The sequence below is a fragment of the Salvia splendens genome, chromosome 3 (assembly GCF_004379255.2).
Source record: "Salvia splendens isolate huo1 chromosome 3, SspV2, whole genome shotgun sequence".
Lineage (NCBI taxonomy): Eukaryota > Viridiplantae > Streptophyta > Magnoliopsida > Lamiales > Lamiaceae > Salvia > Salvia splendens.
In genome coordinates, this window is record NC_056034.1 from 35,388,463 (window position 1) to 35,460,365 (window position 71,903).

Here is a 71,903-nt window from a genome sequence, read left to right on the forward strand (position 1 = left end):
GAAGTTGCACATGTTCAAGGGGCGGGGACTATTACCATCCCGCCTAAATTGAGTCTTTCAAATTGTTTATACGTCCCTTGCTTATCCCATAAGTTGGTGTCTATTAGTCAAGTGACGCGGGAACTTCACTCTAACTTACTAATGAAACCTGGTTTTTGCGTCTTACAGGATACGAGGACGGGGGAGATAGTTGGGCGTGGCACTGAACACCGAGGACTCTACTACGTGGATAGGATAGCTCAACAGGGTACCGCGATGCTGACTCAAGGACTGACTGACAGAAAGACCTGGCTTTGGCACCGTCGGTTAGGACATCCATCCATAGGATATTTACGTTTACTTTTCCCAAATTTAGCCACTTCACATCCTTTGAATTGTGAGACATGTTTTTTGGCCAAAAGCCATCGACATTCATATAAACTCAATAATACTCGTGCAAAATTTATTTTCTCTTTAATCCACTCTGATGTCTGGGGACCCGCACCTGTTACTAGTGATAATGGCTTTCGATATTTTTTGCTATTCGTAGATGATTGTTCTAGAATGACATGGGTATATTTTTTAAATTCTAAATCTGAAGTTTTTGACAAATTTACCCAATTCTATAACCTCATACAAACCCAATATAATCAAAATATCCAAATTCTTAGATCAGATAATGGGGGAGAGTATGTAAACACCAAAATGAAAAATTTCTTCACTGAAAAAGGCCTTATCCACCAAACCACATGTGCTTATACACCTGAATAAAATGAGGTAGCGGAAAGGAAGAATAGGATACTCATAGAAATGACCCGGGCCCTACTCATCGAATCCCGTATCCCAAACTCCTTTTGGCCCAAAGCCGTAGCCACCGCAGTTTACCTCCTCAATCGACTCCCAACCCATGCCTTACACCTTAAGACCCCCCTAGACTATCTCTCAGCCTATACGAGTATCCCATCATCTCTTACCCTCGAACCAAAGGTGTTCGGATGCTCAGTGTTCGTCCATATTCCGAAACAAAATCGATCTAAATTTTCCCCAAATGATGTTAAGTGTGTGTTTTTTGGGTACGGAAAAAACCAAAAAGGATACCGATGCTATGACCCCAAAACACAACACCTCCATACCTCCTTGAACTGTGACTTTGTCGAGTCCGAATACTTTTACCACCACCTTAGCAGTCAGGGGGAGAATAAGGACACAGACTCGCTAAGTTGGCTCCATACACCATCATCCCTACCTATCCCAAACCAAGCCCCAAGCCAACAAGTACTCAGTCCTACCTCCAGTCCAATGCCAGAATCTGCGCTAGATGTCAGTTCACCAGAGGAGGTTAGCATACCTGCCGAGCCGACCTCATCCGCCCATGTACAGCACGAGAGGTTCAACGCTTCTATCCCTCTGTCAACTCCGTCTTCAAGTCCTGAGGTAAGCCCCAGTACTCATAACAGTTCCCAAGTTAGCATTGACAATGTAAGACAGGAAAATAGTGAGGCTCAACAGGAGGATCCAAGCACAAGTAGATCGAGTGGATACTTACCACCCAGGAGTACGAGGGGTGTACCACCAAAACGGTACTCTCCGGTGGCCCGGGCGGAAACCTAGATACTCAATAGCAAACACTGTTCAGGGACAATACACAGAGATGGCCCGAGCTTTCGAAGCAGCACTTTGCGAAAAAGTCCATATTCCTCAGTCATGGGAAGAGGCGATGGAACACAAACACTGGAGAGAGGCCATGAAGAAAGAAATGGATGTTCTAATGAAAAATGGTACATGGGAACAATGTAGCTTGCCAAAGGGAAAGAAACCTGTAGGTTGCAAATGGGTGTTCACTATCAAACGACGAGCAGATGGATCAATCGAGAGATACAAAGCGAGATTGGTGGCGAAAGAATACACCAGGCCTATGGGATAGACTACGATGAAACTTTCTCTCCGGTGGCCAAGATGAGTACAATTCACACCCTGTTGGCCATAGCAGCCTGTAAAGACTGGCCACTACACCAGTTTGATGTAACTAACGCCTTTCTACATGGAGAGTTGAAGAAGAATAAGGAAGTGTATATGGAGGTTCCCCCAAGATTCTCGGAAGAGTTTGGAAGAGGGCAAATATGCAAGCTAAGGAAGACTCTCTACGGGCTGAAGCAGTCACCTAGAGTGTGGTTTGGGCGATTCTGCCAAGCCATGACAAAATATGGCTATAAACAGAGTAATGCAGATCATACTCTGTTCTTGAAGAAAAGGGAAGGAAAGATAACATGTCTAATCATCTATGTAGACGACATGATCATAACAGGTGATGACATCGAGGAAATTGAAGGGCTGAAAAAGAATCTGTCACAAGAGTTCGAGATGAAAAAACCTTGGGGCAATGAAGTACTTTCTGGGGATCGAAGTCCTGAGATAAAAAAAGGGAATCTTCCTAAGACAGAAAAAATATGTCTTAGACTTACTCGCAGAAACTGGACTACTCGAATGCAAACCAGCTGAGACTCCGATCATGATGAATCACGGTCTGAAGATCACTGAAGGGGCCACTATGACTGATCGAGAAAGGTATCAACGCCTTGTGGGGAAACTGATCTACCTCGCCCATACAAGGCCGGACATTGCATATGCTGTAGGAGTGGTGAGTCAGTTCATGCACAAACCTCAGGAAGAACACATGGAAGCCGCCCTTAGAATTGTGCGGTACCTGAAGGGGACAACATGATATGGCGTACTGCTTGAAAAAAAGGAGAATTTGGAAATAGAGGGGTACACGGACGCTGATTGGGCCAGTAACCCGAACGACAGAAGATCTACAGAGGGATATTTCACCTTCGTTGGTGGAAACTTAGTCACTTAGAGAAGTAAAAAACAGAAAGTGGTGGCATTATCTAGTGCAGAGGCAGAGTTCCGTGGAGTAAAGAGTGGAATCACCGAGATCTTGTGGTTGCGAAGATTACTCACAGAGATTGGTTTCCCTCCAAAAGAGAAAAGTTGACTTTTTGTGACAACAAAGCAGCCATTAGTATATCGAAAAATCCAGTCCAACATGATAGGACCAAGCACGTGGAAGTCGACCGTCACTTCATCAAAGAAAAGTTAGATGGGGGCATCATCAAACTTCCATTCGTTCGGTCCGAAGAACAACTGGCGGATATTCTAACTAAGGCGGTACATGCCAAGGTCTTCAAAGAAGTTCTGACCAAGTTAAGTATCGGAGATGCCGTTACTCAACTTGAGAGGGAGTGTCAAGAAAGGAAAGAAGAGTAAATCATATCAAGAAAGGAAAGTAGAGTAAATCATTCTTTTTTAGGTAGAAGAATCAAATTGATAGGGAATTGATACAATTGGGGCTTATTGATCTTTTCCTTAGTTATCATATGTCTATGCCTATATAAGGTGATGTATTGTACACAAATTATAATAAGAAAAAGAAATACAAACCAATGACTTCTACCATCAATCTCCTCTCTCTCGATTACCATCTTTAAGACTGTAAGCCCACATCTATAAAAAGAATATCTGAAACTAAGAGAAATATATTGATACTTAGTATACCATGCATAAGTAAATTTTTGTTAATTATCCGATGATCATATCCCTAGCAACTATAACATGCATTTCATCATCAAATAGTATATCTTAACACGTATTAGCATCAATTTCATCCTAAAACAAGCTTGGATCTAACATGCAATATCAAAGATTTATATACTTGCAGTTAGCCAAAACTAAATTTATACGCACAATGCGGTAATGTCTATGTATTACATGCAAGTATGCAACAAATTAACGAAAAGACTTGAACTATTAAGATTCAAGACTTTACACTTGATAACCTAAGATACCTACTCTTTTTCTTCCTTTCTTCTTTGATACATTTCTTAAAAATTGAGAGTGGAAATAGATGAAACTGTGGCGTGGAAGAAGGGACAAAAAATTTCTCCTTTTTTTAAAAATCATAGCCATATGTTGGGATAAGTTAGTAATTTGGTTTATTTATTTTGGCTTGTAAGGTTAGTGTGTGAAATTGTTCATCGGGAAAAATATCAGAGCATCTCAGTACACACTCTTGCATGGGCGGACCCAATGGAGGTGACTAGGGGCTAAAGCCCTTAATGAATTTATTTTTTAAACATTTTTTAAACATTTTTTATGAAATTTATTGATATTTAATATAAATTATTGTATAACAGCCCTTATAAATGATGAAAATTGTCCAAAAATATACGTTATAATAAAAATTAGAAATCTCAGCCCCTATCAATGTATATTTCTGCATCCGCCCGTGCACTCTTGTTCATTTTTCACCTCTTATGGTAATATACCAAGTTTGCCTCTCATCCATCAACTCTAATTTAATTGGAATTATTTTTGAAAGAAAAATAAATATACTCAAATTCTTATATTTAGATTTAAAAACAAAAAATTGAAGAAAAACATGGTATACGCACATTTGCATACAAACATGAAACAACCGTCTAGAGCCCGCAGGGGCGTAGCGCAGTTAGCAACGGAGGGGCAGATCTTGCTGCAATGAGCCTGGGTTCGAATCTCACGGCTGTCGTATAGTTGCTTCCATCTCTCAGGCACATCTCTCAGGCACAAGTGTGAGGCCTTGGGGGATGGGCTTCTGGCAGTCAGTGGGTTAAGGTCTCCCCTTAACGGGCTACAGCGTACCCTGATTGAACCCCTCACATGATGTCGGGCCGGAGTGTGGGGGCCGCCAAAACGGGCTACTGCGTACCCTGATTGAACCCCGGCGACGAAATCGCCTTTTGCTGCAATGAAACAACCGTCTAGTTGTATTCTTGCTTTTCTTCTGTAGAACTTCTTTATACCGATGGTACTAAAATTGGAGCTAAATATAAAACTAATATAAATAAGTAATGAAATTAATTACACGCCAAATCTCCGGTAACTGAATATGAAATTTGACTTTTTTTAAAGTGGAAATTTCTGTATACGATACTTGAACCCTAATTCTCATTTAGTACTCCCTATAAAACAGACCTATCGTCTCCATTCCATTCCAAAATCCCCAAATCCAAAGCAAATCGAAAAAAAGAAAGCTCCACATTCCAACAATGGCGGTCACCATCACAGCGAACACCATGCGCGTTAACACACACCAAACCTACAACGTCCAATTCTTCGAGGAGGAGATCTACACCACGGTCACCGCCAATTCCACGGTGGTCACCAACTGGATCGACGACATCAAATACCTGTACCACCTCCCAGACGTGATCGTCGGGCTGGACGTGGAGTGGCGCCCAAGCTACTCCTCTCAGCAGAACCCCGCCGCCACGCTGCAGCTCTGCGTCCGCGATCGGTGCCTGGTGTACCAGATTCTGCACTCCGATTGCATCCCCGATTCGCTGGCGACGTTTCTCTCGGACGAGTACTGCTACATCGAATTCGTTGGCGTAGGAATCAAGCAGGATTTGGAGAAACTGCAGAGAGAGTACGGGATCGGCGGCGGCGCGCGGTATGTGGATCTGCGGGGGCTGGCGGCGGAGGCGTACAGGAGGCAGGGGCTGGAGAGATCGAGCTTGAAGACGTTGGCGAGTGTTGTGATGGGGAAGGAGGTGGAGAAGCCGGATGCGGTGAGGATGAGCCGGTGGGACCAGCCGCGGCTCACGGCGGAGCAGGTCAAGTATGCGTGTGTGGATGCGTATTTGTCGTTTGAGATTGGGAGGCTTCTCGGTCTTGGTCACTTTGGTTACTATTAACTCATCCTTCCTTCCTTCCTTAATTACTACTGCTATTATCTCTGTTCCTTGCTTGCTTTTCTCAATTCTCAACATTGGTAGATCCAACGCTGTTTCTTCGTATTTCTAGGTTTTGATATGCTATTATCATATTTTGTGAAATTATGAGTATGTTTCTAATTGTGAGATGCTTTAGGTAATGGTTTGAATTTATAGATAGACATGATCTTGTTGAATCGGCATAAATTAAATAGGATGATCTCTGCGTAGAAACGAAAGAAAAACCCAGAACTGCTTTGAAAATTGAAATGCAGTTGAGAGGAATATACCAAAATGGAAAATCTGCCAAGTCAAATTATTCTGCACTATTCTCTGCAGACGGCAACTGTAGCACTGGCCACTTAGCACCGTACAACTCAGCCATGCAGAGCCTTCATTTAATTACACTTCTTATTTGAAACACAAACATAGATACCAAAAATATCAATTTATCTATAACGAGAAATTAGATAACAAATGTGCCTTATTTTTATACTCCAGTATATATATTCTCTCTATCCAAATGAAATAATCCAGTTTTTTTTTTAGTTTTATTTCAACATAACACTCGAAACAACAATATGTTTTAAAAAATGTTCTAACCCTAATGGAATAAAGAGAGTATAATATAGGCATGTGAAAAAGGAAATGTACTAGTATGAAACATTTAACAGTGTACGCTAAGAAGTACTCCCTCCGTCCCCTAATAGAAGTCGTTGTTTGACCGGACACGAGTTTTAAGAAATGTAAAGAATAGTCGGTTGAAAAAGATAGTGGAATGTGGGACCCACTTTTTTATGTTGATTTTATAATAAAATGTGAGTGGAGTGGGTTAGTGGAATGTGAGACCTACTACCATTTATGGTAAAAATGAAGAGTGGCTCTTAATGGGGGACGACCCAAAAAGGAAATCAGCGACTCTTATTCGAGGACGGAGGGAGTATTTTCTATAAATATAATACAATATACTATTTCATCAACGACAATAGTCACATTTTTCGATTTTAGACTAAACAAAAATTAGTGACTTTATATACAGTACTAATTTGGTAAGTTTATATCTATCATGAAATGAGCTTCAATTCATTGCCTTTTAATAACAGTTAAATCATTTTATCTCAATTTCTCTTTTTCATTTCACCAATTTAGCATGTGTAAGTATGAAACTAAGTATTAGCAATGTAAGGACTCAATAATCAATAAATTAAAAATCTGAGAAGTTTTATGGCATAAAACAAATACTCCTATATTCTCCATTAGTTAATCTTGCAAAAAGACCTTTCCGATCACACCATTCCAATAAATAATTTATGCCCAGAAATGGTAGGTTCATATTTTCGGCACTAAACGGTCCAATATAAATAAATGAAGGAAGTGAATATGCCAAAATAAAAAATCTCTGTCAACTTTTATGGTCTGTTATGAACTGTGTACTGTCAAACTTATCCTGAGAGTCTCCACCAAGAGTTCGTTACTATATTTATTTTATTAATGTTATGATTTTCCACCTAACATCTATGAAAAATACAAAAATAATATTACCTCCAACCACAATAAAAGTCACAATTTGTCATTTTAAGTGGTTTCCAATCCCCTCACATTTTACTTTTACCATAAATAATAAGTAGACTCCACATTTACCAACTTATTTCACTCACATTTTAATAACTTCAATAACATTTTTTTAACGTAGTATATAAATTAAAACGAATAATTTAACATGCGTCAAACGAGAGTGATGCTCACATGAGATATGTAGCATATCATTTCTCTTTTCATATGGGTATAATATATCATTGGCTTTACTTAGTATTGCAATCAAAATTTATGGTATATTTATTGAAAATAGTACTCTCCGTTCCATAAAAATAAACACATTTTGAATTATACTAATTTTAATATATACTCTCGCCGTTCTAGCAAAAATGACACACTTTTCTTTTGAATTTTTTTCTAATAAAATGACACATTTATATCTTTTGTAACTTTCTCTTTCTAATTGATACACACAACCATTTTTTCTCACTCTAAATCAAATATTCAATTCTCATTCTCTTTTCATTCAATACTTACATCCACTTTTTCTCTCTTCAATTAAACACATTAACCAATAATTCCTAAAATATTATACCGACTAAGAAAATGTTATATCTGACTTTAACGGGCAAGTGACACACCGGCCTGTTATCCTTCCAATGGCGACCTTCATTGCACTTAGGAGGGGCGCTAACCTAAGGTCGGCCCAAGTGGTCGAGCCTACGTCATAATTTGTGTTAGAGGGGGCTTGCGTTCGCGCAGCCCCTGCTCAATTCAAGACTATTTTCTTTCCGTCAAGCTGTTAGGCTATGATTTTAGTGAATCGTTCATCTTTTGTCTTATTCTATTTAAAAATGCTTAGGTTATAAATTAATGATTGATTTTTTATTGTAATTAAATTAGTATGAAAGTGAAACTTTCCATTTTTAGAAATGGACTATTTTTTGTGGACAAAGAGTATTACACATAAACGACCTAAATTTTGCTGTGAGATAATTGCGAAGTGTTAATTTTCGTGGTTTTTTGACTAATTTTTAAAGTTATGAAATAGACTAAAATTTGACTGTTTCATATTTTTTTGACAATTTGCCTTGCACTATAAAATACGAAGGAGGTAATCACACCAGTCTCTAGTTAAGATCAAGATTAGATACTTCACTTCTCATGTAAAGTTGCAAATTGAGTGAGCATAACGGTATTGATTTCTTGCACAGTTAGGTGTGGGACAGAGAGATAATTCTTTACAGCCGCCGCAGATTATTATGGAAAGGACATCAACCTCCTTCAACAACACATTCAAGGAAACTTTACTCATGTAAGCTACCTAACATCCTTTGCCTAAAACAAACCAAACCTTAAACCCATCATTCATACATGATCAAAACATCAAAATTTACTTGCAAAAATCCATTGTTGCTAACATGGAATCTGGTCCACTGATCTTGCCACCTGGAAGGAATGTAGTCACCTATCTTCTTGTGTCAACAAGTAAGCATATCAAATGCAAGAAACTATGAATGTAGTAGTAATGTTGGTGTTCATATACATAATGTGTAAATATTTGCAGGTATGCTGCTGAGAGTTTGGACATGGCTTGCAAATGGGATATAAAGGTGTTGAGTCAGGGGAGACTCTTTTGGGTAAGGGGGACCCGTTTTCCGATCAAAACGAACCCTCAATGGGTCTTAAGCCCCTACCAAAAAAAATCTTCTTATAATATTATTGAGTACTTATTTGATATTTTTGTGTATATGATAAAAAAAACCCATATCAATAGTACAAATTATAGAAAAATTCTTCTTTCAACATTTTGAATACGAAATATAGATTATACCGTCTTTATTGAAAACTAATTTTGTGTCCGCCCCTATTGTTGACAGAGGATTACTTCAACTCAAGATTGCCCATAGTTATGAAGTGGATAGCTCAGGGCGGAGTCCGGCTAGCTATGATATTGAACCGGGTTTTCGCCGGTGATAGCCTAGAGATGGAGGAGACTCTTGTTGCTACTTGATTACCTAACTTTTAACAAATTAACTTCCTTCACTTTGCATTATTTTTATGTATATCGTCTAACATACTTAATTTATTTTTCTATTTCAATGATTTGTATATTCAGCTGTTATTCCGAAATATATGAATAGATAATTACGTCGGAGAGAAAATTGATTATAGAGAGAGAAAAAAAATTAGTTGTTTAATTAGGCCAACACATCTGATATTAACGGGCAAGCAACGCACCGGCCTATTATCCTTCCACTGCCGAGAGCGGGAAGTGGTCGTTGCTCTGTGAAACCAGCCTAACGCAATGTCCTCCACTCTAAGCTAAAGGTCAGGAAACCCATGGCTTCTCACAAGGCCCATGGCCCAACTCCCAGCTAGGAACAGGCAAGCAAGAATAAGCACTACCAAAAGCCCAGTCAACGTTACAAGGCTCGGCGGAATAACTTAACATTTGACTCATTTATATAATGCAACAATATATTTTATGATCCGATGTGGGAAAAATATTATTAATAACAAAATTAATGTAAAGTTGCCAAATTATGTAGTTGTCTGTCTTGGAAGTGAACATTGCTGCACTGCTAAGAAAGTGAACCTCATATTATGTTGCCAATTAATCTGTTGTGTAAAAGAAACTTAGAAGACACATGAAAGATGAGTAGTCTTTGGCTTCAATAATTTTTATATATGGCTCACCATATCGATTCTGGAATTCCAAAAATGTTGTTTTTAAGAGGAATTTCTGCTTATTTCGATGTTGAATTAGGTAGATGTAAAATTGATTATAGTGATATAGGAAAAAAAATTGGTTGTTTAATTGGACCAACACATCTGACTTTAACGGGCAAGCAACACACCGGCCTGTTATCCTTCCACTGCTGAAGGCGGGAAGTGGTCGTTGCTCTGTGAAACCAGCCTAACGCAGTGCCCTCCACTCTATGGGCCAAGAAGCCCATGCCTTCGCACAAGCCCCGTAGCCCAACTCCCAGCTTGGAACGGGCAGGCCAGAATAAGCACCGCAAAGCCCAGCCAGTTGGTTCGGGCCAATATCCAACCAATTTAGTGCCCCCACTTGGGTTACAAGCCAACGTTACAAGGCCCGGCGATATACACATTCATTTAACTCATTTATATACTACAGCAACTTACGTTATGGTGTCGATGTGGGATAATACACAAGAAACTTTGAAGTTACTAATTTTGGTGAATAAACACCTAGAATTAAGAGCTCGATGTTTTTGTCCTTAAAAAGAGTCTATTGTTACATGATGTTGTTTAGTCTGACAAAATTCATACACCAAAATGGTCTATATTCCTTTATGTGCTTGTTTGTTTGGTTCTCTCTTTCTCACAAACTTCAAATTCATACATACCCATGAAACATAGGATTTACTTGTGCCAGTGTGTCTTGCTTGGTCGGGCCTAACGTAGAGCGACTGGTACAAGTAGCACTGGACAAACCCTCTCCACTTCATCGACACGCCAGACCAAGCCTGCAACTTCAAGTATCAAAGTAAGTAAACAAATTAAATCATCCTAACAACACCACATGCACATTCAAGGAAATTTTACTCATGTAAGCTAACCTTATATCCTTTGCCTAAAACTAAACCTTAATCCCATCATTCATATATATGACCAAAAATCAAAATTTACTTGCAAAATCCAGGGAATCTGGACCAGTGATCTTGCCACCTGGAAGGAATGTAGTCACCTAGCTTCTTTTGTCAACAAGTATATCAAATGCAAGAAACTATGAATGTAGTAGTAATGTTGGTGTTCATAATCTTAATATATATATATATAGAGGTGTGATCAAATACAAACTCTCTAAAATACAAACTATACAAACTATGTCACCGGAGTGTACAAATTCTGTCACCGGAGTGTACAAATTATGTCAACGGACTGTACAAATTCTGTCACCGGGGGTCGATGTCAACGGAATGTACAAATTATGTCACCGAGGGATGTACGGAGTGTACAAATTCTGTCGACGGGGGTGTCCAAATTCTGATTTTTCGATGTAAAAAAGTTGACATTAGAAAAATCTCTTATATTAACCGTTGATTAATTGTATTAAGTGAGTAAGATTAAAGTTTGTATAGTTTGTATTTTAGAGAGTTTGTATTTTATCACACCCCTATATAGATATAGAGTCTCATTATTCACAAATCCACTCTTAAAGACCGAACCACCGAACCATACCAAATTAGGGTTTTTTGATCTAGTTTTTTATGGATGAGAGGCACAAATTTATAATTTATTTTCACCTTCATCACGAGCCTATTTTAATTCATCCGAAGGTAAATAAGTCATACAAACATGTTACAAAGATTTAAATTCATTCCAGTAGGTTTTTACTTCATTCCAGTAGGATTATTACTTCATTTCAGTACGTAAATGCGGTTTCGCCGTCGCGTGTCGTTCTTTCTCTCTACAATATCTATCAAACTTATCCTGAGAGTCTCCACCAAGAGTTCGTTACTATATTTATTTTATTAATGTTATGATTTTCCACCTAATATCTGTATGAAAAATACAAAAATAATATTACCTTCAACCCACAATAAGAGTCACAATTTGTCATTTTAAGTGGTTTCCAATCCCCTCACATTTTACTTTTACCATAAATGATAAGTAGACTCCACATTCTACCAACTTATTTCACTCACATTTTAGTAACTTCAATAACATTTTTTTAACGTAGTATATAAATTAAAACGAATAATTTAACATGCGTCAAACGAGAGTGATGCTCACATGAGATATGTAGCATATCATTTCTCTTTTCATATGGGTATAATATATCATTGGCTTTACTTAGTATTGCAATCAAAATTTATGGTATATTTATTGAAAATAGTACTCTCCGTTCCATAAAAATAAACACATTTTGAATTATACTAATTTTAATATATACTCTCGCCGTTCTAGCAAAAATGACACACTTTTCTTTTGAATTTTTTTCTAATAAAATGACACATTTATATCTTTTGTAACTTTCTCTTTCTAATTGATACACACAACCATTTTTTCTCACTCTAATTCAAATATTCAATTCTCATTCTCTTTTCATTCAATACTTACATCCACTTTTTCCCTCTTCAATTAAACACATTAACCAATAATTCCTAAAATATTATACCGACTAAGAAAATGTTATATCTGCACAAAAATGGAAATAATTTCTATTTTTATAGAATGAATTAGGTATCAAATGAAAGTTAAGATAAATTTATATTTTCATATTATTTTGTATAATTTCGTGACTAATACCCCGTATGTATTCCATGTTAATTGGAGAAACACACAAATTTTGATCACACAAACATATTTGCAAATCATAATTTCTATTATTAATTCTGGAGTAAATTTATCACTAACGAAGCGCCGAAATTGTTCCTACCATAAATCAATTCAGATGGCCATCCACTGCCACTGCGAGCAGCCCTCCGCCTCTTATAATGTCGCCTTCTCCGGCGACGTCGTTTATACCACCGTCACGCGCGACCCCGCCGCCGTCTCCCAGTGGATCCGCGACGTGACCTCCCTATACGGCCATCGTCTCACCGTAGGCCTCGACATCGAGTGGCGCCCAAACCACAATCGCGGCGAACAGAACCCCGCCGCCACACTTCAGCTTTGCGTCGGCCGCTGCTGCCTGATCTACCAGCTCATCCACTCGCCCTACTTTCCCGTCCACCTCATTCAATTTCTCTCCTACTCCGACCACAATTTCGCCGGAATTGGAGTGAAATCCGATGTCAGAAAACTCGAGCGGGATCACAGAATTGGATACGGTGCGAAGACGGTTGATTTGGGGAAATTGGCGGCGGAGGTATATAAAATGAAGGAGCTGAAGAACGCCGGATTGAAGAATATGGCGCGATTTGTGCTTGGGAAAGAGATGGAGAAGCCGAAATCAGTGACGAGAAGCCGATGGGATGACCGGCGGCTCACGGCGGATCAAGTCCACTATGCTTGCATTGATGCTTATGTAAGTTTCGAAATTGGTAGGGTTTTGACTGCTGCTCTTGTTAGGTGATGATTTCAATTCAAGCCTTGTGATTTGAATTTTATAATAATGCAAAATCTAAAAATAATTTTGGAGCCAAATTTAAAATGTGATTGAGATATGGTTAATGGAAATGAGACAATTATTCAAGGATGGGCAAATTGAGACGATTAATGACGGAAAACTGAAGTTATTTACAAAGCAGCATAGCTAGACAGCAACGGCACAGCTTTCCCACTTGCCGTAGGTCGAACTGAAGCTACCTCCTCCGGCATGGTCCGCGAGCTCGTGAAATACTTCCCGAGCACATACGTGCCAGGCTTCAGCCACGTCTTTAACCGACATGGGCTGAGGGAGATTTCTGAGGGATAAAATCAGATTCGACTTTGCCTTCGTCCACATATATCTGCCTTCTTCACCATCACTGCAAACCAAAATCAACAGGCATCAATTTATCGATCTTATCTTATCTCCTATCTTCCAACTTTTCATAGATTAGATTAGTATCTCACCAGGAGCCAGAAGGATCCTTCTCCAGTACAGAAGGAGACGAATTCGGATAATCGGCAGAAACAAGCAAATCAAGAAGCAGGGTAGGAAACTGTCAAATGGAATAAGAAAATCAGCACCCAGTAGTTTGGGTCAAGAGTTTGAGAAATTTTAAAGCATTACCATAAATTTTGAGGTATTCGGGATCTTCATGTTCCCCGAGAATCCAACCGGTATATACGAGCATCTGATGAGTGTACCTTCATCTGATCCTAGCCTAGGAAAACCCTCCGGAATCATCACATCCACCACCACCTCAATAAGCTTCTTGTTAATCTCTTTGATCTCTTCCAGTAACTGATAGTTAGTCGTCTGTCACAATCATCGAAAATATTGATGTGAAAGGGCACTTTGTTATGTTATACATACAGCAGTATAGGTTATTAGTTACCTCGGTTTTCAGTCTCTTTATACTACCCGTTGCATAGAGCTCCGTGTCCGTTCTAAAATCATGCGAAGCCAGGGCGTCCAGTTCACGCTTCATCCCTGACTTCATGTCACCTTTGTCACAACAGCTGACTATGTCATCAGCCAAGTCGTAGAAAATTGTTTTTTTAGCTTTACCTCGGGCAAAGTTTCCTGCCACCCTATCAGTTAAAGTGGTGACGGCATTGATATCCCTTATAGTAGCATTCAGCGCTTTGGATGACACTGACTTCACCTTCAATGTATAAGCGACGCAAGTTTTAGTAATGTGATTTGATAGTGATCAAACATACTTATACTATATTATACGAATTTAAGACATATTGAACTCACCACTTCAATCAAGCTCTTCAGCGGATCTCCTTTAGCCTTTAATGGCTGCTTGGCACCAGAAGAAAGAGATTCCCTATCCAAGCAAGACTTCGTTGATCTTTGTGTGTCCGTCACAAGTTGGTTACGGTTTGTGTCTTGCAAAGGGGGCTGAGATGCTGTGACAGGATTCTTGGCTAATTTGCTACTTTCTTCTAGCAATGGACTCATCACACAATCTGCCGGCACAGAAGACGGAGTCAAGGGGGTCATCGGAGTCAAGGGAGATGGAAGAGCAGATGGAGAGGCAGAAGATAATGACGGTGTTGCTGATTTGGAAAACTTTGAAGATAATTCCTTAATCTCAAACTGTGGGGAAGATTGTTGTGAATTTTGGGGAGACATTGCATACGGAGAGGAACTTGGTGGCAGTACAGAAGACCATTTTTGGTTGAATCCTACAAAACGTCTCAATTTTGTATCCTCGATTCTTTTTTGTAGCATCTGTGGCTTATTTTTCTCATTTATCAACTGCTGCAGAGGCTGCTTCATTTTCTGCCTCTTCATAGCTTGATCTTGTTGGTTATTCTGCAGAGGAGGCATCGTGAGAGGCACCTGAGCCATAGGACTCACGGAGTAGTCCAATGAGTTAAACATATTCCTTGTTGAGGTGACAGGCTGATGCTGTGAAGCACCCAAATTATTGTATTGAGAAACTCCACTCGATGGATGGAGCAGCATTCTAAGAGCCCTCGCATCGAATGCTGCTTGAGAGGCTCCTTTCCTTGCAGTTGGAGCCACGCTTCCCTGTGGGGCCCATGGCTGCATAGGTCTAATGAGATTATACTGATAGGAGTTCACGTTCGATGAAGCATCTACCTTGTGTACTCCTGCTGATGAGCCTACGTTTAATGAACTCAACGAGCTTTGTGGCAAGCATGGAGTCCCTCCTGGCCTTATCAGAGACTGGTGTAAACTATTGAAATGAAGTGGGTTTTCTCTTTGCTGAATCTGAGGTGCTTCCATATGATTACCAGATGCCTCGACATGATGAGTCTGCTTCGAGTACAAAGGATTCCTCGGTTGAAGCTGAGAAACGTATCTCATTACCTCATTCAGCATCTGAGTTATTCTTTCCCTTTTCATGTGTAAAAGATCTGATTTAGAAATGTTGAGAAGTCTGATTTTCCTTTCAATAAGACATCTGTTCTTTTCCCATTTGTTTACCATCTCAGCATCGGTTGCCTAACAAAGAAGTCATTTGAGGCAAAATCAGTAAACATTCTCGAATGAAAAAAATGTAAAGTTAGCATTGACATTTTACCACAAGCTGGCGGTTTATAAAGTGGATACCTGACGTTTCAGTTCTTGCATTTTGTGGTGTAACATGAGAAATTGAGATAGATACATGTCCTTAAGCTGCATAATCTGTGGAAGATTTCAAAGCAGTTACTGATGACACAGAATTCAACAAAGTCGAAGTAAGTTTATATGTGTGATGAAATTACCTTCTGATATGCAGAATTAAACCATTCCATGTCGACTTGAGAAGTTGATTCTGATGCTGAATAAGGAGACACCTTAATCTCATTAGATAGAAACATTCAAATGATGCAGAAATGCACCTTGTACCTTAAATCAATGAAACAAACCATGCTAGAGCCTTTTTATATTACGGAGTTTTTTTTTGGAAGAATGCTAGAGAAGTATATCGAACTGAAAGAAAACACCCGAAAAACAGGAAAGTTAATGAAATTGCAATAGCAGTTAGAAAAAAAGGTAAAGACCAAGAAAGCATCCCCATTAGTATAACATAAGTCATTGTTTCTAGAAAAGATAGTTTCACATTAAATTTATTCACTGTTAGTAAAGTAGTATTACTTATCTTTTGGTTCATCTCCATTGTCGCGTTCTGTCATGAATCACAACCTATATTATATACACAATCAACCATGTCCTTACGACAAGATTCAGACATACCATGCAAAGCACCAAGAGGTGTCTGATTTTGCGGCTTAAGTTGATCTGCCATTGGCATTGTTAGATTTTGAGACAAGTAAAGAGAAGGCATCTGCAATCTGGAATGTGCACGTTCAAGAACCATGCCACTTTTTGGTTCCAAGAACTTGTGCAATGGCTCCTGCTCACTTTTTTCCATCAGGTGAGTTGAATTGAATCCAGCTGATGTATGCTGAAGTAGAACAGCTGTAAATACATAGTAAAATACCTTTGAACAAAATAGAGAGCTACGTTGTACAAAAAAAGAGACCTGCATTAGCTGATGTTGTTGATTCAGATTTCTCGGATAAGCTTGAGAATCCACAGATAATTGAGAAGTACTTGGTCTCTCAGCTTTGACTGATGCAGCAGAAATCTGTTAGTGGTTTCGAATTGAAGCTTGGAAAGAGAAGTGAACTAAAAATCAAACTGGATTGGAGACTTGGTGTTAGCTATCAATTAATAACCAATCTCTTCAAGCAAGAAAGGTGATATGACAAACAACAATGCAATAAATGATTATGAAATTTTCATGTATTTTCGATGTTACCTGATGTGTGCTCCTGTTGCTGCCACATGCTGCTGGTAATGGCAAAACGAAAACAAAATTAAAACACAGTCAACCTTTATAAAATATGTCTAACTGAATCATCAAACGCAATCTCTCTCGTCCTCTCCCAGATAGAACCATTAATGGTTTCGTGTCTTCACCGACATAAATTCTGAACCCGGATTCCTTCATTACACATTACATGAGGAGTTCACTAAATTAGTCATCAAGATTAGTCCAACTTTATTAAAAGCTATTACTAAAAGAATGATAGCTTCATTTGGAAAAACAACCAACTCAGAACCATAGCAGACCTTAAAAAAATATTACTGTACAACTTCTGCCAAATTAATCGGAGGCTTTAAGGGGAACTCTTGTGAAATTCAAACAACTTTTAATTCAACATGCAAACGATAACTCAAAATTCATACTTAATCACAGACTACCGCGTCTTGTAATCACTAGTTACGACTCGATCGACAGAGAGAAAAACATGAGACATTTGGTGTGATTAACAATCGTGAAACGAGGCAAATAAATAGAATTGCATATAGATTTAAGATTAAAAAACCCTAAAAAGGAAAAAGGAAAAAAATAAAGAATCATCAACGGAGACGTAATTGCAACTCAGACGAGCGCGATTTAATTGTAAAATCATGATCGTTGACACAATTTCTTGATTAGATAAGAAATCAACATGTATTAATTCTAAAGAAATATACAGAAAAAAGAGGTAATTATGCATGCAAAAGGAAACCCTCTTTTTTCAATCAAACAGAGCTCACCCAATTTCAGGTGCGGCATCGGGCAAGAGCTCTTTCACCCATTCATCAAATCCATCTGATTTTGGTATAATTTCATCCATCGTTTCAAACTAATTCCAATCCAAACAAACAAAAATTTGCGTCCAAGGCTAAAAAATAATGATTATTCGAGGTTTTTTGTACAGAAAATCGAAGATCATAATGTAAGCGGCAAGAACAAGATAAATGCGAAATCAAAAGATGAAATAACGGATGCGTTACATCAATCAGGACGCGTTTTAAATCCTACTATAATCCAATTTATTACGGAATTGACGTTAAATAAGGTGAAATTAAGGCAATGTTATTTATACTGGGCTTTGTAGTTAACTAAATATGGTGAAATTAAGGCAATGTTATTCATACTGGGTTTAGTTAGTAGTTAACTAATATACTAATTTGTAAGGTAATTTGTAAGGTAATTAAGAGTATTGAAATTATCACCTAATTTTAAATTTGCAATCACAAGGAGAATTAACTTGTTGAACTCATTTTTACTTTTTTCTGTTGAACAAATTGAAGTAGTACTAGACTACTAGCATTGAAAGTCTTTGAAAATCATTGAAAATTTTAAATTATACCTTAGAGGTAAAAATCTCCATACAAGCACATTTAACATATATTTTCTCGAACAACTACTGATTATTAAAATTTAGAACTACAAGAATACATTATTTGTTATAAAAAGAAATTATGTGAATATGTAGTATTTGTTTTGGAATACCATGATTAAATAAAATGTATTTATGTTAAAAAATATATCTACGCACAATTATATTACATATGCGTTAAATATGTAGTAAATTAAGCTCGATATACTAAAGTCGAATTATGAATTAGTTAAACATTAAATTTGACAATATTAGATCTTCAGTATTGAATTACATCCCATATACTACATATATGTACTCACCGGCCCCTCTTATATTCTTTTAACATTATAATCCAAAACTAAGTCTAAATCCAATATCCTTTAGATTTTAAAATGAATGAATAAGATTAAATCTCACGAATTTCAATAAGTAGTAGATAAAATATCAATAAAGGGGCAAGATCGTAATTCTGTTACCATAACATAATTTTTATGGTTTAATATCAACTAGTGTATTACAAATATGAACACAATGACATGAAAATATCAACACAGTTTTATTGATATTTTGCATGTATTATATTGAAATTTTTTTATGCATTTGTTGATATACGAAAACTGAAATGAAAATGATCAAATTTCATCATCCGAACGTCGTCAGAACATATGCAATTGAGAACTCGTTAGAATCCTTAAAGAATTACCTTCAATTTGATATGTTTTGAAAAAAATAATTTAAATCAAGAAAGTTTTGTTAATTTAAAGTTTTGAGACGATTTTGATGAAAGAGAAAATAGTTAATTTTAACTAGCATTATATGAATTGATATTAATACCCTTTAAATTATTTTACTAATTATTTAAATTTAAACTTTTTAATCATTAGATCTCTTAATCTAATAACTAAGAATCAATCTCAATTTAAAATTACTAATTAATTAGCAATTGATTATAATCCCACTTACACCACTCCCATTCATAACCCTCAATCAGCATTAAGCGTGTAACGGTGACTATTAGATGGGGTTTTATAATAAATGTAAATAAATTTGTCATATTAAATCAACCCTCACTGCATGAGGTTGTGAATCTAACCATAAAGAAAGTGAGGGGTTTTTGCTGATTTGACTTTTTTTTATTATCAATTTGATGATGATTTTTTTTATCTTTTTGTTTTTATTATTTTACTTTATTCTTTTAAAATATACTGTATTACTTTATCTTGAATTGATGAATTTTTTTTTCTATAAATGTCCTTGCTAATGTCTTATTATTTCACATCCAGGTTATTAATTTTTTTCTCCCATAAATTTCTTTTGCATCGTTATTTTTACACTTTGCATTGTAAAAATTTATGGAACCAAATCAATCAAATTACAATTTTTTGGGTTCAAAATTATCAAAATCCTCCACGCTCATCCGAAAATCCTAACTCCTAAAATTTTTCAAATTTTCCATCGTATCAGAATCCTCATGCTTTCCAAATTTTGAAGATTCTCAAAATACTGATTTTTTCCCCCAAATTTAAGTCAAATTCATACATCTCAACAAATTCCTATGTCCGAAAAGGTCAACCGCAATTCTTTCGAAAATGCTCAACACTCCTACAAGAATCTGAACAACACAAAATATGTGAGTTGGGGTGTGAAGGAAGATGTGGCACTTATGGCTTCCTAGGTCTATGTAAGCGAAGATAGTGTTCGTGGTAAAATCAAAAGAATGAATCACTATGGCACGTATTCACAAATTGTATCACATGAGTCAAACAAACAATCCAACTGAGATCCACATAAGAAATATGGAATCTTTGAAATGTCGATGAAAACGGCTTAATGAAAAAGTAAATAAATGGGTGATTGCTTGCAGAGAAACAAACATGCGAAAGGGGAGTGAAATGAGCGATCAGGATGTTGAGAAAGAAGTCATAACATCTAGAAAGCAGGCGACAACAAATTTCAAGATTTGATAGTTTTTGATGAATTTATGAGCAAACATCCCAAATGTAGCATTCATGATTATAACATCTCATTCTCTTAATGACGTTTACAATCACAGAAAAAGATTAAATTTTTTACTCCACCCATCAACAAAAACTATGATCGGAGGAAGAGAAATTGACCTAAGCAATTGGAGCTCTTTGTGGAACTTATCGAGGTCACCGGAAGTAGATAGAATTGGCTTCTTAGCCGCCACTCTTTTACCGTCGAGTACGGCTTCAGACACCACGCTCTCTGCACCTACATTGTCACACACGGTAAAACAGGTGGAACCAAAGAAAGGTGAAATCGGAGCAGAATTTACCTCTGGCGATGGGGGAAAGAAGGGAATAGGAAGAAGGGCGGAGATGGAGAGGGATTGATTGGCTGTGGCAACAACCTCTACTACAAGTGATTGGCTCCATCATATCCAAAACCATTTTCTTGCAAGTTCTGTGTTTAGAGCAGTTGCTATTGGTCTGCACTTTGCACAGACTTCGTCGTCTGCAATTATTCATTTCATTTAAAAAATCATTTTTAATATTGATAAAATTAGTATATGTAACTAACTCGAACGAGTCAATATAGAAACTCGGCGTAACTCGGGGTTGACTCGGAAACGAACCCGTTATCTGCTGACGCACTTAACCGCCAAAAATAAGAATATGTTTCTAGAATGTATATTCATTCGAGTATTATCTGTCTTAATCTTTTCATTATTAATATACGAATCCCCTATTTTGTTTGAATATAGTGCCTCTACTACTTCAATACATAGTATTTATTTTTAAAATAGTTCCATACTTAACACAATTACACAAACAAGTGAAACAACAATTATGCAAATTTAAATACATATCCTTATTTGGATCATAGTTCTCTGACAGTTCAAATGGAAATCTCTATCTTCCAATTCAAAAACTATATCTACAAAAGCTTGATCTAGCGACAAATTAGTGTCACAATTTTTTTATTCTTTTGATGAGTTTCAGAACTTTTTAAATTGGAATATAAAATTATGATGTAATAAAATGATTTGACATTTTCGAGTTCACATCCTTAAATCAACTATATACTCTAAATTATACTCCTCCGTTCCATTAAATATGCAACATTTGGAAATCGGCAGAGGTTTTTATATAGTGTTGTTTTGTGAGTTAATGAAGACAAGGTAAAGTAAGAGAGATGAAAAAGCAGAGATAGAGATGTTTCCATTTTAGGAAACGTTTCATTTTTACTGGGACAAACTAAAAAGGAAAACGTTTCATTTGTAATGGGATAGAGGGAGTAGATTTCATTATTGGATTGTTATATACTCTCTCCTTTCCAAGATAAGCACAACATTTCTTTTGGTCACAAAATTTAAAAAATTGATATTTAAAGAATTAAAGTAGAGAGAGTAAAGTATGAGAGAAAAAAAAATAGAGAAGTAAAGAGAGAATAAAGTAGGTGGATAATAAAGTAAGAGAGATAATCTTTTGCTAAAAAGAAAAATGGCTCACTTATAATGAGACATTCCAAAAAGGAATGAGACATTCCAAAAAGGAATGAGATAATCTTTTGCGCACTCTTTTTATAAAAATGATAATAAATAGTTAAAGTGGAGAAATAGTAAAGTAAGAGAAAGAATAACGTTGAGAAGAGTCTTCTTCACATTATTCTCTCTCTTACTTTATCATTTCCCACTTTAACTATTTATTACTCCCTTCGTCCCAAAATAAGCGAAGCACTTCTTTTGAGCACGCGATTTAAGGAATTGCTATTTAAATAGTTAAAGTAGAGAGAGTAAAATATGAGAGAAAGAAAAGTAGAGAAGTAAAGAGAGAATAAAGTAGGTGGAAAATAAAGTAAGAGATAATTTTTTGCTAAAAAGAAATATGACTCGCTTATCTTGGGACGGAGGAAGTATCATTTTTATAAAATGAGCGCGCAAAAGTGACAGGGACTTCTAATGGCAACGGAGGGAGTACTATTAGTTTATAGGCCTGACCCATATGTCTTGGAGGTCTACCCAAAAGATTTCATTAATTATTGGTTTGCTACTTTAAAAAAGTGTTAGTTTATTGTGTCTGGCCCAAATGTCTTGGAGGTCATTGTCTTACCAACGAGGGGTGCTTAACCGGATCTCGGTTAACCAAAAATTGAACTGGAACTGGACGGTGAATTGAGGATCAAGAGGCGGAGAATCCATTTTCGGTCCAGTACTGGTTCAAAAAATTTTTAAAAATTAGTTTCCAATTCTAACCGGAGTGACCGGATCTTAACTGGAAATCAGATTAAATTAAATTTAATTTAATTTAATTTAATTTTATAATTTATAATTTATAATGTATTATTAATATTATTGATTACTGTAACTTAATGTACTAATGCTATTATTCAAAATTTTAACCCTATTCTTCCACTCCCATTTTAGATATTATTGATAATAATTTACTATACTCCTAATTTATGTTTGTTTTGGATCTTTGGATTGGATATTGTTAGTTTGTTTGGTTTGAATACTGTTGGATTTTAAATATTATTGCCTTATTGATTTTATTTTGTTGCGTGTTAATTTTAATTTTTGGGTATTGATTTACTATTTAATATTTTTAGGTGTTTGGATTATTTTTTTTAGGTATTTAATTGTTTGAATTTTTAGTATTGGATTATTGAATTTTTAGGTACTGGACGATGAATATAGCCTTTTCTTGTTGGTTTATATATTTTGAGTGATCATTTGAATTTTTAGGTATTAAATTCATTGATTGTGGAGTATTTTTTTCGGTGAATTTTTAAAATTTTTTATTCGGATAGATTTGAATTAGAAGTAGATGACAATCCGGTTATTCGACTCTAATTCCTAGATTCATAAAAAACTTTAATCGGTTAACGGTCAACCAGTCCGGTTAAAATCGAAACCGGCTGAATAAGCAAGCCTAAACGCCACAACAATAAGCATTACTGATAAAACTCGTTTTTTACCAAAAACTTGTACAACACCCGTACAATGCACGAAATGTATATGAGTTTATACTTTTGCAAGTAGTAAATTACACTCACTCCGCTCAACCATAAATCACTTTACTTTTTTGGGGTGTCTCACGGTGAAACGGGTTACCTGCGGATACCCATACCTAACAAGTTGGTACCTGTACCCGATTTTAGCCAAATTTGTTGTCTCAATACCCGCTCCGCAACATATCGGGATTACCCGATACCCGTGTCGGGTATCCCGTACCCGACCCTAAATCCAAATAGAAAATTTGAAAACCTTAATATTCGACGATGTTCCCTAATTTACTGTATTAATATCTATGATAAACTTTGAATAGATTGAGAATAAAAGTGAGGGGACACTCTATAGCTAGTTCCGGTGAGTTTTTCAATTGTATGTTCGTTGGAATATAAAAATATTTCAAAAGAACTCTTAGAACTCTTAGATTCTATAAAGTATTAAAAGATGGTATATGGCTAATACTAATAATATCGGGTATTATCGGGATTAACGGGTATACCCGCTACCCGCAAACGTCTAAAACACACTACCTGATCCCGCCATGTTTCCCGTTATCATCAGGTAATGGGTACCCAATACCCGGCGGGTAGCGGATCGAAATGGGTATTACCCATTACCTGCTACCCATTTTGCCACCCTTACTTACTAATAGGGCTCGTTACAAGCATGGTTTTGTAGGGTTTATTACACCAACATGGCTGATAATGTGTGAAAAGAATGGTGAATTTGAGTGTGCAAGGGGCTATAAAGTGTAAAGACGGCAAGTGGAGGATCAACTTGATCAACTCGGGAAAGGAGTGAAAAATGGCCAGAAAAGAAGCCAAGTTGATCAGTTGCGTATAAGCAGTGAAGCCTGCCCAGCCGACAAGTTGATCAAGTGGAGTTTACCACATGAAGTGGTGAGTCAGATGAGAGAGAAGAAAAGATGTCATCTCAAGGACATAAATGTCAAGACAGGATGGGCTTACCCTAGGGGTTTGGGCCCAACATCATCCTATAAATATGGAGAGAGTGCACACAAGAAAGGAGTTCGATACCATCATCACCTCCAATCACCTCATTTTCACCTTATAACATGGAGTAAGGAGTTAGCAGTCGGAGTCGCCGTTTCCACCTCTACTTTCATCTCTTCTTCCTCGTCAAGGAAGGAGGGACCTGGATCTGCCTACAAGTCTTCGTAGTTTGAGTTTCTATTGCACCCCGAGGGGTTAAAACAATTTCTATTCTGTTTTTAGTCCATCTTTTCTGTAGCTTAGTTGTTTTTAATGTTTTTCTTCTAGTTGCTACTCTAGTTACCTTTCTGTTGTTGATCGCTTTTTAAATCCTTGTTTGAAATTCTGTTTTAGTTATGGTTACCGAAGATCGTTTATGAAATGGAGTTTTTAGTTCAAGTTGTGTTGGATCTGATGTTCTCTGTTTTGATTGCTTTCGTTTGCTTTAGTTCCGCCTTGTTTATGTTTTCTCGCATGTAGATTTATATTTTAGTTCGTCAAATTGCATGAGAATAGGTTAGATACTTTAGATCTGCTTTTCGTTACGTCGATTTCATATGGATCTATTCTTTTTATCTAATTTTTGTTCTTATGTTTGTTGCTCTGTTTAGATCTGTTTTCGTTGTTTTATTTAGCTGCTTAGCAAAGAAGAAGGTATTGTATTTAGCATTTCACAGCCTTCCAATGAGTGTCAAGAGGAGAGGCCATGTATTGGCTCACTTTGTTGACAGAATAACATATTTCAGGACGAGAAATTGTGACATATTGCACGGCGCCTACTGTGCTTCTGTAGAGCTTCCCGTCGGGAATGGGATTGCCGTCTGACTTGTTGAGATGAGGAGAAGAAATCATGGGAGTGGATATTCCTTTGGCATCTTGCATGCTGAGTTTGGACAAGAGCTCTTTTATATATGTTGACTGATTAAGGTGAATCCCCTAATCAGTTTTGCTCACTTCAATTCCCAAGAACGTCTGCACCTCGCATAGATTCTTCAAAGAAAAATGAGAGCTCATTTTGTCAATGACATCTTGTATGCATGAAGGAGAATTCCGAGTGATTAATATATCATCAACATAGATTAAAAGGTAGATCACTTTGCCATTTGAAGACATGTGAAAGAAGGAGACATCTGCCTTAGATTGTGAGAAGCCAAGAGAGATCAGAACTGAGTGTATTGTGAAAAACCAAGCTCTTGAAGCTTGTTTCAAACCATAGAGTGACTTGTTTAATTTGCAAACAAGGTTGGGAGAGCCCTGTTCGAATCCCGAAGGCTGCTTCATGTAAATTTCTTGCTCAAGATCACCATGAAGAAAAGCATTATTTACATCTAGGTGTGTGACGCTCCAATTGGCAGAAGTGGCCAAGCTTAAGATAATTCTGATGGTGTTTGGCTTGACGACGGGGCTGAATGTCTCAAAGTAGTCAAAACCCGGCTGTTGGGAGAACCCTTGAGCATCCAATCGAGCCTTGTGCCGAGCTACAGTACCATCAGAAAACCTTTTGATTCTAAAAATCCATGTGCATCCAATGAGATTTTTGTCGGGTGGCAGCTCAGTCAAAGTCCATGTATGATTTTTAAGCAAAGATAGAAATTCATATAGCATTGCTTGCTTCCAAACGGGTATGAGTAAAGCAATATAGGCAGATTTTGAAAGTAGAGATGATGGTAGGACAACAATCAGCAGCTTGGGCTTGAAGACGCCAGCCTTTGCCCTGGTAATCATTGGATGAGTGGAAGATGTGCCTTGAGCTGAGGGGGAATCAATGGAAGGTATGTGAATGGAGGGTAAATCAGAATGGTGATCATGATGCTCAGTAGGAGGATCAGGGATGAGAGCAGTTTGTGGAGGAATGAGAACAAGTTGTGGGTGATTGTTGACAGTGAATGGGATTTGAGTGGGAGGTTTATCAGGAGGTGAGTTTTGAGCTGAGAGTGTATGATCGTTAGATGAATTTTGAGCTGAAGTTTGAGGTGTGAGAGGATTTTGATGTGGAAAGCTAGCAGCTGGAGAGGTAGAGTGTGGAGAAAGAATGACTAAAGGGGAATGAGGATAGTGAATAAGAGAGTGTTTATTAGTGATGGGAGGAGATGAATGAGTTCTCTGAGGGAATTGCAGCTCATCAAAGACAATATCTCTTGTAGCAACAACTTTTCCACTGGGCAATAATGCTTTGTAGCCTTTATGTGAGCTGCTATATCCCAAAAAAGTTGCAGAATCATATCTGTATTGCAACTTGTGCTTATTGTAAGGTCTAAGGAATTGGTAACAAAGACATCCAAAGACTTTTAGAATGTGATAATCTGGTTTCACATTAAAAAGTTTCTGATAGGGAGAAACAAATTGCAGTACCTTGTAGGGTATTTGGTTGATGAGAAACACAGCAGTGACAAAAGCATCGTCCCAAATGTATGAAGGAAGAGCTGCTTGACCGCGCATAGCAAGTCCCATTTCAATAATGTGTTTGTGCTTCCTCTCAGCGAGACCGTTCTGTTGAGGTGTGTAGGGACATGATATTTGATGATGAATACCATGCCCCTTAAGAAAACCAATCTGATTGCAAAACCTTAATTGGCCGCGATAATTGTTTTTCAGCCATAGCTTTGAATTGAGAGAAAATGTACTTTAGCTCAGCCTTTGACTTCAGTAAATATAACCAAGTGAATCTGTTGTACTCATCAATAAAAGTCACATAGTAGGAGAAACCATTTCGTGATTTGGTGGGAGAAGGACCCCAGAGGTCACTGTGTGCAGTGCATGTGAAAGACCCCAGATGTTACAGTTTTGGAGTGCCTTTTTCACAACATCATAAGCACAATGGCCTAGCCTTCTATGCCATAACTCTAAACTAGTAACAGACTTGGAAATAGAGGAAACTGTAGCAGAACACACAGTGGGTAAGCCACTAGAGTGATTATTGAAAGCAGGAAACACAACAGGCTTTGAGTGTGAGTTGAGATGCTTGAGTGGTTTGTGAAGGCAGAAGCGGTAGAGTCCTTGGTCAAGGGAACCCTTGAAGATGACTTGGTTGGTGGACAGATCCTTCACAAAACAAGACGATGGGTGAAATTCAAAAAATACTCCATTATCCTTAGCAAACTGAGATACAGAAAGAAGATTTTTAGTAATGGAAGGAACATGTAATAGATTTTTAAGAATGAGAGGTATAGACAGAGAGGTAGACTGGGAGGAATTAAGAATAGTATGACCAATGTGAGTAATATTAACTTTGGAGCCATTACCAAGATGAAGTTGCTTACCACCATGGTATTATGAGCTTGAGTGCAAGTTAGAGATATCATGAGAAACGTGGTTGGTTGCCCCTGAGTCTGGGTACCATGAAGAGGCTGATTGAGAATCCAGACTGAAATCAGATGGAGGGGTAAAAGATGGAGGGGAATAGGTGGGAGGACCATGAATTTGAGCTAGATGGGCAGCTGGGTTGGAGTTGAAATTAGAGTGAGAAGGAGCAAAAGATTGAGGATATTGTCTTGGAGGCTGGGATTGTTGAGGTGTGGTGAAATTTTGGTCGAACCTGTACCAGCATTTCTCAGCCATGTGGCCAGGCTTGTGACAAAGTTGACAAGAGAGGCGATTAGAGTAGTAACTCATCCACCGCGACCTCTTCTACCACCTCGAAAACCACCTCTGCCACCATCACTTCTTCCTGGATTCTGCTGACTTTGTTGAAAGGTGGATTTGTCCCTTTGATTGGAGGTATAGGCAAGATTCAAGGATGGCTGAGATCCCTCAAGGCTCCCTGTAGCAGGCATTTTAGATTCTTCTAGCCTAGATTCAAAACTCAACAGGAGAGCACGAGTGTCTTCAAAACTCAACAGCAGATCCCTCAAGGCTCCCTGTAGCAGGCATTTTAGATCCCTCAAGGCTCCCTGCTTCCATTCTTCAAAATAATTAACCACACTACATGTATTTCTATATATATAATATAAATTGATTCGAATATAACAATATTGGGTCGAGTCATGAGTTCTCCATTACACCATCTATATCAAATCACATTACAATTTTGTAATTATTTGTATCTAGTTGGGATGAATATGGCTAGGAGGAGTTGGAGTTGGCAATGGCTTGTTATCATCAGCAGATTCAACATCTAGTTGTTCTCCTTCATCAGTGAGCTGTTGCAAGGGTTTGTACTTATAGAAGTAAGCACATGTTACAAAGTATATAATGTTTATGAGTTGAATTCCGGTGGCAAGCCAGTAATAGTAGTCTAGCTTCCCACGGCTGAGGTTCCTATCAGGCAGCCAGTTCCCTGATTTCGCGGTGTATTTGTGCACCAGCGTCACCATGAGGGTGCCCGTGTAGTTCCCGATCGCGATGGCGATCCAAAACAGGGCTGCTGCAGAGCTCCTCATGCTCTCGGGTGACTGGTCGTAGAAGAACTCCATGTGGGCAACGGACATGAACACCTCGGCCAATCCATGCAGGCAATACTGCGGGACTAGCCAGAAAACTGTGATGGGGATTATTGCAGTTGGGTTTGTCTAAGAGGTTGTGATCTGCTGCTGCTGATTTTCTCTTCATTTCTATCAGTGCAGATACGATGGTGGCAAGGATGTTGATCCCGAAGCCCACCCCCATCCGCTGCAGGCAGATTAGGCCGGTGGGGTTGGCTGTGAAACGTCGTGCCAGGGGCACGAAGAGGCGCTCGTAGAGGGGGAGACAGGAGAGGACTGTGAGAGTGCTAAAGATGGACATGCTAGCTGGTGGGATTTCGAACGAGGGTGACAGATGACGGTTCATGCTTCGAGCTTGCACGATTGTGAAGCTTCCCAGATGGGAATGCGAGGCCACGTGTAGTATCCCTGCACCCCAGATTGGGAGGAGCCTGATCATGCTTTTCACCTCTTCAACTCTGTGTACTGTTGCTAACCTCCATAGGTTAGGCTTTGATACTGATTCTGATTCTGATCCCACCACCACGGCCGCGCGATCTAGCCATCTTCGGAATGATCAAATGTGTTAATACAACAACAATCACATAGTGTGGAAAAAACTTGAGTGTTTGAGGTCTTACTTGAGTTGATTGGAGTGGAGGAGCCTCCCATCGGTGGAGATGGGAGCATCGAGGTGTCTGTTCTCGTAGAGGGTGGTTGGGGCAGGGACAGGGACGCGTCGTTTCTTGATGGCTGCAGTGATGACTTGTACCACTCGGACATAGGGGCTCCCTCCTGGCTTGATTTTCTTGTACATTGAGGAGCCTAATAGGAATGCTATGAGGGATATTGCCATTGCTGCTGTTGGGATTCCAAGCCCCCAGCCCCAGCTGACGTGTTCTTGGATGTAGACGACGACTGTTGCAGCGAGGAGAGAGGCCGTTGCCATGCAGAAATAGTACCAGTTGAAGAAGTTCCAGCTTCTAGACTCTGTTTTCTCTTTGCTCATCTCCAGCTGATCTGCTGCAAATGTCATCACACACGGCCTAATGCCACCCGTCCCTAGCGAGGTTAGGAGTAGCGCGAGGTAGAGGATCGAGAGCTGTTTGCTCGAGGCAATTCTCCTGGCTTGGACATGGTGGTGGTCTGAGCTGAGGCATCACTGCTGATACTGTAATTGCAACCATTCCCTAACACACACAAAAAAAAAGGTTAGTTTTGAATTATAGTATGCTTTTTTGTGATTGATTGAAGGCAGAGAAGACTAGCAAGTAGATGATGGAGCCGATGATGATGGTCCAGAAGCGGCCTGCGAAGGAGTCGGCTATGAAAGCGCCCACGAGGGGCGTGAAGCTCGACGTGCCACTGAAATTGGTGAGGGTGTTGGAAGCCTTGACAAGAGGCAGGTTGAGCACCTGAGTTAGGTAAGTGATCATGTTGGCATGAAAGCCAGCAGCAGCAAATTTGTCACATATTTCATTTGCTGTACCAACAAATGAAGAACATTGTTATTACTATTAAATTTGTGCTGATATTTGATTGAAAAACTAATTGAAGAACATTCCTATCAAGTAGTAGTATTAACTATTAATTACACCAAGCAATCTCACCTAGGATGAATGGCATTGTCCTAATGCCTCCGAGCTGCTTCTTCTTGCCATTGGAATCTGGGTTGTCTTAATTTTTGTGCTTCTCCACCTCAAACTTCTCCATCTCCATCAACTCTGAGCTTAAGCCTACACACGGTGATAAGTATTTATAACCAGACTGTGGGGCATTTCTGGAAGAAGAAGATGTGAACTGAAAGTAGTGATTGGTAGGGACAGAAGTGGACATGTGTACTCTCATGCTAAGCTTGTCTTTATCTACAAATGTAGTGACAAACATGAAGTGGTGATGTTTGCTTTTCCAGATCGAGCTCACAGCTTTTTTCATGATCTCAATCAAGAATTGGTAGGATTGTGTCTATCAATAGCTCATTAATTCACGGTGATTTTTTGAATTAAATATCCAATGGATAGCTACTATAGTTCATACTGTTACCTCGACCTTATAATGAGTACTCCCTCCGTCCTACAATAAAATCATATTTGGTATAGGCACGAATTTTAAGAAATGTAAAGAAGAGTGAGTTAGAAAAGTTAATGGAATATATGATCCATTTTTTTATATTGATTTTATAATAGAATGTGAGTAAAGTGAGTTGGTGGAATGTGTACTTATCATTTGTGGTAAAAATGAAATGTAACTCTTTTTATGGGATGGACCGAAATGACAAAATGCGACTCTTATTATGGGACTGGGGGAATAATTACTACCACGTGCTTATTTTACCGTCCAAAAACTGACTGATTTCTCAAGATAGATATTCGATATCACCAAATAAATTTGCAAAATCCATATAAGTTAAATCCAGAGCTCGTCTAGGGAAACTCTTAGTCTTACTCCATCTCAACTTTATCGGATTCATTTTAGGGTTCATATCACAACTAAAATGATGTAAAAAAAATTTGGCAAAAATTCTTTTATACTTTATTTCCTCTTTATTACAAACACATTTTAAAATCGTGCCCAGAAAGGATTGGTGGGACAGAGGGAGTACATTAATATTAGGACGTGTTCACCTTGCTTGTTTCACTATTCACAAGATATAGGCCCGCTAAAATTTAAGTTACTGTTGATCTGAGATAGAGTGAGCAAAGTCTGTGTTTAGTATTCAAGATTTCGGTGCTAGATTATGACCTGAATTACTGTTCACACATCACTGTTAATAAGTCAAAGACTGTTTTATCCTTGCTATTTTAACAAATTGCCCACTTTAACCTCACCCTCCTTCAAGGAGTAAAAAAAAAAAACCTCACCCTCCTTCAAGGAGTAAAAAAAAAAACCTCACCCTCCTTCAACTCATCTCTAAATCTGTTGTTGAAGATGAATCAATAATCACGATCAAGAATTGGTCCATGCAGCAGAGGGCAGTTTCCACATCTGTTTCCACATACTTTAACACTTGCCTTCACCATTATCCTCCTCCTCATCATCATTATCGACATCCTAACTCAATTCTTGCATTAGGACCCAACCTCTGAAGGCGTGCGGTCGCCTTTGCTCTCATATTCATCTCAGTCTCACCATTAACTCCTTGCACTCACCGTTCCTTTCTTCTTCTCATTGTATCTCTTCTTCTTCTTCACCTCTCACACACACTAAATCCCCATTTCCATATATAGATACAATTTATACACGCACCTTCACAATTTCAAAACATAGCTGTTGAATTTCAATTATCAATTATCAAGAAAGAGGGAGCAAGTTTTGAAATTGGAAGGAACCGTGGCTTCCCTTTTTTGTGAAATTGAAGAAGGGGGTTTGTATTTTGGTGAAATTTTTCATATGTAATGCATCTCTTCCGATTTCAACCCCACCCAGAAACACAATCCGCCGCCTCCTTCCCCCAAACGAAAAAAACAAGTAATACTCCTATAAAATCAAGCATTGGAACAAAAAAAAAAACAAGTAACCTCCTCCTCTGTAGTCACCGTACGATCCACCGCCGCCGCGGGTGCTTCTCTGCACAGATGGGGGAAACAAAAATTGAAGGGAGCCCGCTGCCTCGCTCTGGCCTTGACGTTCACCGGAATCGAAGATTAGAGCAGCATTGTTTCCGTTGAAATAAGTGAAGGCAATCTCGCAGCCGCCTTCTCCGGTGTCTTGTTTCGAATTTCCCTTTGTTTCGAAGCGGCTGCCCCGCACTTTCAGAGAAATCCGCCGCCGCAGTATCAGAAACCATCGGCTTTGTACCGGTATGCATCTCCCGTCATCGGATTTCCCGTCCCGCCGCTGCCGCCGTGAGAAACTACTGCCAAGATGTGAGGAGTTTGAGGGATAAGGAGAGGAGTTTGGAGGGTAAATGAGTAACTAGGCTTCTATTTCTTGGTGCAAGCAAGTGGTCCAGAATTGAAAACCACCTATTTTGGAAGAATTGTTTTTGAGGTTTTCTAAAGAGAACAGTGCGGGCCTTGTTAATTTCTAGGGCTTTGCAAGAAATAATTGTTGTAAATTGAACAGCTGAAATGCATAGAATTGAACTCATTTCTTGCTATAACCGACAAACTGAACACGCCCTTAATATGAATGGAATTTGAAATTACAAGCTTCCGATGTTCATATTTTGGGAAAGCATTTTCTTGATGCAGTTCATGTTTCAATTCTAGTCAGAACAATGCAATGTCTACGGTGTAGTGCATACGGTGGTATAATTAGCAGGGGCGATATAGTAATTTGAAGAAGAAGGTGCTAATTTTGGTGACATCTTGAATAGGAATTCATCTGGTTTCAAGACTGATAACTGCATAACAACAAAATTGGCTTCTCCTAATCATCACCGCAAAAACTCAAATTGAAACGTGTCTCTGCTCACAGATACCACTTCCATCTTCTTCTTTCCGCCAAAATCTGAATTACAGATATGTGGGGCTGATTTTCAACATACATTGACTCTTCTTTCTTCATAGAAAGAACAAAAAAATCATACTCCTAAAACTTGACTATGAGTTGAAGTATAAGTCATGACGTGAAGAAATTAAGGGGGAAAACAAGGGCAATTCATATCATGGTCACCGACTCAATAAATTAACAAGTTTGTTCTTCCATTTCCATATTTAACATTTCTGGACAAATGCTAATTATTATAAGCCCAAATATGAAAAATTAAGAGAAGGTAACAAGAGATGACAGAAACCATCAAATTAAAAGGAACTTGCACGTATATTAGTATAAGATCCATGGTACATAACCAAACATCAGTCTACCTTTTCTCAATCTCCAAAGTTCCACTTACATAAGCAGTTAACAAAGTTATATGGTGATCTTCTCTCTAACCAAGGTTGCGCCTTACACTATCTACAAAACTGGTGATATCCTCTATTTTTCACGCAGTTACAAGATGAGGGGCAGCCTTGAACGGAAGCATGCATGAATAAGTGACGTACCTGACGCTGTCCATTAGTACAACAACAAAGATTCGTGACAGGGACTTCGTCCCCATCACGCCGTCCACCTCAGCATCGGAGACCTCTCTTGGATCAAAGAGCACAGAGACCACCATTGAAGATGAATTTTTCTTTATGTTCAAGTCCTCTTTCTCTGATGTATGCTGTCCAGAGATGTTGTGAAATGGGATTGGGTGGAGGATCCTCCTGTTTCTTGGCTTGCTTGGGTGCGTGGAACTCTTGCTCTCTGCTTCAGATATGTTTCTTGAAGTAGTGGCCGGTACTATGGCTCCAGATGCAGAAGAAGCTGACACATCAAACTGGAATACTTCTGTGCACATACCAGCATTCAACATCGGCCCTAAGGACAGTAAACAAGGAAATTATTATGCTTTCTGGATAACGACAGTTAGCATGAGCTCATGAGTAAGTTCACTAAGAAGTTCCTCAGAATGCATGGTCATATCTTTACTTGCGATTCAAGTTTTCAAATAATGAAGAACATAGAGGATAAGAGCAATGATATGCAATCAAGACAGCATACAAATAGGAGTACATGAAAAAAAACATGCAAAAGAGCATTTAGTTTTTCACAAATACAAGGTCAAAAGAGCTGCACAAAAACAAGTATGGACATGAACAATAGCATATGCAAACTATATTGTGAACACAACTACTTTCCAATACGACCTACAAAAGTTGTTCTACCACATGAGCTGTGAAGTTGTTCAAAAATTCAGGCAACCATCAAGATTCAAATAAATAGGAAAGATTGCAACAATATATTGCTCTTGACAATTTTAGCAACAACATAAATTAGTTTTGAAAAAGTCACATATAAAGAGTCATAATTACCGGCCAGGCCTTCACGGAACCACTGCTGAAGCCTGCCATCAACTGCTGTTGACTTCGTACCATCCTTATCGGCCGCACCAAGAGCTCTTAAAGGGGGATGTCTAGCACCATTTCTTCCCACATCCTGACCAGGAATTGCAGGAGCTAAATCTCCAGGAACTGCCAGACCAGTCTCACCACCTCCATGCTGGTTAGATGCCATAGCTTTTTCACTTGCCAAAATAGAATGGATGATTAAGTTCCCATCAATCTTGACAAGCTTATCATTCCTGGGAACATACAACGACGCTGCAAGAGGTTCACTTCCATTTCTCAAGAGAACAGATTCATCTGCACGTGGATCCCCTGGGCTCCCCTGACCTCTTTGACCATAATGTACACTACTATTACTACTGTAATCTCTTCTACCACCATCTTTCTCATCAAACTCAGTGCCATTTACCATCAACACTCTCCCACTATGTTTCTCACTAAACCCACCTGCCTTATAACTTTCTCCCCCGGCAAATGCTTCCCTAGCCCCACCATATCGAACATTAATCATTGGAGCCAAGCTTCCGAACAACATTATGAAAAACAGCAAACCAAGAAAACTAACACCAGCAACCTTCTTGGTCTTAGGCCCATCGTTCTTCTTGCTTTCCGTCCTCTTGCTCGTCTTTGATCCCTGCACTTGTTGCTGCGGTTTCAACCTAGGGATTGGTACTAAGGGCACTTGAGAGCCCTGCGACTTCATCATATAAGGTTGAGCATATGGCATCCATGGGTACATCATGGCTGGATGTGGGTACATCCCAGGAGGAGGAGGCGCAGCAACGGCAGGGGGAGCGGTGGTGCAGCTGCCACCACCCATTTGTTGCCTCAGAGTAGCATTTTCTGCCATGAAGTACGAAATCTTCGAATTTAGATCTTGAATTGTTGAATGCATACTCCTCACTTTGTCTTCCAACTCCTCTACGTAATGTTTCTTCCTCTGTCTAGATAATTGAGCACTCTCCCGATTCCTCAACAACCTTGCCTTTCTTCTCTCATCCTCCTCACTCAACCCCTCGTTACTATTGCTACTATTGTTATTCTCTGCATTACAGTTAGATTTCCTACACTTAATCCTTGAGTCACTATGCGTCAAATCCTCACCTTCTTTTTTCCTTTTCAGCAAAGAAATGCTGCTAATCTTACTAGCCGGCTCCTCTAACTTAATCTTCTCATCAACAACACTATTTCTAACCGAACTATTACTCGAATTAGGCGAAGAAATTACCGATCTGACGACACAATTATTTGAATCATCCGACACATGTGACTCAAAATTCCCGGAACCCTGCGAGTCCGGCGAGGGGCAATTCAAATCCTTCTCGTCACCATCGCAATTATCAGCGCCGCCGCGGTTCGATCCGTTCGATTCCGGCGACGGCATGTTGAGATAGCCAGAAATCTGATGCGAGTCTGTATCTGGAGAAGCGGAATTCATAAGCCCCGATCCATCGCAGCTCCTAATGCCAGATACATCCCCATCTCCGGAAACGTGGCGCAGCTCCGGCGACGACGATTTGAAAACATAATGCATTTGATCGTATTTGGACTCAAATTGGGCGAAACTTGGATCCATTCCGAATTGGGAATGAAACTGGCGCATCTGCGCGGGATTAAGGAGGTGATCGAGATCTTCGGCAGAAGGAAGGCCGAGATCATCGAAGGAGAAATTGAAATCGAGATCCTCGAGCACGACAACGTCGTCTCTATAGTTTTCCCCAGACACACCGTCGGCTAGAGGCGTAATTTGCAAGCCAGAAACGAAATCATCGAATTCCGGCGGAGGATCCGTCGGTATATTCAAGGCAACCACCGTAGCTTCAGCCATTTCGTCGGAGTGGGTGTGAAATTGGAGAAATGGGGGAAGTTTTGCAGGTTTTAGGAAAGGGAAGACTCTGAACTCCTAACGACTGACTTTACTTATATCATACGCGCGCGTTGGTCGGTGGATTGCACGCATCTCTCATTTTCCACAAAAACTAAATGAATTTTGAAATAATTATAGATTTCATGACTTTAATTTTTAATAAAGAAAATTACCATACTTAGCAGATACTCGATTATGTGTAGATACCTAAAAATTTAATTTTCATACCTTTTACGATAGTACTATTATTTACCCAAGTTATTTCCAAGGTAAAATTCAATTACGTTTTTTATGACCATGTTAAGTGGGGATTTACGGCTATTATTCGATGTAATTTAACAACCATGCTATTTTTATCTTTCTTCCTTAAACCACGCCATGGAGGAAGATGTCAAAACTAGTTGATACTTTTGTTAAAAAGGAATGAAACTATTAACAAAATCTCGTTCACTAAGACAATTTATGATCTATACGACTTTTTTCTCTTCCATTTGTTTTTCCTACAATAATTTTGCCTGCTTTAAATTATAAGATTCTTTTTATTCAAAATCATTTATGATACTCCCTCCGTCCCACCGAAGATGACTCACTTTTCTTTTCGATTTGTCTCAATCAAGATGACACATTACTAAAAATGGAAATACATTTCTCTCTACTTTATTCTCTCTCTTACTTTACTCTCTCTACTTTAGAGCATCCACAATGGCTTTCGCCCAGCAATAGCTCAGCCATAGCCCAGCCACAAACTCCTCATGCCACATCATCAGCACTAAAAATCCTCATGCTACATCATCAGGACAAGCAAATAACCCAGCAATAGTCTAGTCACATCACTCCTAATTATATAAAACAAATAATTGACAATCACACAAAATACGGAATTAAATTTACGACACAGATACCCGAAAATTCAATAATATTATTTAAATTAAAAAAAAAAGTACATTAAAAAAATACATTAATTTAAAAAAAATACATTAAAAAATACATTAATTTAAACAAAAATTACATTATTTAAAAAAAACCCCGACCTCCGCCTCGTCTCGTATATATAGTGTTTCGAAAATTAAAAAAAAAAAAAAATTTGCTCGCCGATCGCTCGCCGGTCCGGAGCCTGCAATGGCAGCGAGCGGACCGGTGACCGCATCGCCCAGCGCTCGCGAATCGGCGTGCGCTCGCCGAATTTTTCGCCGAAATGGCGCTCGCCGGTTAAAATGGTTCGGCGAGCGAACCGACGAGCGCCGGAGATCGGCTAGCCGGTCCGCTCGCCGCCATTGTGGATGCTCTTACACACAAAATAAAGTTGCATAAATTTTCGTGCCGCAAGGAAGGGGTCATCTTCCTTGGGATGAAGGGAGTATATTGTTGTATATCCTTTGACCTGTAGTTGAAAATTCGGACCGAATTCAATTTTCCATTTTGATTTAACCTATTGTAATAGGTGATACTGATAGTGATCTATAGGCTGTTGTGCCATATCATTAGTTATTAACTTTTTATATTAAAAGATAATTCATTTTTCCATAAACAACAATTGGAAGTATTCATTTATTTTACTTGCGAACAATTGCAAATAATAAATGATCATTAATGCATAAATTAATCCCTTGTGTTAACCGACCTAGTCCGTTGAGAGTTGAGACATATTCATCATCTTAAGTTGGGCTTTGGTGTTTAATTTGGGGAACAATTATTTTTGATCCACACGAATTTTATTATTCCTTAGTTAATTTCAAGAGTGATGCTAACAGCTTCAGTATAGTGATACACATAAAACATTAATAAAATTATTAGTAAGTTATAAGCTATTGATATATTTTATGTATAACATTTAAATGCTAATTATTAATTTTTATATTTACTAACTTATTTTTTGTAGGATCTCATATATGACTGTGCAGTTTTATTGTATTTCTAAACCTTTAAAGCCATATTTTATTCTTAAACATCTGTTGTAAATGAAAATGAACATTTTACAATGTAACGTAAACATTTTTAAATTAATAAAATAAGATAGAGATATAAATCGAGATAGAGATATAAATCGAGATAGAGAAAAATAAAATAAGATAGAGATACAGAAAAATGAAATAAGATAGAGATATAGATCGAGATAGAGAAAAATAAAATAAGATGAGGATTTAGATAGTTATCGAGATCAAAATCGAGACAGTGAAAAATAAAATAAGATAGAGATATAGATCGATATCGAGATCGATAAAAAAATGTTAAAATATTATTAATAAATAATAAGATTCATTTTATTAGAAATGGAAACTTATTATAAATATATAGAGATTAAATTTGATTGGTAATATCAAAATGCAAGAAAACATAATTATTGTTCATATCTAATATAAACGCAACCTACAAAATAGTACTATAAGCTAAATGTTCAATTTTGTAAGAGAAAGAATAATGTTGAGAAGAGTCTTCTTCACATTATTCTCTCTTACTTTACTATTTATTCACCTTAACTATTTATTATTATTTTTATAAAACGAGTGCGCAAAGTGGCCGGGACTTAGAGCATCCACAATGGATGCCCGATCTCACGCCCGATCGCCCGAGATCGGGCTCGGGCGTCCTCGGGCATCCATTGCAGGCGTCCGATGGTTCGGGTGCCCGAGTGAGTCGACCGAAAGATTGGTTGTCCCCATCGGGCGCCCATTGCAAAGCCGCACCCGAGGACGCCTGAGCTCGAGCAACGCGATTTTTTTATATTCATTTTCTATCTATAAATATACCTTATTTTCACTCATTTTTCACACAAACCTCACACATCTCTCAACCCTCACACAACATCTCTCCATTCCAATATCTCTCTTTCACTCACTTTTCCAAAATGTTTCCTTGGGAAGATATAGGTCGGGCTATGGAACGCGCAATGTTTGCTTTCGGGAACCAGATTCTCGCAGGTATTCGTGCAATACAAGAGCAAGAGCAGGTCGAAGAGCAGGTCCCGAGGCCCATCCGCCACCGGACATCCGTCCGTCGAGAGCATGGTCTAGCTCATCAACGTCTGTTCGAGGACTACTTCGCCGATGAGCCCCGGTAGGGACCGACGGTTTTTCGCCGACGGTTTAGGATGCAGCGAGAACTGTTTCTCCAGATTGTTCATGCGATGGAGGCGCGCGACGAGTACTTCCAGTATCGGCAAGATGCGGCCAACAGAAGCGGTCTATCCCCGCTCACGAAGTGCATAGTTGCACTTCGTCAGTTGGCATACGGCACCACGACGGACATGTTCGACGAGTATCTTCACGTCGGGGATACAACTGGCCGGGAGTGTCTGGAAAAATTTTGTGAGGGCGTGATTGACGCCTTCGGGGCCACATATTTGCGCAAGCCGAGTGCCGAAGATTGCCAATTCATGATGAGGATGCACGATAGGGTGCACGGCTTTCCTGGAATGTTAGGGAGCATTGATTGTATGCACTGGGAGTGGAAGAATTGTCCGGCAGCGTGGAGAGGCCAATTCACCAGTGGGTATAAGGGTACCCACCCGACGATGATCCTTGAAGCCATCGTTGACCACCGTCTTTAGATTTGGCATGCTCACTTTGGCGTGGCGGGGTCAAACAACGACATCAACGTGCTGAACACGTCGAGTCTCTTCACCGAGCAATGCAATGGCAACGGTCCGTTATCCAGTTCACTGCCAACGGACGGCAGCATCATATGGGGTACTACTTAGCCGATAGCATATACTCGAGATGGCTAGTTTTCTTGAAGACGATCTCCTGCCCAACGGATGCGAAGAGAGGCCTTTTTGCACAACGACAAGAGTCTGCACGGAAGGACGTGGAGCGAGGATTCGGTGTGCTTCAAGCACGTTGGGCAATAGTGAAGCCCCGGCTCGGTCCTGGTACAGGAATCATATCGCCAATGTCATGTACGCGTGCATCATCTTGCACAACATGATTATTCACGATGAAGGTGCAAGAGTTGGCGATTGGACCGACGATGAAGCTGAATGGATCGCAGGTAATGCAACCCCGCTGGCCATTCAAGGTTTACCCTATAGAGTCAGTGAGCAATTACAAGCTTGGGAGACCATGCGCAACCAACAAGCTCATCTTCAACTCATGAACGACATGGTTGAAGAAATTTGGACATGTACTGGTCGTTGAAATTGTACCTCTTTTTTAGTATTTTCGTTGTAATTTTTTTAAAATTAAGTAATGTATGTTTTTTGCTAGTTCTTTAATTCAAAGTCTAATTTTGCTATTTATAACGTGCAAACATAAAAACATAATATTAAAATTGAAATGAAAAATGGATAATAGATAGAGCACCCACTAGGGCTCCACCATTGCAGAAAGAAGGGGCATGCTCATGTGGCAACCACTAGGGCTCCCACCAGGGCATCCATTGTGGATGCTCTATTGGCGGATGGGGGGAGTGAAAGATTAATGAGCTAGATTAGATTAATAGGAAATAATTCTATTGGTCTTGGTCCAATGTTACAATTATTCTATTATATATATGCTCTATTGTAGAGAACATAAGATACAGAAAACCTAATTTTCTAAGAGAGAAAAGTTGTGCTACGTTCACCAAGAGATTTCCTAGCTTTCTTCTACGGAGCGATTGTACCGGGATAGTTCCTGCATCGGATTGGATTGCACGTGGACCTCGATAGTAGTGGATTCAACTTGCAGGATACAATCGTAGAAGAAAACAACACAACAAGTAAGATTTAGTTCCGTTGTGTATTACGTGCTCAACTTACAATATAATTATGAATCTAGATCTGTTATTCTTGTCTGCAATTTCCGATGCACTCATTAGATGAATACAAGAATTCCTAACAGTGGTACCAGGGTTCGGGGTTTGATTCATAATTGATTTTATTTCCTAATTAATTTGTGGATGATTTTGGAAATCAAAATTATGAAATTGGATTTCAAAATTCTTTCACCGATTTTCTCTTGTGCACGTTGACGAAACTCCTCTCGGCAATCAAATTCTTGAATTCATCGGCGTCGCGTTCCGATTCGATTTCTCAGCTGGAAATCTTTAACAGAGGGAGCGGCAGCTCGTGAATTATTCTCTTGGATTTTCTCTTCGATGGATTGGATTCATCCGATGATGAATCGGTGGCGTCGGGATCCGAATACGAGAGCCTGATTTTCCGGGGATAGGCTGGGAATTTTGTCATGTTCAGAGAAAATTGGGATCTCGAGAGTGAAGGAGATGAATTGTGGTTTATAACAAGCAGAACCATGGAGATGTACTCTTTTCTTTTTTCCAAACCAATTCCCAACAAGAAACTGCTACACACCGTCGCGATTCTCCTGAGTTTTGAGGAGCACGATGTGGTCGGAGGTTTTGCGGAACAGCTAGTCAGGCTTCGCATCTCCGATTCCAGAAGGGATGAGGCTCCTCAACGCTGCTAGCTTGCCGGAAACTGACGAATCGCTGCGTGGGCAGAGCTGGCGCTTTCTGAGCCTCCTGCTAGAGTTTGACAGCCTCCTCTTCAGCCTTCCAACGGCGGTTGTGGCGGGGATCCTCGGCTTTGAGCCCATGGCGGCGGCGGTGAGTGACGATGGGCGGCGGAGTTGGTGGAGTGAATACGGCGTGAAGGCAGCGTCATGGAGGGGGCGTTTGTTCTTTTCCCAGAACCCTAGCGGGTTTTGAAGATCCGGGTCGGATCCGAATCGTGGTTTTGGTCACTGAAAATCACATTATTAATTTAGAATTAATAATATTAATCAAGCCAATAAATTATTTACTATCATTATTTTGAATAATAATAGTAAATTTGTTTTAATATTGTTTGAGAATTAATATTAAATATCTGTTTATATTAGTTTGGAATTGATATAGATTAGATGACAAATTTATTAATTGGATTAATAGATTAATGAACTAGAATTTTTTAATATTATTATTTTGGAATAATAAATAATACATGTGCTTGATGATGATTTGGAGTTATTACTTGATTTACAAATTTATTAATTTAGAATTAATATAGATTGGGTTAATTTCGTTAATTAGATTAACAAATTGGGACATAGTTATCATCTGGAAATGATAATATATACTCCACAGCATAATATTAATTTGGAATTAATATTAAATATGTATAATTATATTAATTTAGAATTAATATAATTAAATCCACATTTAATTAGAGAATAAAATTTGATTTGTTGAGCATTATTTGATATCCTATGTGATAAGCATGTTATTTGATTTATGCTTGTTTTACTTAACTATAGTAGTTAGAGACCGTGTTATATTATGTCTGGGTAGGCGGCGCCCAGTATGTGTAGTCCGTGTTATACTATGTATGGGTAGGCGGCGCCCAGTATTTGTAGTCCGTGTTATACTATGTCTGGGTAGGCGGCGCCCAGTAATTGTTTAAGATTTTAATATTAGATATTAAATTGATAATTAGTATCACAAAATTATTCCCCACAAAATATAAATCTTGTTTTGAAACAAACGCGTCGTCCATCACAATTGTTGATGCTCCTAGCCTTTTTGACCACGAGTTTTGCGCCCTCGCGTTTACTCTAAATCCACAAGGTTAAGGCTCATTCATAGATGCATAGTTGGCATCGTGTGATGGGGTTGACTTGCTTAAATTATTTTGAGTAGCCCTCGCAACCAAATGATTTATGGACGCATATTAATTAGATTAATAAACCAAGAATTGTAAAATTGTTGTTACAATTGGCTTGGAGGCCTACATGGTGATATTATTGTAGTAATCAACCCTCGCAGATGCTACAACTATATAGACTTGGATCTTGGACCACTAAAATTTATATTTGATATAAATTCGTATTTTATGTTTGGGGGCATAATATATGTTAAAATTAGTGGGAGCTAATCAATACGATAAACCCTTGTTTGATTAGTGATGCGAATGTGATCTTTGTATGCTTTTCTAATTTGCTTTTCGTTTTATTTTCTGTTCAGATAATATGTCAAACTTATCTTATAAGTGTATGATGGAAACAAACAAATTGACTAGGTCAAATTTCACAGAGTGGCAGAGAGACTGGCCAAAACTCGAGTCACAAGGTGCAATGAGTGGGAGCTCAGCTATGTTTGTCATTGAGATAAATATGTCTATGAATAACTCACAATCTTGGGTATTGGATACCGCTTGTGGTTCACACATTTGTAATAATGTGCAAGGTTTAATTGACAGCAGGAAAGTGAGGCCTGGGGAAGTAGACCTACGTGTTGGAAATGGAGCAAAGGTTGCTGTCGAACGCGTGGGAACTTATAGATTAGATCTTCCCTCAGGACATAGACTAGATTTACATAATTGTTATTTTGTTTCAGTTATTTCAAAGAATATTATTTCCATTCCGATGTTAGACATCGAAGGTTTTTCCTTCCATTTTGCAAACAACAGATGCTCGTTTTCTAATAATGGATTTTTTATAGAAATGCCTCTTTAGAGAATGGATTATATATGCTTGAATGCAAATGGAATATTCTCAATGTGCAATATAAAAGACTTAAGTTATGTAATACGGATAATGCTACTTATCTTTGGCATTGTAGACTTGGTCATATCAATGAGAAAAGGATAGCGAGATTGAGAAAGTTAGACTATCTAAATTCATTTGATTTTGAATCATATAGTGCTTGTGAATTCTGTCTCAAAGAAAAGATGACTAATAAGCTACTTTCTGGGAAAGGGGTGCGTGCTAATGATGTGCTAGAGTTGATCCACACAGATAGATGTGTGCGGACCGTTTCCAACTCAAGCAAAATGTGGTTATTCGTACTTCATTACTTTCACTGATGATTTGACAAGGTATGGATATGTGTATCTTATGAAACACAAATCTAAGGCCCTTGAGAAATTTAAAGAGTTTAAGTGTGAGGTTGAGAAACAACTTGGGAAAAGTATCAAAACTCTTCGATCAGATCGAGGAGGGGAATACTTGAGCCGAGAATTTCTTGATTACTTGAAATCGCATGGAATTCAGTCAGACTGGACACCTCCTAGTACACCACAAATGAATGGAGTGTCTGAAAGAAGAAACCGAACATTATTAGATATGGTTCGATCCATGATGAGTTTAGCTAGTCTTCCTTTATTTCTCTGGGGTCATGCTTTATTGACTGCTATTTACATTCTGAATAGAGTTCCATCTAAATCAGTTGAGAAAACACCATATGAGTTATGGTATGGCAAAAAGCATTGTCTTAACTATATGCGGACCTGGGGTTGTCCAGCTTTTGTTAAGAAACAAATGACTGATAAGTTGGAATCTAAAAGTGAGAAGTGTTACTTTGTGGGATATCCTAGACAAACTAGAGGATATGAATTCTACTGCCCTGGAGATCACAAGGTGATAATCTCTAGGAATGTGAAGTTTCCTGAAGACAATTATGTCTTAAAGGAATAAAGTCACAACATTGTAGATCTTGAAGAAATTCAAGAACCACAAGATAACATTGAGAATGAGGTATTGTCAAATGGTTTGAACAATAACTCAGTGGGAGTTTTTGATGATCTATTGGGAGAGGAAATTACTATTAGAGGAGACCTTAGAGAGACTCTCGAAGAACCTCCTCAAAACAATGAGATGCATCAAAGACAAGATGATACAATAGTTGCATCACCTCTACCTCAAGAAGATCATAGTGATATTCCTGAACCTACTCACAATCAGAATGAACATCCCGAGCCAGAAGAAAACCAACTCAATAGGCCTAGAAGGATTCGTCGTGCACCTGAGAGACTGAATCTAATGGTTGAGAACAAAGATGATGAAGTTGATTTAGATGATGATAAGCCTAAGACCTATACCGAGGCGGTGTCGGACACCGATCGAGAGAAGTGGCTTGAAGCCTTGATATCTGAAATGGACTCGATGTACTTCAACTTAGTCTGGGAACTAATTGACTTGCCAGATGGGATTTACCCCATAGGTTGCAAATGGATCTTCAAAAAGAAGAGAGATGCAGATGGCAAAGTAGAAACCTACAAGGCTAGGCTAGGAGAAAAGGGTTATAGTCAGCTCGAAGGCATTGACTATGATGAAACCTTTTTGCCAGTTGCTAAGATCAAGTCCATTAGGATATTACTTGCAATTGCTGCATACTACAATTTTGACATTTGGCAAATGGATGTCAATACCGCATTTCTCAATGGAGAATTAGAAGGCGATGTCTATATGACACAGCCTGAATGTTTTGTATCGAAAGAAAGGCCGAATGCAGTGTGCAAGCTAAAGAAGTCCATCTATGGACTTAAGCAAGCTTCGAGGAGTTGGAATATTTGTTTTGACAGAACAATCAAATCGTTTGGTTTTGTCAGAAGCAAAGAGGACCCATGTGTTTATAGTAAACGCGAGAATGGTAACGTTGTCTTCCTTATCATATATGTTGATGACATCTTGATTATGGGAAGCGATCATTCCATGATGCAATCCGTGAAAGAATGGTTGTCTAGTTCCTTTATGATGAAGGATCTAGGTGATGCTTCCTATATCCTTGGAATTAAGATCTATCGAGATAGACCAAATAGGATGTTAGGATTATCACAATCCACTTACATAGACAAGTTGCTAAGGCGATTCTCAATGGAGAATTCTAAGAAAGGTTTTCTTCCTATGGGACATGGCATTGTATTGTCAAAGAAGGATTGTACTTCTAATGACAAAGAAATAGAAAACATGAAAAAGATCACATATGCTTCGGCTATAGGATCTATTATGTATGACATGATCTCTATTAGGCCAGATGTGGCCTATGCGCTTAGCATGACAGACAGATTTCAGCAAAATCCCGGTGAGGAACATTGGAAAACTGTTAAGACTATTCTTAAGTACCTTAAAAGGACTAAAGAATATTTCTTAGTCTATGGTGGACAACCAGAGTTATCAGTTACTGGGTACACTGATGCTCGTTTCCAAACAGACCAGACGACTATAAGTCTCAGTCTGGATATGTTTTTGTCCTCAATGGTGGAACAGTGAGTTGGAATAGTTCCAAACAAGGTACAACTGCCGATTCCACCATCGAAGCCGAGTATATTGCTGCATCTGAAGCTGCCAAAAGAAGCTGTTGCTTTGTTAGAGTTTGTTAAAGAACTGGGTGTCATTCTGAGTGCCAATAGTGCAATACCTTTGTATTGTGACAACATTGGTGCTGTTGCGCAAGCAAAAGAACCCAGAGCTACGAACAGGAACAAACATGTTCCTAGAAGATATCATCTGATCAGAGAAATAATTGAAAGAGGCGACATAAAATTAGAAAGAGTACCCACTGATGATAATTTGGTTGATCCTTTCACCAAACCGTTATGCATATCAAAACACAACAAGCACTTTGAGAGCTTAGGTGTTAAGAATGTTGGTAGATGGCTTTAAATCAATGGGAGTTGCAGTTTTATATGTCTTAGAAACATTTTGTGTTGAGACAATATTACTTGATCACATTATATGAAATTTTATTTCCTATGAGTTTTGTGCACTTATTGGAATAATTGTTTAAAATGTTTGTATTTATTCTAAATATTTGTACCTTGAATTATGACTGTCGTTAATGGTATGAGACATTAATGATGTAGTATAATTCTAAAATAGCCCTAACCAATGATCATCAAGAATGAGATATTGATGATATGTTATAGGTTAGCATGGGGTTTGCATCACTTTCTTCGAGAATATAGTTGTTCTCACAACTATGAGATATTAGATACTCGTGATGGACACATGGTATACTTTGGAGAGTATTGATATACCCTACTATTAAACTGTTTTGTTAAGTGTCTACAGTTTATTAGTACATGAAGTATGTAATAATCTGAGGTCATTACACATTTTGTTTGTTGAGTAGTGTGCTTTGATCTTGTCCAACGCTTTGCCTCCCAAAGGAGGATTGAGACACGAACTTGAGTTGGATATATCATAAGATAAATGGAAATGGTAGTTGAGCCAAGAATGAAATTCATTTCTCGATTAGCATTTCGAGACAACACTCAAATTCTCTACATTACTTGACCATTAAGTCATTGGCCAATGGAAAGATATATTCAATTAAAGTAATTGAATATGATCGAATGGGTCATTTAATAAAGATGAGATAAAGTGATTAAGCTATTTGGATGACACATGACAAATCTTAGGCTCAATCGGGTGGTTCGTGAATGAAAGGATATTACTATAAACTTTGTGTAAAGGCGGGTTTACCGAATTCACGTAAACGTCCTTCATATATCGAGCTACGCTGCCAACGCGGTCTAGGAGTTTTGTGCAGACTTCGATTAGATAGTCGTCGATAATGAGGGTCTAAAGGGTCACACTATATGTGTACTTTGATCCGCTCAAGGGTACAATGTTAGAGCTGTGTATTATATCTAATGCTAGTCCAAGTGGGAGATTGAAAGATTAATGGGCTGGATTAGATTAATAGGAAATAATTCTATTTGGCTTGGTCCAATGTTACAATTATTCTATTATATATATGTTCTATTGTAAAGAACATAAGATACAGAAAATCTAATTTTCTAAGAGAAAAAATCAGCGCTACGTTCACCAAGAGATTTCCTAGCTTTCTTCTACGGAGCGATTGTACCGGGATAGTTCCTGGATCGGATTGGATTGCACGTGGACCTCGATAGTAGTGGATTCAACTTGCAGGATACAATCGTAGAAGAAAACAACACAACAAGTAAGATTTAGTTCCGTTGTGTATTACGTGCTCAACTTATAATATAATTATGAATCTAGATCTGTTATTCTTGTCTGTAATTTCCGCTGCGCTCATTAGATGAATATAAGAATTCCTAACAGGGAGTACTTAATTTAGTTCTAATTCATGCGAACCACACGTTATCTTTCACTAATATTTTAATTTAGTTCTAATTCATGCGAACCACACGTTATCTTTCACTAATATTTATTAAATTTTTATTGCCTATTCTTCTTCTTCCTTACGACATAGAAGCCATTTTTTCATCTGCAAATTACACAAACTCAAATTCTGTAATTTACTCTTCAATTACTGTAGCTTGGTAAGGGCTAAATGTAATTTTTTAAATTTTTGAAAGAAGAAAAAAAAGGAAAAAAACTTTGGGCACCCCTCCCACTCTCTACTGTTTCCACCCTTGATTGTATTCATTTTGATTTTTCGTTGATCATAATCAATATTTTATTTTTAAAATAATTTATATGCAAATCTATCCTAATCTAAAGTGGAAGTTGGGTGAAAAGACTTTGATGTCCTTTTTGGAGGGAAAATGGTAAAATTTAATGTCTTTTATTTCTTTACTTTATTTCGAGTCTTCTAATGGTCCAATAAAATGCTATTTGAAGAAGTTTTGAAACGCTTTTAAATAGTGCATTACCATTAATTGAATCTTCATTTATGCATTGGAGACTAATTTTCTTATATTTTAATTAGTCTCTAATTAATTAAACAATACTACTAAGTTTATAGATTAAATTACGGAATAAGATGAAATTATATATATATTTAAAAATAAATCTAACTTATAAAATTTGTATAACTTCTTAATATAAAGAGTAGTGTAAAATTGTCACATTATTCAAAACAAACAAGATGTATAAAATATTATCGTTATTTTGAGTGATAATTTACTTTTTATACGTATAAGTGGCAGGAAGTAAGAAATTTATTCTTTCCAATATTAAAAATTCATTTAGTCTTAGGCCATGTGTATCAAGTATACTATAGTCTGAAATTAACGGAAGAAATAAATAGTCAACTAAAATGTGATTATTGGATAATACAAATTTTCTAACTTGACTTCTCAGAAGGGATAGATCCCTACTTCGGATTGGATTACACGTGGACCTAGATAATAGTGGATTCAACCCGCATGATTTAATCAATAGTAGAAAACAAAAACACAACAAGATTTAATTTATTTGTGTTTTATATGCTAAACTTACAATATGATTATGAATCTAGATATGTTATTCTTATGTGCTATTTTCGATATGCACATTATATAAATACAAAAATTCCTAACCATATTAGTAACATTTACTACTTGCTTTCTATTCCATATTTGAGGCGAATAATTAGTTGGGCTGCAAAAAGCTAGAGATGCACACCGGCGCCGCATGTTTGTTGTTTCTGAAGTGAATGAAAATTAAGAGATCATTTAAGGGTAAGTTTTGAAGGCGATTTCGACCTTCATTGTTGCCGCAAGTAAAAATTATGGATATTATCAGTAGTACTTTTTATTTGGCTTACAAATTTAATCGTGTTTTTGTTTTTTAACTATATTTTACAATAATTTGTAATGACATGGTCATGGTTATCTCACATTTGTCACCCGCATTGGTGAGTGAAAGTCGTTTCCAATCACAAAATTGCAGCATAATTTGTTTGATTTCAATTTATTCTTGTGTCACAAAGAATGATAGTATATAGAAAACAGAAACACAATGTGATACTCTGATATTAAACCCTCAACACAACTCAACTCAACTCAACATAGAAGAGAAGATGATGTGATGTTAGGTAACATCGACGACTCCTGCTGTAATTAGGCCAACAAAAGAGATTTTGCTGGTGGAATGAGAGCAACACCCTCTCTCTCTGAGCTCTGGTATTTTCTGTAGATCCCCCGCAGATTCCCCTCCGCCAACGTCGAATGGTACGTCGCCACCAGCTTAGCACATTCCCTAAACATCAACCATCATACACATCATCATCTACTCTCTCATAACCACCATAAAAACAAACAAAAAAAAAGCAAATAGTACTCACATCAGCTGCTCTTCCAGGAACCCTGTGTGCTGCCTAAGTGCCTCGTTCCAGGCCGGGGCTGTGTTCAAGCTGCATCGCGCCACATAGACTGCTGAGGCAGCAATCAAGGAGGGGCTGTACTTCATTGCAGTGCTGTAGTTCATCATTGCAACCTCAGCCAACATATATACCATGTTCTCCACCTACATTATTTATCAAATCATTTCAGTTAGTTGCTTCATTCCCCAACTTTATGAATCAATCATCAAATCATTTGCTCTCACACTCACTTTTGCATCACTCATGGATGCTTTGATGAATCTGACAAGGAACACGTATGGAGTGGGGACGGTCAAGCTCCACTCGAGCTGTCCTAGGATCATCTTCTCCATACACAAGATTTGTGCAGAGGAGTAAGTTTTGTCTGAGATGAACACCAGCTCGTTCACCTCCGGCGCCCATATCTCCTCGTATTTTGAGGCTATCAGCATTGCCCCTAATCCCACCAACTGGAGCTCCTTCCTTGCAGTGATCTTCGATGCAAGATATCGATCTACCAGGTTGATGGTGAGGTAGAGGGTCTCTTGAGACAGCTCAAATTTGTTATGGACTTGAACCAGCCAATCAACCAGGATCGCCCTCATCTTCGCATTGATCTCAGGCTGCGAATCCATGTAGTCGCGAGTCCTGCCCTCGTGCTGCAGGCCGTTCGTTGGTTGCATTATTAAACCACACAACACAATCAAATTGCATTTAAATCAGTATCAACATACAACATACCTCAGCTGATTTGTAGAATTGGTAAATTTCATCAATGTATTCAACAACTGCTAAATGGTTATTGGCATCTGCAGCATCTATGTCCACTTTCTGCTCCTTTGGTTTATTAGCAGCCTGTCCACATCACATCACACAACCAATGTCACTCAACCAATTTCATCACAGAATTGAGACAAACACAAATTATTATTTATACCAACCTTGCTTCTAGCAGAGAGTGTTGATGTAAGAGTTGGAGCCCTCTTTTTCAAGGGCTTCTCCTTCTCCACAACTTGTTCAGAATCAGGGCTAATTACTGTAATCACCTCCGGCTTTGGCTTCGGTGCAGCTTTCTTGTGAGCCACAGCTTTCTTGATTGGCTGAGCTCCATCCACCACATTGGCATTCGCTGCCAAACACTATCAAAGAGAGAAGAGAAGCCACACCACAATCAAGAAATGTTTGTTCAAAATATCCAAGGCACATATTGTCATTTCAAGAAATGAAACCTTGTTATTCTCAGCAGCTGTAGCCTGCGCCTTAGCCAGTAATTGGGCACAGAAACTCCTGAGAAACATCAAAAACACTATCAAATAACGAAAAATTCAAATCTTTACACTAGATTATGAGTAATTCTTTAATAATACCTGGTAACAGGTCGAGAAACCTGTGGAAGCGGCTTGCCATCGACGCCGCGAATAGTGACCATGTTTCCTATATCACCGAGAGCGCGGCGATTCTTCCTCTCCGCCACCATATTTTTCTGCTTGTTAGCAACCGGAACTGCTGCCTCCACTCCTATAGTCAACAAAATTATACTTCAATCAACAACATTTGCAATGCCTAAATGCTTGAAACCACGTTGCAATCCCTAATTTGTGGATTACCTCTGTTCTGCTGTTGAAGCACCTGTCTTGACGCCATTCTTCAACAAATGAAAACCCCCTTGGAGAAATCTGAAACCCTCTTCTTCTTATTCCTCCTATACTCACCGCCAAGCGAAGAAGCGAACAGGGAATTCAGAAAGTGGGCGACAACGACGCCTCTTTTAAGATGAAGTAGGCGAGCGTACACACCCCAACGGTCTTATTTTGCAAATGAATTTTTGGCCGTCGATGGAAAGTGGATCCAACGGTATTAATTCAATTCCAAAAATGTCGAATGCTGTAGCCGTTGCGACGATGAAAAGTTACCGTTATGATACGGGTGTGGGTTTATCGGTAAAATATTACATCCAGCGCGCCATCCACTATGCTAGGCTGTGCCACGTCTAATTATACAGTTTTAATTTCTTTCCATTCCTACTTGTAACTATTAATCATTAATGTATCATCATCTCTTAAATTTTTTGTATAATTATTTGAATAAATTATATTCATAAATAATTTAAAATTAGTAATAATTGTTCTAAAAATAACAAATTCAAACATTAATAATATAAAATGGTTTACTTGTTTGTAAACAAACTTTCAATATTTTCTAATTTTCCTCATGAACTTTTATTTTTTAATCTAAATATATGGATATTAAATTTTTCTAATTTTTTCTCAATATTAATTTTCTTTAGATTAAAACTAAGGTGTTCGTTGGAAGTGCCAGCATATCAAAAAACAATGTATCAAAACGACGCCGTTCGAATAGAAGAATGTAATTACTCCGTAAATACACAAACTTTTGAAATTTTCTAGAATTTTCTTTGAATTTTGAGATTTTCTAGAATTTTTCCCAAACATTTGAGATGTTCTGATTTTTTACCTAATATATTTTTGCTAAATTCATTTAATGATCACCTTTGTTTTAAATTTAGGCATAACTATTAGGAGTAATTCTTATTTATAATATTTTAAAGGGATATTAGACCCTAATATCATGGAACTTTCAAAAGGCTGGATTTTTCCTACAAACTTTTAATTTGGCAAATAATATTACGAACTTTACTCGAGTTCATTATTTCCCCCCTTTTATTTGCCATAATTTTTTTCACTGGTGGAAAATAACAGACTCGGGTAAAGTTCGTGATATTATTTTTCAAGTTTATAGTTTATGGGAAAACCCCAACTTTTTAAAAATTCCATAATATTAGAGACCAATATTCCCATTTTAAATAAAATTATTTTTTAAATGATAAGTCATCACAAATTTTAAACACACATGATAATTTAAATAAAGTCGAACTAAATTATGTGCTAACTCATTCATAATCATACTACATTACAAAAATTAAGCTTTAGTTGTACTTAACTCTTTCCATCCCACTCGTATTTGTTTTGGGATATTTTATTATAATTGAATTATTTTCAGTTTTGACAAAAAGCAACACACATCTCACTTATTTCTTCATTAACTTATTTAACACAATTTTCTTAAACCTCATGCCAAAAAAATATTTCTACTATAATAGGATGGAGGGACTACATAAAATAAAAGTAATAGTCACCATAACTAAATGCAATTTGACATATAAAATCGCAAATATCTCAATTCAATATCTTCAAATTAGTTATTTTTCCCCAAACACTAGACGTAGTCTGATACTACCTCCGTCCTTTAAAAATACTATAAATCTTTAAAGGAATACAAATTTTAACGCACAATTAGTAAAGTAAGAGAGATAGGAACCCTAAACCTGAACCCTAAAGTAAGAGAGATAAAAAGAAAAATGATTGAAATATTATTAGTGTAAAATGAAATATGCATAATTTTAAGGATGGATTAAAATGGAAATAGTTTATACTTCTTCCGATCCCCATTACATTCCTCGTATTTGACCGGTGTAAGTTTAAGAAATTGTTTTACTTTGTGAAGGAAAGTGAGTGGGAAAAGTTAGTAAAATGTGAGTCTTACTTTACATAGGTATTAAATTATATTCTACAACCAAAACAATATTGTGAAAACTATTTGTCATTTAAATAAGACTCCCTCTATCCCATAATAAATGTCATGTTTTTCTTTTTAGTTTGTTCCACAAAGGATGTCAAACTTTCTTTTTTGGAATAAGTTTTCCATCATATTAATATAAATATACTATTTTTTCTCTCCACATAATACACAAAACAACGTCTCTTAAAAAATCTTATGTCATTATCCAAGTGAGACATTTATTATGGGAGAGACAGAATAGCATCACATGAACAAAGAGGAAAGCGGAAAGAGAGAGAAAAGAGAAGCTCGATTAGAAAGAAGATAGCCGAGAAATAAGAAATAAAAGACAAAAGAAAGTCTTTAATTCCCCGATTTAAGGGGAAAAATGAAAATCAATGACCTTAAATGATACTTCATCCGTCTCACTTTAGCAGTCCCGATTTATTTTAATTCATCCCACATTAGAAGTCTCGGTTAGATCTTTCATAAATGGTAGTAGACCTCACATTCCACTAACCTCATTGTACTTACATTTTATTAGTAGAAAACTAGTACTACTCTACTATCTTTTTTCACCAAATTTTCTTTACAATTCTTAAAACCCGCACAACTCAACTGTGACTGCTAAAGTAAGGCAGAGGGAGTAATTTTTTAATTCAAGGACTTATGGCGATATTTTTTCTATTCAATTGATATTATTTCCCTTGTAACTGTATTTATATTTGTTTTATTTACAACTTCAACTGCTACAAATATTATCAACATAAGATATCAGATCATTTGGTGTAAAAATTCGTTTTTGACAGACAGCTCTTTAACATAACATATGCATAAACAAACAAGCCAAATATTAGACTTGCAAAACCACAAATATAATGAATAGATGAACACAAATGCAGATTAACAAACAGCTCATTGATTAGCCATGAAAAAAATAGGTTATTACAACAAATGACTTAGGCAAACCTAAAAATCATGCCTAGAACAAATGCAACTACAAATCGAAGCCAAATATTAGACTTGCAAAACCACAACATATCATCACCACACACCCAAAAAAAAAACAGCACACTTGAAAAAACTACTATCATTAGTCGAAAGCTAAGAAGAAGTCAGTCTTTACAGCAGAGCATCGTCGTCTGGACCAGCAAGAAACATCTGCCATTGTGTAATCTCTGCTTAGAAGGACATATTTGCAGAAGCAACGAGCATGTAGTAAAGCAACGATGATACTTACATTGCAGTCGAGAGCATATTTTCTGGCATAGATTAGGGCTCCATTTCGTTCACGCTCTGAATCAAAAACAAGCACGAATGATTGCCCCTTGCGTGCTTGCCAGAAAAGGGATTTCGCAGCAGAGTTGCCGCCTCCTCTGAATCCACATAACTGGAAACACATCATAGTTAGTTCTCTAATGCTTATGTTTTGCATGTTTTTGTTGAAAGAATTCTTCATAACAGTATTGTGCACTTAATTTGGAACTGTAGATACGAAAGTAAAGAATAAAGATCAACAAAGATGGACGTGTTTAATGATAGTAATAACTATTTTTTCCTAATACCTGCATAGACTTAGAGTAGGAATCCCTGGCCTTTGTGATCCATCCTCTGCTTAGCTTAATCCTTGTTTTCCCAATGTGAAACAAATGCACCGAATGTGACGAATAGTTCCTTCCGTTCATTTGGGAGATAACTACCTGTAACGTTGTAATTGTAAGGATCACAAAATGCTATCAACTGGCATTTAGTCATTTATTTGCTTGTTCCGAACTGTAGAGAGGATGGATTGACATACATTGAAGTCGAGGCTTGATTTCCGCGAAAGTGTATCTACATAAGCTCCCAAGTCTGAGGCTGTAAAGATAAAACAGAGAATATGACTCAAAACCTGCTCACTCTACGAGAAAACAAACACGAGTTGCTGAACGTTCCAATACAGTAATTAGGCCAGTGGTATATAAACTGATAATGTGATTCTGAATTGTTCGAGGCTATTTAGAAGAGAAAGATTCTAGTGTAAAGGTGTGTGAATCACACACATATATATAGTGTCAAGTGGGACAACCAGACAAAAAACACGGGTCCAATTAAGTGAGACGGAGGGAGTATTTCTTATCGTGCATAACTGACTCATAATACTTCACCAACCTTGCTCAATAGCACTATCAGTTGTCAACGTGACCTTTAGGCCGTTTGATGCTATATCAGCTTGCAGAACTCGCCCTACATCAATTGGCTCGGGAGCATAAACACACTTGTTAGCACCTGGTACCAGAAAAGAAAGCCTAGTAAAAAGTCGGAGAAGCTGTACACAATCTTGTGATTTAGGAATTATGTGGAATCTTGTGACAGTTACATATGCTAATTAGGAAACTATACCCAAAATAGGTTCTCTGCGGCTGCATTGAGATGACAATCGATACCACTGGATCAAACATTTTGCAAGCTCTACTGCTTCATCTGAACAGGACTGAATCCTTAGAATAGAACCTAACTTCGCAGAGCCACTTATCTCATAAAGCCGGGGCGAATTATCCTCAGATTTCATGTTCATTTCCAGCTGTACAAGTTCGAGGATATAATTTAAAAAGTGCTGCTGAACAACATGTTAGAACAGTGAGATGGAAAAGCAGATAAGTAGCACACCTCGTTTTGCAGCTTAATTGAAACTGTGCACTTATGTCTAATTTGAAGTCTTAGTTCCCGAAGTTCACTCTCCATATCCGCAACCTTCCGAATAGCGACAACAATGGAGTTCAAGAAGTGTAAAACTTACCACTATGAAAATGTACAAGATAAAAAAAATCGGCATGCACCTTTCTTGGTTGATGCATTAGTCTTATTCTTCTGGCCTCTTGAACCTCTTCAATTAGTTCCTCCAACTCCTTTAAAGGTATTACCATGTCATGTTTTTGTGGTGAAATTGAACGGAAAAAGCAATATGTCGAACACAGGGTCAATGAAAAATGGTAGATACAGATCAGGTGAAGTGAAGTTACCTGTTGCTTGCCTGAACTTTGATTTCTTTCTTGTTCCTCAAGGGCCTCTCCAATTCTTTGAACAACTGCCCTCGCGCTTTCTATTTCAGCACAACCAAAAGATTTTTCTTGGTTGACCAGTTTTTTAGCATCTTCAGAAGCCTGCAGAATAGAAGCAAATTAGTAAGATATATATGCATTTAGAAGAATACAAGTAGAGAAAGAGATAAGTAGCCAAACCTGCTTGAGAAAATTCACTAGCTTCTTCACTTCAAATTTCTCTTGAATAAGCTCTCCTTCTTTCTGAGTTAATTGAACTGCCAAAGCCTCCACCTGGGAAAGATATAAGGCAACATGCATTCAAAGGTAACTCAAACTTCTAAAGGCAAGCAAAAGAAAAGCATAACATAACACCAGAAACTAACCATAGAGATGGCTTTTTCGACGTCTTCTTTGTTCTGACCAGCTAATCTCCCTTTCAAACATTCTAATGCATCCCTAAGCTTCTTCAAAAGCACGTGTCCATCCAAAGATGCAACCTCCTTAAGTTTGGCCTGGAATCAAGACCAAGGTTGGTGCTATCAATTAGGGACATCATTTCTTAAAATCCCAAACAAGACGAAAATGATATTGTTATAACATATTGTTTAATAAACAAAAATTAAACTTTACGAATTTCAAACAGCTACAACGACATAAAATCGAGTGGTAGCTCTTAGAAAACAAACCTCCTCCGACATCTTCGCTGCTGCAGCCAAGTTCTTGTCAAATTTGCTTGCTAGGTCCCGGACAGATAAACGCTTGTGCTGTTCGGTTAGCTGGCTTATTTCCTGAACAACAACCTCCTTCAGCGGGGGACCTTTGCTGTCCTCTTTGATCTCCTCTAGAATTTCATTATTTGGCCCTAACTTGTATTTAGGGAACTGATTAGTCTGAAAACTGACATCTGCTGATACCGTCCAAACTGCCTGGACCTCGTCTCCAAAATCCGGACTAACCCTCGTCATGGCCTCAATTCTATCTCTGCAAGAGAAGCTATCCATGAGCAAGAACATTCAAGAGTCCAACCAAGATCAGATCTTTACTTTTTAATTTGATACAAATGTAGTATGAAATCTACAAAAAAAACCTATGAAAACCACACATACATCAAAATAAATTTAAGCCTTACAATGTAGATTAATTTAGTTGGTGCATGCAGTAATCAGAGTAACAATATTATTAAATAAATACTACTACAAAACAAGCTTACACAATAAGGGAAGACTGAAATAAGGAAAGAATACTGAAAAAAAAAATTTTAAAAAGGATACAGGCAAACTGGGAAAGGGGAGGTTTATTAGACCAGACCAAGAATTGAAGGAGAGAAACCTTATCATGATAGCAATGAAAAGTAGGCCATGAACTGCAACTAAAAGAAATAGTAGAGGCTTTGAAATAGAGACAACAGGAGAGTCATACTCATAATAAATGCAGAAAAAAACAGAGTTAGGAATTAACATAAACTGAGAGCTTACTTCTTCCAGCCAGAATATTTTATCTCCAGACATCAATTTCGTCTATTCACAAGTTTTCAGAAAATACTTTTAATGCAGATGTTGGTTGATTCAAATAGTATTTAACAAAAATAGCAATATACATATTATTAGAAGAAAAAAAACTAAGAAATTAGCTAGAAAGAAATGGTGAACTTGCAATTTAAAGAGATCACACCTGAATAAAATTTAACAGTATTTTACAATCTTGCTTTCTGATTTCGATACAAGATAACACATACCAAAAAATAGGTCAAAATATTCACATTTTATCACAAAATTTACAACAAAAAGTTACCACATTTCCTTAAAATCAGAGCAAAAATCAGCATCAGAACATAAAAAAAATCATCTTGAAAGCTTTCTGATTTCAGTACTAGAGGAATGAAGTTTAGAAAAATGGTACTTACAGAAGAATATAAGACGAGAAGTGAGAGAAGAATCAGAAGAGGAAGAGATCTAACATAGTTTTACAGTTGTGTTTCCTCAAGAAGTCGATTTCTAAAGAAATGGACAGAAAAAGGGGGAGGGGTGGGAAATATGATGTGAACAACTGAGTCGAAGAAGCATCAGAAAGAAATGGACGTCTCCTTTTTCAAAGCAAATTGAAAAGGAAAAGCTCCTCACCTCTCTCTCACTCGCCACACCTTTTTCACTCACGCCACTCTTACCCCCTCTCTTTGCCAAACTTAACTGCATAAATTTAAAAAGTACAAGTGCTTAATTTCATATCAATTTCTCAAGCAATCACAAAGTTAAAGATACTATTTCGTCAGATTTAGGAAAGTGAATAAAATTGAGCAGTCACAACGACCAATTATGAAAATTGAGTTGAAAAGGGAAAGAGAATAGTGGCAGAAGTAGTTTGGGAGTGGCTGTATCAAGAAATTTCACATGTCGGACTTACCTGTAAAAAGAAAATGCTGTCTGAAAATGATGATTGTAGTTTTCAGTTAAAGAATCAAGAGTAAAAATAAGTATTTATTCATCCAATACTCCCACGCGCTGTCCCCACTCGCTTTGATTTCGACTTTACAGCGTGCGTTGCGCAATTATCGATGCGCGTGGGATACGCGCGAGTGAAATTGGGCAGGATATTTTTGGCGGGCCCCATTTTGCGGGTCGGGTCGATGGCTGTTTCGTAAGTGGTTTTCTGATATTGTCGTGGTTTTGAGCTTTTTCGGCTGACCTAACAGATGCACGTGACTGGGCACGTGTACCTCTCTCAGTATCCAATATTTCTTCGGTTTAGTGTACTCCCTCCCTCCCATAACCATAAAGAAAAATTGTGTAAGGTGAGTTAAAAAAAAATAATAATAAAGTAAGAAATGAAAAAGATAAAGAGACGAAGAGAGAAAAAAAGTAACATAAAGTAAAATAAGTGACAAGAAATGTGTTGACTTTTACTAAAAATAAAAATGACTCTACTACTATAGAATGTCCCAAAATGACAAAATGACTTCACTATTATAAAAAGAAGGGATTGGTAGTTAAACTTTTTGTTAATTCATTTTATTTTTTAGCAAAAAAATTATTTTTTTCATATTTTATTTTATTTTTTCTTCTTTGTTACTTTATATTCTTTACCGCATTATTCTATCTTATTCTATCTCTATTGAACCTTCTAAATACTTACTATTTCCTAATTTTCATGTTAAAAAGAAATGCTCCAAGTAAAGGTAGGACCAATGAAAAGATAATTCTCCCTCCTCTCATAGTAGATGTCACACTTGGGAAATGACACAAGATTTTAGAAGATGTTATTTTATGTATTAAGTGGTGAGAGAAAATATAATTTTATAATTGAGGTGAGAGAGAACTTTTTACAAAAGAATAAGTGTGACATCTTGTGTGGGATAAACTAAAAAGGAAAGTGTAACGTCTATTATGGGACAGAGAGAGTACTAATTTTTTCATAAAATGATAAAAAAAAATTGAATTTTTTAAAATGCACTTTATACATTTTATATCCCTGAATTAAGAAAAAATATCATTACAAGTTTACAACTCTCTGAATTTGAAAAAATTGATGTCATTTCAGTTCATCGAATGATATTATATAAAATTGTACTTAAATCACATTTACACAATACTAAAATATTGAATTTCAATCGAATAATATTATATAAAATTGTACTTAAATCACATTTACACAATATTGAATTATTGAATTTCGATATTCAATAGGGAGATATTTATTGTGGAGCAAATTATATAATTTTTATATTTTAAAGTATGAAAATTTAATTGTCATATAGATCACATGAAAAAAAGGAACAGAGAGTGAAAAGAGAGGATATGACTAGAGGAGAGAATGGGAGGAAAAAAAGGGAAGAAAGTCTTTTATGCCATTTTTAGAATTTAAAGGTAAAATTTGAAATTAAGGAATTTAAAGGATTTTTTTTATTCAGAGACTTGTGATGATTTTTTCTTAATTCAAGAACCTAAAAAATACAAATTATATTTTTCAAGGATCAAATTTGAAGTTGACTCATGAAAAAGTTGTCAATTACATTGGGGCTCAATCTTAAGAAATCTAATGCTGTAGCTTGGATTAAGAAAGAGTCTTCTTTATTCTTTTTATTATATAAAATAATTATAAATAAATTATGATATAGAGTAATTAAATTTTTAATGAACAAACAAATTAGAGAAATATGCATATTTTTATGGAATGAAAAAAATACCCTTATTTCTATGGAACTTATTTGGAGGAGGAAGTATCAAATATAATTTTTTTTTTTTTTTAAATTAACTTCATATATATGGGAGGAAATTACAAATCAACTCCTATAATAAGGAGGAAAGACAAATTACGCCACCCAGGGTTCGAACTCGAGACCTCCAGGATGGACGCGGTATCCGCACCCTTTACCACTAGGCCAAGGGGCTTGGATAGTATCAAATATAAATTTGTCAGGGGGTTATATAACTTTTTGTTTGGAAATAGGTCCACTGACCCATGGTCCAAAAATATTACTATTAAGACAGAAAAGTAATTTAATTGACGTGGAGTAATATTAATACCAGGGTGGTTGATAGTATTAGACAAAATTATACAGTAAGAAAGAAAATAGAAAGAAATGGAGATTTGATACCAAATTAAAGACGTATGCAAAGAGAACAACTGGTATCTTCTCACAATCAAATTAGGTACTCCAACAAACAAGAATAACATAGTTACACTATAATTTAAAAGAAAAGGAAAAAAAAAATGTTTCCCCCTTCTCACCCCATGGAATCACAAATTAAGTTAGTATGATGGATGAATTTGCAATAAAAATAGTTATAAATTTGAATATGATTAGTAACTTATAGGTTGTAGTGTGTATTACTTGTGATTTGCATGATATTATAAGCGATGAAGTTTATAAATTAAAATGAAAAACTGCAGTACAAATATGCCATCTTTACAATTAACTACTGCATGAAAGCACTCTTAATTAATAGCCATAATTGGTTTGCCACAATGATATTTTTTTAAAGATAAGTCTTATTAATTAAATCAAGCTGGAGACAACCACTTTTTGTGGCTTTGGGTCCTATCTTACAATCATTAATCTTCATTAAAAGGTTTTAGTGCTTCTAAATGAAGAGTCGTTTTGGTCTCGCAAAATATTAATCATGAATGAATATATAAGTATGAATCAAGGGATGTATTCAACTGTTATAAGATATTAACGAAATAGATATGAACTAACTTTAAATCTTCGGGCCAACTATCTTATCATTTGTTGCGCTTATAAATCATCACATGAAATAGTCATTGGGTTAGATCAGTTGTCTTACCCTTCTAGAGGATTACAAATTAGCAAAGAAAATAATTACTTACAAATCAGCATATGAAATAGTCATTAGGGGTTAGATCAATTGCTTATCCTTTTAGGTGCTTAGAAAACAGCACAGAATCACTGGGTATGCCGGGAGGATACACTTGTTCTAACTACCAAATACTTCATATGTCCCTTAAAAATAGAAACTCATTCTTTTTTAGTCTGTCCTCTAAAAATAGAAACTTTATATTTAAGGAAATATCTTTCTCTCTAATTAAGGTGAAATCTATTTTTCACTAATACATTTTTCTTTCTACCTCTCTCTTACTTTCTTAATTTTACATTAAAAACCGTGTCTTTTTAAAAGTTTCTATTTTTAGGAGACGGGGGAGGGGGAGGGGGAGTACATAAATAACTATGTGTGTATGTGAGCGCACGAATAGTAAATATTCCTTGTAGAACTACACTCTTTTTCAAGTGAATCATATACATTGCATAGAAAAAGGATATATTAAATATTGACCTAAATTTAGGATCCAACCAAACCACCATTAAGTGCTTATTTATTTATTTTAACAAATTTTCTCTGAGAGTATCATGAAGTCTACCTAATGGCCAAATAAAGGAATGTGATGCGTTGTTTCTAATGATGATTGATGGATAAACTTTTGCTAATGAACAAAGCTTTCCTAAAACTTTAGATATTGTTTACACAAATGTGGGGCTGCTAACACTTGATTGAAAAAATTATTAATTAGAGTGTAAGTTGGATATATATGAATAGTAATTTCCTGGGGAGTGTTATATTGATAACTCAATATTTAATAGTTAACTACAATTAAATAATAGCCATTAGATATTCAAATCAAGGGCCTAGATCATCAGTCCCAGAATGTCAATACGATAAAAGAAAGTCAATAAGGGTTCTAACAAGATTTCACTTGCACAACATATATCAAATTAAAGATAATTTCATAATGATTCTAACAAGATCTCACTTGCATGGGTTCCGATGTCAAATTTTGAAAAAAAATTCAAAAATTATCATAAATTTCGTTAACAGCTTTATATCAATACATGACACATAATATGTCAATACAATGCTTGTACACTGTCAATATGAAATTGTATTGACATTGTCATGTCTTTGTGTTGATGTATTTCATACATTGTATTGACATTGTGTTTCTAAACCCTAAATTTGATCATTGCTATTATCTTTTTAATATTAAAAAATAAAAAGTGAAATTACACGTGGCAAATTGTAGCCCACAAGATTTCTAAAATCTTATGGTCTTAAATTAGTTGTAGTTAACAATTAAATGATGAATTAACAATTGATCACTCCACGTACTCCATAATATAATTGTACCACGTAAATTGTAGTATCTCGAATATATAATTATTTCCTCGATATATAATTTGTTATCTTGCTATTAAATTTCGCAGCATATAATATAGACTATTGCAGTACTTACAGAGCAAATTTTAATGGTTTTAATTATTAGTTGAAAATGAATTTGACGATATGACGTTGGAATCTTTAGGTGAATGAGAAATGTTAACATCAAGTTTGTTATTGATTAATTGCTAGCTGTTGCGTTAAGAAAATACATAGGTCAGTATTACGAGCAATGATTTAAACTGATTTTTTAAATCACTAAAAAAACAATTCAAATAATCAATCTAATCCATTTCTAAATTAGAGGTGTAATACACTTTACGTAAATTTATTTTGTCTCTTATTATAGTTTTGACAACTGATGGGAGGTACAAAAGTGGAATCTTATCTTATAATATAAAAACAACAATTTAGTGGATTATGGAACTAATACCTTTCCATTTTGGTTGATAAATGAGAAGTTCGTATACTTTTCTTGAACTGATTGTTTCACTTTAAATATTGAAGATAGATTTGAGCTTGTATAAATGAAGGCTCTGTTCTTGCGCAATTTTCTTAGAAAGTTAAAAAAAAAGTGAGAACTATCAGCCAATATTTTAATACATTAGTTCCAAATGAATCGAAAAGCTATTAATTTATGGTTACAATGAGTTGCATTGATTTAACTATTGGTAATATATGACTACAATAGCAATCACCTCCGTTTCACTATAATTTAATCTTTTTTTGTTTGAATCATCTTATTATAATTACGTCATTTCATTTTTTACAAAAAAAACAACATATCTATATACAATTAAATTTATATACAGTATTACATATAAAATATTAAAATAATTTATCTATTTTATATGAATATATAATAAAATATGAAGGCAAAGACTGAATGTGCCATATGAAAAATAAGCAAATAAAAACGTAATTATAATAATTATAATTATAATAGAGTAATAAAAAATAAAGAATAGTAAATAATAATAATAATAATAATAATAATAATAATGATGATGGGTGAACAAAACCAATATGAACCCATTCCGAAATTATCTTGTAATCAGGTAGACTCAATAATGATATGAACACGATAAGATTTAACACTAATTCATTAATTTCGTATGTATTCGCAAAAATTTGTCCAACTCTAGCAATAAGGAGATAAATGATTGGATTTTCTAGATTAAAATTTTAGAATGTGTTTACGTGCATGGATTAATATTTAAGGATTGTAATTTTAACAATTTCCATTTGTGATGCTCAATTTTTTTTTAAACTTTTCTAGTACTTATTACAAAAATTTGAAATAATAATATCTCGACGGAAATAATTCACACAAAAAGAAGTCTACTCGAACGTCATACACAATCATATTGCATAAAGAAACTAAAATATCAGAAATGGAATCGTCTAATTTTCTTGTCACGACCGCCCATACTAGGGGTGTTACAAACGAGGCGATCGTGACCAAGGGACAAACATTAAGAATAGCATTTAAGGATAACAGTTCATAAGAAAGCCTCAATTAGCTTAAAGAATAATATTTTAGTTCAAAAATATAGCAGCGGAAATAAGGTTTCAAAGAGAGTCAAGGATGACGCCTATGTATGAAGACACAACGCATCCATATTCCCTATGCCGACTCAACATCCACCGCAACATCCCGCTCAACCTGCACATAGGGAAAACACATGCAGGGCTGAGTACTTGATGTACTCAATGGGCTCATGCCGAATTTTTTTTTTTCATAAAAACAGTTATGTCATCCATATCAGTGATCTCGAGTTTTATGTGTAGTTAAGAAATATCACGAGAACACAAAAATATTTCAAAGTCTGGCCAGACAATCAATCTCCCCACTTTCTCATCAATCATTCAATCACATTCTCTTTCCATAGTGCGACGAAAGTGTGGCCACACTATTCGCCCACGAGACCGGCCGACTAGCAAGGACGGCTCACGATCCCACTTGTGTACACAGCCTGATAGGGTTTGCGGCCCTATTCAGACCCGAATTCGTTTCATTCATAGCCATATAGCCTAACGGAGTAAACTCATACGAACTAGGCATCAGGCACATAATCTCAATCAAAACAATCCATGGCATGACATAACACTTTTAAACCACCCTTATTACACCATAATCATACTTTTGAAAGCGTAAAAGAGTTTAGTAAAAGAGAGTCCACCTCGTTTGCTTAAACCATTCAACATCCATTTAAGGCAACCCTCGTTCCTCGAGCTCACGTATACTCAATCACCCTTGCCAACGACAACACAAATCAGCCTTTCGTAAACTTATATTATCATGCATGTCCTATTGTTTCTCTCTCATCGTTATTCTCCATTTACCCAACCCAACGTTCGTCACAAAGGTGGAAAAATAAATCATAATATATTTCAACGTATCACACGTGATCGCATTGTTAAACACGTTCCTTGGACATACATGCATCATATAATACTTTTAAACTTGAAAATAAGTGTCATTTTAATAAGACAGAAAACCGGCAGAATTGCGCGACCGTTTTGTAAATATTACTATAAAATCACCCAACATCAAAAGATGCTAAATTTTGGTCACAATACAGAGGACACATTCAAGTTCATCCATGAAAATTTTCATATCGAAATCACGCCATTTAGTCAGTCATTTCACATATTGAACTCTCTGGTCAGAACATATAATTTCTGACAGTATTGCGCAGTAAACTTCAAAAATTCACCAAAAATTCATCCTTCCTCATATGATGCTAAACTTTGGTCACAACACATTAGACACATTCAAGTTCACCCAGTTAAAATTTCACACCAAAATCGTGTCATTTGGTCAGTCAAAACATTTATGCAACTCTCTGATCGGAACATAAAATTCTAGCAGCACTGCGCAGTACATTTGAAAAATTCACTGTAAATTCATACGATGTCCAATAAGGCTGAAATTTTCACAAGACTCAGAAGACACTCCAAATTTTCATCTAGTTCAAGAATCAAATCGATCGGAGGTCATTTGGTCGGTCAAACAGATTTCGAAACATTCTGGCCGAGAACACATGTTACTGGCAGAATTGCGCAGTCGACTTCAAACATTTTTCAAAAATTCATTTTTCGACAAAAAGGGCTGAAATTTATACGAGACACAGAAATCAGCTTGAAATTTACTCAGTAAAATTTTCGTATCAAAATTCGACCGTTTGGTCAGTCAAATACACGTCGGAATCCACTATCCGAACACCACAAATTTCATACTCAAAATTTCGAAATTTGAGTTTCTTCCACAATCATCCAAATAAAATTTTCTCATGCTTATAACACACAATCATGCTTGATAAGACTCTCTTAACATGTTTGCACATAAACTTAGATCATTTACCAAGGATTCAAATCAAACTTCACACAACTTAATCAACAATAGCATAACTATCAAAGTTCTCAAGCAAACTCATTTTCCCACCGATTAACTTTGCGATCTATGATTCCTACACCCTCTATATGCATGTAGGATTCAAGAATAAAGTTTCAATGAAGGAGATGAGAAGAAAATCTTAGTTATACCTTCTTGAATCAAGAAAAACGAACGGTAGAAACAAACGTTGACACGATTCGTCCCTCTCCCTTCACCGCTGCCGCCGCTGCCACGAATCCGCCGTCGCGGATCCGCCGCCATCGGCTCCTCCTCTCTCTTCTCTCTCTCGGATTCTCGATTGCGAAAGAAATGAAATGAAAGGAGGTTGTATTTATAGAAAATTTTTTCATAAAAGACAAAAATTCACGTCTTTTCGTTTCGATGTGACGCGTAATTAATGCGGCGTTGAAAAACGTGCCTGATGCGACGTGATTCTTATCCACTTGGAAAACGTGCCTGATGTGACGCGGTTCTTATCCAACTTTTCGTCTCGATTTGTTGTCGAAAGTGTATTTGATACGTGGTTTATTCTTTCGTGTAGGTAACGATTTAGCGGGTCGTTACATTTCTTGTAAGTCCTTAAATAATTAAGTTTGTGAGCATTGTTTCCAAATCAATCACTTATAAACTAATTCTATCATACTACTGTATCTGTATTTAATTATGTACTCCCCCGTCATACCGAAAATGGCTCATTTTCCTTTTTCGGCCGTTCCAACAAAGATGACCCCTTACTTATTTTGAAAATAGTAAAAAATTTTAATTATTTTCTTTATGTCTACTTTATTTATTGCTCTTATTTTTCAAGAATAAACTTCAAAATTGGTCCTTGGAAAATTGAAGTTCACTCTACTTTTAAACGACTAATGACATCCTCTCTTTCTTACTTTATTATTCTTTATTATTTTAAACACTCAACGATCTTTTCTCTCTTTTACTTTGTTTATTTTTCTTACTTTAAAAATCCAGCAATTTGTTCTCTCACTTCTTAAACTCCTTAAAACAATCTAATTTAAGGCTGGGCGTCGATGAAGAGGATGAGGGCCCATGGATACTTTCTCGACCCATGCTCATACAACTCATCTAGATAGACTAGTTTCAAAATTTAAATAGTTGTATATTTAGTTACACTTTAATTAAATTCTTGAAAACGTTGAAGATGTCACATGGGTAGGGCCCAAATAAAAGGTTGTGTTTAGTGGGCCCGGGTTGAACCGTTAATTTGGTTGGGTGGATCCGGATTTTAATTCTTTACTACCGATGTTAAAATATTCCACTACCCAACGATGGACACCATTTACCATCTATTCATATTAGATAGTACATTTAAATAGTGCTATCCAATAAGGAATTAATTTGTTTAAACTTATTATAATCTTACCTAATGATAGTAGTTAGTGTGATAGTAGCCCTGAATTTTTCCATCCGATTGATGTGGGTGGTTAGAAAATAGTAGAAACTAGAAATCAAATCATATTTTATTGGATTGTTTATAATACAAAAAATGAATATTTGAGTATCTGTAATATGATTTTAAAATTATACTAGTATTTCTATCTTGTAAGAGTATATATACTCCTATTTTAAATCTGCCTTTTCAATTGTGTTGTGTCCAATTTTCCACACTTTGAATAAATTCAAATCATATGGTATAATTGGTATTCACATGGTTAACTGCCACCCTAGTTTATTTCAGAATTCAGAGCCTTTTAATTGTAAAAAATAACGTAACAGCTAAGTCTAAGTCTAAAAAGTCTTCTTTTTGCATATGATCATTGTCACGAGAATTACAAAAGATAAATTTTTTAAACTATATATTGGTTTCATATTGCATGTTATGATTTACTATAACATTATAGCAAGCGTGATGCACGAAAAAGAATAATAATATGAAACGTAAATTGCATGAGCATGTGACTACGATACGGTCTGCTGACTATTATGGTGTATTGAATTATATTGGATTAGATTGGTTTCCTAGTTTTTATTTATTTATATATATATGTTGTTTTTATATGCACAAGTGTCTTAATCGCAATAATTCGAATATGAGCAACTGTGAATGAGCTGAATGAAATAGAAACAGGCCCCCCTCTTACACGCACGTACAAAAGTCTACAAAATATAATTCATACCTATGAATTATGAGAAATAAAATTACAAAGTTTAATTAATCAAATAGTTAACTATTGAATGAATCATATATTTGTGTAGTATGTAACTTATATTACTCTATCCGTCCCATTAAAAATGAAACTGTTATTTTTCGGCATGAGATTTTATATAGTATTGTTTTGTGAGTTAATGAGGAGAATAATGTAAGAAAAATGAAAAATAGAAATAATGTTATTTTATTTTAAAAATAATTTTTATTTTTAATAGGATAATTCAAAAGAGAAAATGTATTATTTTTAATGGGGCGGACGGACGACGGACGACGGACGATGCGTCGTCCGCGCCCTAAGCTTAGTCCGCGGACGAAGCGCGGACGATAGGGCATCGTCCGCGCCATCGTCCGATGCAACGCGTTTTAGTTTTTTTTTTTAAATTCGAAAATTTTGTTTATATAAATACCCCATCCTCAGATTTCATTTGTAACTTTTCGATTCACTTTTCAACTCTCAAATTACGCTATAAAATGGATTCCGGTGGATACTCAAGTCCTGGTAGCCCGATATTTGGAGATGGCGCACGGTGGCCGGGTACACAACCTGGTGAATATCGATCGTTCGACGACAACACGCAGTACCCCCCGACTTCAGTACGGATTCGTACGGTCTCTCTGACATGGAGCAGTCTCCAACTCGCCCTGCCGCCCCTTTCCGTTGCGCCACCACCGCCTCGGCCTCTGCCGACGAGCCCTCAGCCGCCGCCCCCTCCGCCGCTGCCGCCCCCGCCATAAAGAAGCGAACCAAGCACCGCGCGTACAAGTTGCCACCTCCGGCAATGAATGAAGAGTACGCCCCCGGCCGTACGAACTACCAGCCGGATGAAACCCTCCTCTTGGCGAGGTGTTGGATGGATATATCGGAGGACCCAATATTCACGAACAACCAAAAGCAGCTCGCGTACTGGGAGCGCATCGCCGAGCACTACAATGAGGCGAAGCCGCCGAGCGCGTACAAAGCCAAACGGAGCAGCTCCGCAAGCACTGAGATCATGTGAAGAAGCAAGTCAACCTGTTCGCGGCGGAGTACGAGAAGTGCTCGAGGGATCAGGGAAGCGGCGAGAGCTTGAGTAACGTGCGCGATAGAGCGTTGTTGTCGTACCAGTCCATGTACGGCGACTTCAAGCATTTTAGCATCTGGGCGCTCTTGAGGGACAAACAGAAGTTCCAAGGCGGGATTCTGCACACCGGTGCCACAAAGAGGACGAAGACCACCGACACTGGTGGTTACACAACCAGCGAGAGCGGAACTCGTCCGGTGGCCCTCAACCGGACGTGCACGGAGGAAGAGAGTTCCGGCACACCGATGTCCTCCCGGCGGCGTCCCATAGGCGTCAAGGCTGAGAAGAACAAGGGGAAGGCGAAGGCGAAGGCGACATCCTCCTCGGCCGCCGCCCCCCATCGCCGATCCCGACCCCGACACCGACCCCTACCTCGACCCCGGCGACAATTGCCTACTCGGATTTGGCAATGGCCTCGATGGCGCGGACGTTGTTGGATACGCACAACGCCCTTATGAAGTGTACGGATCCGACCAGAGCCGAATACCTCCAGGGGTTGATAGATGAGTTGCGCCGGAAGTTGGGGCTTTTGTAGAATAGTCAATTTTTTTAATTTATAACCATTGTAACTTTTTTTTAATCAATGTATTATTTGCCGTTTTTATTTAATCGTTGTGTTTTTTAATTTGTTTGCATTTATATATTTGAAAATATTTAAATTAATTAACAAAATAATAGGGCGGGCTTTATGGCGCCCTTTTGTGGATGCACTTAAACGAGTATATTAAGAATCTGTAGATTTATTTGTTTAGTCTATGAATTGGAGGAAACAATTAGTTTTGCCCACTTGTGAGCATATAAAGACGTAGACAATTAAAAAAGGATGAGGAGGCAGCCAGACAAGCTATGATTACATTCCTCCGCACACAACTTTACAATTTGTTACTCTTTAAAATAAGAAAAAAAGTGCCATATATTCATGAAAACGTAAACGTTCAGTTTTCTATATAAAATAATATTAAAATATAATTAAGATTGAGTCGTGAGATTAATTTAGTCATTAAAAGTAATTATAATTAATTATCTCATGATTATTCATCTGAGATTGAATTGTGAGATTGAATCTCATGAACTAAACACACTACATATTTAATTCAAGATACAATCTTGCAAACTGAACACCCGTGATTTGTGTAAAGATATAAACAGACTTCACTAGATCGGCTTTATAAAATTTTTGTTAATCTACTCATGTTTTGTTCAATCTTGACTTTTCTAAAATGCCTATGGCTACTTTATTGTGTTACGGAATAATCTGGATATTTTAATGGTGGTAGGTTCAATTCCACTATAAAGTTATTAAGCCACAAGAATTCTGTTAAAACACTTTTGATAGACAATATCATTTTGCTTCTTATTTTTTCATGTTACTAGATTAATCTTTTGATAAAGGTAAATTATTCGGGCTTGTTTGATAGTCTAGATAAGGCTAACATATGGACTATTAGTTATATAGGCTTATTTGATTGTTTGGTAGATAAGGCGCCATCTTTATCTTAAGACACATCTTATTAATTATCTTAATATGTCTACATAACAGACACTTCAAATATAACTTTCTTTTTTCTGATAAGATTTTCAATCTAATGTGCATTGTCTATCCATATATCTCGACGTTGGGTAGTAGTAGTAGA

The 71,903-nt window shown here is 37.1% G+C and overlaps 6 protein-coding genes, 1 non-coding gene and 1 pseudogene across 11 annotated transcripts; 3 read left to right on the forward strand and 5 right to left on the reverse strand.

Moving 5' to 3' along the window:
- The first annotated feature begins 5,063 nt into the window (after positions 1-5,063).
- Positions 5,064-5,711, forward strand: LOC121796916 (Werner Syndrome-like exonuclease). The gene has a single exon (XM_042195682.1). The coding sequence runs from the start codon at positions 5,064-5,066 to the stop codon at positions 5,709-5,711; it is 648 nt and encodes a 215-aa protein (XP_042051616.1).
- Positions 5,712-7,877: 2,166 nt separating this feature from the next.
- On the forward strand, positions 7,878-8,034 carry LOC121797486. Its single transcript, XR_006049852.1, has one exon. It is a non-coding gene; the product is annotated as a U1 spliceosomal RNA (small nuclear RNA).
- A 4,603-nt stretch (positions 8,035-12,637) lies between these two features.
- Positions 12,638-13,375, forward strand: LOC121795802 (Werner Syndrome-like exonuclease). Its single transcript, XM_042194417.1, has one exon. It carries the CDS (start codon positions 12,694-12,696, stop codon positions 13,315-13,317), a length of 624 nt encoding a protein of 207 aa, XP_042050351.1. The 5' UTR covers positions 12,638-12,693; the 3' UTR covers positions 13,318-13,375.
- A 62-nt stretch (positions 13,376-13,437) lies between these two features.
- LOC121795801 (mediator of RNA polymerase II transcription subunit 15a-like) lies at positions 13,438-18,116 on the reverse strand. 2 transcript variants are annotated; one of them, XM_042194415.1, is made up of 12 exons: positions 17,905-18,116; positions 17,120-17,151; positions 16,841-16,929; positions 16,552-16,762; positions 16,080-16,135; positions 15,925-15,999; positions 14,596-15,816; positions 14,401-14,497; positions 14,228-14,322; positions 13,960-14,148; positions 13,800-13,888; positions 13,438-13,711 (listed from the first exon to the last, which is right to left on the reverse strand). In XM_042194415.1, the coding sequence occupies exons 1-12, from the start codon at positions 17,982-17,984 to the stop codon at positions 13,498-13,500; spliced, it is 2,448 nt and encodes an 815-aa protein (XP_042050349.1). In that variant the 5' UTR covers positions 17,985-18,116; the 3' UTR covers positions 13,438-13,497. The 2 variants fall into 2 exon arrangements, with proteins under 2 accessions (XP_042050349.1, XP_042050348.1); XM_042194414.1 differs by having other exon boundaries at positions 14,228-14,497.
- A 10,294-nt stretch (positions 18,117-28,410) lies between these two features.
- Positions 28,411-30,718, reverse strand: LOC121796917 (annotated as a pseudogene).
- Positions 30,719-33,625: 2,907 nt separating this feature from the next.
- Positions 33,626-36,639, reverse strand: LOC121795803 (bZIP transcription factor 17-like). Its single transcript, XM_042194418.1, has 2 exons — positions 34,726-36,639; positions 33,626-34,231 (listed from the first exon to the last, which is right to left on the reverse strand). The coding sequence occupies exons 1-2, from the start codon at positions 36,584-36,586 to the stop codon at positions 33,810-33,812; spliced, it is 2,283 nt and encodes a 760-aa protein (XP_042050352.1). The 5' UTR covers positions 36,587-36,639; the 3' UTR covers positions 33,626-33,809.
- Positions 36,640-49,953: 13,314 nt separating this feature from the next.
- LOC121793572 (G2/mitotic-specific cyclin-1-like) lies at positions 49,954-52,138 on the reverse strand. Its single transcript, XM_042191603.1, has 8 exons — positions 51,979-52,138; positions 51,739-51,889; positions 51,601-51,658; positions 51,313-51,510; positions 51,113-51,226; positions 50,623-51,030; positions 50,354-50,535; positions 49,954-50,268 (listed from the first exon to the last, which is right to left on the reverse strand). Exons 1-8 carry the CDS (start codon positions 52,013-52,015, stop codon positions 50,130-50,132), a joined length of 1,287 nt encoding a protein of 428 aa, XP_042047537.1. The 5' UTR covers positions 52,016-52,138; the 3' UTR covers positions 49,954-50,129.
- A 2,715-nt stretch (positions 52,139-54,853) lies between these two features.
- LOC121795804 (stomatal closure-related actin-binding protein 2-like) lies at positions 54,854-59,047 on the reverse strand. Of its 4 annotated transcripts, none has more exons than XM_042194420.1 (13): positions 58,877-59,047; positions 57,660-57,954; positions 57,357-57,485; positions 57,172-57,264; positions 56,953-57,093; positions 56,770-56,838; positions 56,600-56,683; positions 56,333-56,513; positions 56,102-56,218; positions 55,749-55,807; positions 55,516-55,650; positions 55,191-55,340; positions 54,854-55,111 (listed from the first exon to the last, which is right to left on the reverse strand). In XM_042194420.1, the coding sequence occupies exons 2-13, from the start codon at positions 57,936-57,938 to the stop codon at positions 55,073-55,075; spliced, it is 1,476 nt and encodes a 491-aa protein (XP_042050354.1). In that variant the 5' UTR covers positions 57,939-57,954; positions 58,877-59,047; the 3' UTR covers positions 54,854-55,072. The 4 variants fall into 4 exon arrangements, with proteins under 4 accessions (XP_042050354.1, XP_042050355.1, XP_042050356.1 ...); XM_042194421.1 differs by lacking the exon at positions 58,877-59,047 and adding an exon at positions 58,765-58,861; XM_042194422.1 differs by lacking the exon at positions 58,877-59,047 and adding an exon at positions 58,449-58,683.
- Positions 59,048-71,903: the final 12,856 nt, after the last annotated feature.

Bases quoted from the DNA above. Each gene is read 5' to 3' on its own strand.
- LOC121793572 (XM_042191603.1), bottom strand. From the start codon at position 52,015: ATGGCGTCAAGACAGGTGCTTCAACAGCAGAACAGAG. The intron at 50,536-50,622 runs GTGAGTGTGAGA...TAAATAATGTAG, and splicing joins CATCCATGAGTGATGCAAAA to GTGGAGAACATGGTATATAT. The intron at 50,269-50,353 runs GTGAGTACTATT...GTTGATGTTTAG, and splicing joins TTCCTGGAAGAGCAGCTGAT to GGAATGTGCTAAGCTGGTGG.
- LOC121795803 (XM_042194418.1), bottom strand. From the start codon at position 36,586: ATGGCTGAAGCTACGGTGGTTGCCTTGAATATACCGACGGATCCTCCG. The intron at 34,232-34,725 runs GTAATTATGACT...TACTGTCCTTAG, and splicing joins GTTCCGTGAAGGCCTGGCCG to GGCCGATGTTGAATGCTGGT.
- LOC121796916 (XM_042195682.1), top strand. From the start codon at position 5,064: ATGGCGGTCACCATCACAGCGAACACCATGCGCGTTAACACACACCAA.
- LOC121795801 (XM_042194414.1), bottom strand. From the start codon at position 17,984: ATGGATGAAATTATACCAAAATCAGATGGATTTGATGAATGGGTGAAA. The intron at 17,152-17,904 runs GTGAGCTCTGTT...TGCCATTACCAG, and splicing joins GATGCCGCACCTGAAATTGG to CAGCATGTGGCAGCAACAGG. The intron at 16,763-16,840 runs GTCTCTTTTTTT...GTTCTACTTCAG, and splicing joins AACAACATCAGCTAATGCAG to CATACATCAGCTGGATTCAA.
- LOC121795804 (XM_042194419.1), bottom strand. The intron at 57,265-57,356 runs GTTAGTTTCTGG...TATCTTTCCCAG, and splicing joins TCGAAAAAGCCATCTCTATG to GTGGAGGCTTTGGCAGTTCA. The intron at 55,112-55,190 runs GTAAGTATCATC...ACACAATGGCAG, and splicing joins AATATGCTCTCGACTGCAAT to ATGTTTCTTGCTGGTCCAGA.
- LOC121795802 (XM_042194417.1), top strand. From the start codon at position 12,694: ATGGCCATCCACTGCCACTGCGAGCAGCCCTCCGCCTCTTATAATGTC.